Source organism: Ascaphus truei, chromosome 20 (assembly GCF_040206685.1).
Source record: "Ascaphus truei isolate aAscTru1 chromosome 20, aAscTru1.hap1, whole genome shotgun sequence".
In the NCBI taxonomy this organism is placed as follows: domain Eukaryota; kingdom Metazoa; phylum Chordata; class Amphibia; order Anura; family Ascaphidae; genus Ascaphus; species Ascaphus truei.
In genome coordinates this window covers 8456152-8525919 of record NC_134502.1, presented here as the reverse complement: position 1 = coordinate 8525919, position 69768 = coordinate 8456152, and the positions used below count along the sequence as shown (strand labels likewise).

At 49.8% G+C, this 69768-nt stretch overlaps 1 protein-coding gene across 1 annotated transcript; it reads left to right on the top strand.

The window, feature by feature from the left end:
- The first annotated feature begins 27038 nt into the window (after positions 1–27038).
- On the top strand, positions 27039–56018 carry LOC142471241 (E3 ubiquitin/ISG15 ligase TRIM25-like). The gene is made up of 2 exons (XM_075578045.1): positions 27039–27330; positions 53671–56018. The coding sequence occupies exon 2, from the start codon at positions 53671–53673 to the stop codon at positions 55249–55251; it is 1581 nt and encodes a 526-aa protein (XP_075434160.1). The 5' UTR covers positions 27039–27330; the 3' UTR covers positions 55252–56018.
- Positions 56019–69768: the final 13750 nt, after the last annotated feature.

The following is a 69768-nucleotide window of genomic DNA, read 5'->3' as shown; positions in this document are numbered from 1 at the left end:
GCAGTAAACTTCCCACATCTCCTCTGCCCTCAGTTGAGTTGTAAAGATACGCATGTGCAGGGTCGTCCCGCCCCCATGGCGTCAGCCAACCAGCGTCCAGCAAACGGAGTATCTGTATATCACTATTCAAAATTCAAAAAACTTTATTAACACTTAAGAAAACTTTAAAAAACACTGTAATTGTATACACCAGGCCTGCACAACACGCGGGTCTTGGGCCTGCATTCATTGTGCGGCCCGTCTGTACAAATTGTGCGGCCCGCGGCGGCTTTCCCCATCCTCCTCCCTCCCGAGGCCTCCTCTCCCGGTCGCCAGTCCCCCCCTCCTCTCCCGGTCGCCAGTCCCCCCCTCCTCTCCCGGTCGCCAGTCCCCCCCCTCCTCTCCCGGTCGCTAGTCCCCCCCCTCCTCTCCCGGTCGCTAGTCCCCCCCTCCTCTCCCGGTCGCCAGTCCCCCCCCTCCTCTCCCGGTCGCCAGTCCCCCCCTCCTCTCCCGGTCGCCAGTCCCCCCCTCCTCTCCCGGCTGTGAGTCCCCCCTCCTCTCCCGGCCGCGAGTCCCCCCCTCCTCTCCCGGCCGCGAGTCCCCCCCTCCTCTCCCGGCCGCGGGTCCCCCCCTCCTCTCCCGGCCACGGGTCCCCCCCTCCTCTCCCGGCCACGAGCCCCCCCCCTCCTCTCCCAGCCACGAGCCCCCCCCTCCTCTCCCAGCCACGAGCCCCCTCCTCCTCTCCCAGCCACGAGACCCCCACTCCTCTCCCACCCGGGAGCCACGATCCCCCTCTCCCGCCCGGGAGCCCCGAGCCCGCTCTCAGGACTGCACGAGTGTGCTAGTCCTGCCTGCTCCGTGAGGTGCTGGGGGGAGGTGAGGTACCGGGGGGGGGGGGAAGTGAGGTACCGGGGGGGGGAGGTGAGGTACCAGAGGGGGGGGGGGAGGTGAGGTACCAGAGGGGGGGGGGAGGTACCAGAGGGGGGGGGGAGGTGAGGTACCAGAGGGGGGGGGGGAGGTGAGGTACCAGGGGGGGGGGAGGTGAGGTACCAGAGGGGGGGGGGAGGTGAGGTACCAGAGGGGGGGGGGGAGGTGAGGTACCAGAGGGGGGGGGGGAGGTGAGGTACCAGAGGGGGGGGGGGGTGAGGTGCCAGGGGGGGGGAGGTGAGGTACCAGGGGGGGGGGAGGTGAGGTACCAGGGGGGGGGGAGGTGAGGTACCAGGGGGGGGGGAGGTGAGGTACCAGGGGGGGGAGGTGAGGTGCCAGGGGGGGAGGTGAGGTGCAAGGGGGGAGGTGAGGTGCAGGGGGGGAGGTGCAAGTGAGGGTGATTGGAGGTGCAAGTGAGGGTGATTGGAGGTGTATGGGGGTGATTGGAGGGGCAGGAGAGGGTGATTGGAGGTGCAGGGGGGGGTGATTGGAGGTGCAGGGGGGTGATTGGGGGTACAGGGGGTGATTTGCAGTGCTGGGGGGTTGATTTGAAGTGCTGGGGGGTCGATTGGGGGTGCAGGGGAGGGTAATTGGAGGTGCAGGGGTGGGTAATTGGAGGTGCAGGGAGGGTGATTGGAGGTGGAGGGGGGTGATTGGAGGTGGAGGGGGGGTGATTGGAGGTGCAGGGGAAGGTGATTGGTGGTGCAGGGGAGGGTGATTGGTGGTGCAGGGGAGGGTGATTGGAGGTGCAGGGGAGGGTGATTGTAGGTGCAGGGGAGGGTGATTGGAGGTGCGGGGAGGGTGATTGGAGGTGCAGGGAGGGTGATTGGAGGTGCGGGGGTGATTGGAGGTGCAGGGGCGTCGTTGGAGGTGTGGGGGGGGGGTTGTTGGAGGTGCAGGGGGGGAGAGTGATGTGAGGTGAGGGGGGGAGAAGGATGTGAGGTGCATTGGGGGAGAAGGATGTGAGGTGCGAGGGGGGGGGGGGTGTGGTTTGCAGGGGGTATTGTGTGTTTGATGTGGAGGGGGAGTATTGTGTGTTTGATGTGGAGGGGGAGTATTATGTGTGTGGGTGAGGGGGAGAGATGGGGTATGAGAGATAGATGGGGAGTATCGCAAAGGTTGATAGTGAGGGGTTCTGGGGGAGATATGAGGATGATGATGATGAGTGGTGCTGGGGGAGATATATGAGGATGATGATGATGAGAGGTGCTGGAGGAGAGATGATGATGATTTTACCCGTGCGGCCCCAAAATTTTTTTGCTTGGAGCAGTTCGACCCTTCTCGCTTTACGAGTTGTGCAAGCCTGGATACACCCAGACAGAGAGTCTATCCCCATATATCACCATTACAGTAGCATAAAAACAACGTAAATAATGGTTCATGCATCTAGAACAAACTACACTTCCTTAATCAGAGGATTTATTCACAAGTATCTTATCTGAAATTATTACTTTATTTCATATCCCTATATTCATGACCTTCATTCTGGACACCTAGCTAATAGTACAGATTTCCCAATTCATTTGTAATTATATATAAATTGATAAATTTAATCCAGCAGTATATATTCATTTTACAGATTTTAAGTGACACCTCCATTGTATTTCTGTTTTTGGCGGCCATGCGCATGACGCAGTAGGGACGGACCCACCACACTCAGGTACCCAATTAACTTATGGGGAGATAGGTTATTGGTTACTTTGATAGCATGACGTGTTGATTGGGGGCCGGCCTAGTGACGTCATTGCGTTTTTGGCACGAAACTGAACCTCGGGGTATATGCTTTAAAAGGGGAGGGGTTTTGTGTGTGTAGTATACTCCTGGATAAAGTGCACTACGCACGAAACATGTAGGAGGTTTTTTTACACTTCTGTATATGATGGACGAATAAAGAATATATTTTTACTAAACTTTTTTGACCCACTCTCTTTGGCGATGCGCTACAGTCTTTTGGATATTGCACCGGTTGGGAATCACTGTGCTGGAGGAACCAGAGGAACCGGGCACTGAGAGATAGGAAAGAGAGGTTTATATAGGGCAGGCTGAGAGACAGAGACTGATGAAGGGTATCAGGTTTTAGAGTGAGAGGAACCGCAGAACTGGATCTCAGCAAGGACAGGACTCAGCAGCTCTCCCGGTGGTTGTGCATGGGTACTGCAGAACAGGGTGATAGGAAGAACCTGACGACACCCATTTTCAAACGATTTATAAAAAAGGAATTTCCAATCACTAGTGCTTTTTAAAAAAATTTAATTACACACTTTTCTTACATTTTTCTAAATTTCATTTTAAAAAGCAAAATATTCCCCACGATTACAAGAAATGTATTATGTTTCCATAACAATACAAAGATGAATTAAGGCGTTAAGTGGTGCGTAAAATATGAATATATAATTATATAGTGATATATGTGATACAATAATGTAGCTGCCTACTGTAAGTGGAGAATCTCACAACTCCACATACAGCTCCACATACAGTACGTGACTAACAGAAAAAAAGACACTCGGGTGCGTATATGATGAAATGAAGTATAATGGTAAACCAAGTTATCTTCAGATTGAGCAGACAAAACAAGGTGTGAATAAAACAAAAAATATTTATTAAAATATACTAAAATAAGCACACAAACTTCCAAATAAGGAAGTAAACAAAATGTATAAACCTGAAACTTGTAAGAGCTTAAACCCGCATAAGTGTATACAGGCATACCCCGGTTTAAGTACACTCACTTTAAGTACACTCGCGAGTAAGTACATCTCGCTCAATAGGCAAACGGCAGCTTACTCATGCGCCAGTCAGCACGTCCTGAACAGCAATACCGGATCCCTACCTGTACCGAAGGTGTGCGCAAGCGGGAGACTATAGAGCCTGTTACAAATGCCTTATTTCCATCAGTTATGCACGTATATGACGTTTGCAGTACAGTACATGCATCGATAAGTGGGAAAAAGGTAGTGCTTCACTTTAAGTACATTTTCGCTTTACATACATGCTCCGGTCCCATTGCGTACGCTAATGTGGGGTATGCCTGTACATAATTACAACAAAATAATTTCTAAATTAGAACGGGGTCTCGTGTATTAGACCCCCACTAATGTTGCAACTAGTTGCCACTAATCATATGTCACGCCTGTATGCCCGCAGACCTGGCTAGACCCCAGTACTGAGGTGGGAACGGTATGATACCACACACCCACAGCAGTGGGAGCAAGCCCGGAATGTGGTATAGCGTTGCTGGGCCTGTTGAAAGAGTGTTAGTATATACTTGCAACGCTTGGGGATGTCCGTAAGAATAGTCGTGTCCGTGTGCCAATGTTCAGGAGTCCAGAGGGTAGAATATAAGCCAGGTCCTAGGAAGCCAGAGGTAAGCGAAGTAGTATGCGTAGCAGGGTTCAAAGGGATACCAGAGAGCAGAGTAGTCCATGACAAGCAGGGGTCAAAGCCAGGGAAATCCAAGATAACACAGGAGCAGGAAACAACAGGAACACAGAGGGAGCACAGCATAGGTCAGGTACACACAGGGAAACAGGAACTATGCAGAGCGGGGAAGAAGTGGACAGACAGGGGTTATAAAGGAGGGCATACCAATGGGAGAGAGGGGAGGAGTAGAGAGAGAAGTGGGAGATGACAGGGATAGGACAGGGAGAGAAGAGGAGGAGACAGAAGGGGCAGTCAGGGGAATGGCCTGTAGGGCTTGGGAGGCGGAGACATGGGGGACAGGAAAAGAGAAGCATGTGCACGCGCCCTCTGTAAACTGGGATGCGCGCGCACAGGCTGCAACACAGACGGCCTGCACGGACCGAGGGGAGGACACAGGAGGGGCACGGAGCCCAGAGGAGGGGAACGCACGTGCGCGACCTGAGACCGCGAGACGGCACGCAGAGGCAGAGAGGAAGGAGCAGAAGGGTCAGGGAGACCAACGGAGGAGCGTGTGCGCGCGCCCTCTGTGGGCTGAGGGAGCGCATGCACCGGACGCGTCGCCGAGCCGCGGGCACCACGCAGGGAGGAGGCAACGGGACGGACACCACAACTGGGGAAGGTAATGCGGGCATCGTGGGAGAGAGGGAGTGGGGAGGATCGTAGCAGGGACTCAGGGACCGCGTGGGTATGCGAGACCTGAGGGGGACGCGCTGTGGCAAAGGGAGAGAGGTAGAAGGCAATGGAGAGGAGTGGGAAGGAATAGAAGGGGCAACAGGAGATGGGAGAGAGGGACAAGGAGGGGAAGGAATCTCCTCAGTCGTCACAGTATCCCCCCCTTGAGGATCAATCTCCGAGAGATCCAACCATGGCTTGAGGGGGAATTTCTGATGAAACAGAGAAAGTAGCCTTGGGGCGTGGATGTGATGTGCAAGTACCCAGGAACGTTCCTCAGGCCCGTAGCCCTTCCAGTGTACCAAAAACTGAAGTCTATTTTTAGACAAACGAGAGTCGATGAGAGACTGTATTTTGTACTCCTGTTTGCCCAGGGTGGACACTGGATTTGGGTCTCCGAGAGGGGTCCGGGAAATGAGGACTGGGAATGAATTCTTTAAGGAGGGAAACATGGAACACGGACGGAACCTTCATTGTGGGAGGAAGATCGAGACGATAGGCTAGTGGATTAACCTTCTCTAAGATTTTGAATGGTCCCAAGAATCTAGGGGACAGTTTGGGTGAAGGAGTTTTGAGTTTTGAGCCTAATATTTTTGGAAGACAGCCACACCAGATCACCAGGTTTAAAGGAAGGACCCCTTTGACGGTGACGGTCTGTCTTGGTTTTTTGTTTGGCAACTGCAGACTGTAAGGACTTGAGGATTTTTTTCAAGGATTCTTGTAAGTTGGTGATATGAGAGTCGGCTGCAGGAACACCTGAAGGAGAAGGTGAGAGAGGGAGACTACTGGGATGAAAGCCAAAGTTGATAAAGAAGGGAGACTCCTGAGTAGACTCGTTCCTCAGAGAACTTATGGCGAATTTGGTAAAAGATCCACCCAGTTATCTTGTGAGTCTGAAATGAAGCATCTTAGATACTGTTCAAGAGTTTGGTTCATCCTTTCAGTTTGACCGTTGGTTTGTGGATGGTATCCAGAGGAAAACAAGAGAGAGATACCCAATCTTTGGGAGAAGGCCCGCCAGAATTTTGAGATGAACTAAGATCCACGGTCCGAGACAATAGAAATGGGGACGCCATGCAACCTGAAGATCTCTTTGGAGAAGACGTCCGCCAAGGTGGCAGAGTTGGGAAGACCTTTGAGGGGAATAAAGTGTGCCTGCTTAGAAAACCTGTCAACCACGACCAAAATAGTGTTCATCCCCTTGGAAATAGTGTAAGGAATCTGGTGTCTCAGCGCCGTCAGCGCGACCATTACTCACCTCCCGTCAGTACTCAGGCGTCCAAGCGTCTGTAGCGCAATTCCCCCATACCTCTGTTGTCTGCCACTGGCACTCTGGCTCCTCGCCATCACAGGATTGCACCAACCGAAGAGGTGCCTGTTGAACTGCAGCCTCTGCGTGTGTCTCCAGCTCCGTGCTCTTTGCGCACACGTGTGTCTGTCACTGACCCCATGCGCATACGCGCCAGTCACCGAATCCACACACGCACGCCAGCCCAAGACGTTATGCGCATGCATTCCCAGCTTACAGAGCACACGCCTAACAGAGCACTTTTAACCACTGCTCCTGCAGTGAGGTGTCGCCCCCAAGCATCACACAGTTCCATGCAAATGAATGCTGGGCTGGGCTGTAACACCTCCCTCCTATCAGGGAGGACTCCTTGCAGTCCTCCAGGCCTGCCTCCTTTTTCCATTGGCCTGTCCAGCTTTATTATGCCTGTGCTTCCCATCACTCGTCGCTCGACATAGTTCTGTATGGAAGCATTTGAATACTCTCTCAGTGACTCCTCAGGTATTGACGCGGATTGGACGACTACCCCCTCTGGCTCTCGACTTCGGCTCTACTTGGACTTCATGATTTCTGGCATCCCTGACACACGGCTTATACTTTCGACCTTCCGCAACTCTTCTATCCCTGACCTTGGCAACGGCAATAACTTCTCCTCCTCTACTACTGGTACCGGCAAGTATTGTCTTCCTTACTATACCTGGCCTGGCAACACTAACACTACACTCCGGACGCGCTCCCTTTGCTGCGGGTGCGTGTATCCCTACGTCCCACCTCAGCACAGGGGACGGGTCTGGTCTGTGGGCAGCACCGGCGTAACATTATGTCGAGCCCACAAAACGCAGACCAGACTGAATTAAGTATGATTTCCACGAATCTGCATCAGCAGAATCAAGTCATGGCTGATCAAATTGTGGCGCTTACACAACATCTAGCCGCACTGTCGGTTCAGGTACCCGACGCCTCTGCGCCCACAACCTCCACTCAGGATGCCGGTGTAGCTACCACATGCTCCTCTGATATGAGGATTCCTAACCCCAAACCTTACGCAGGTGAATCTCAAGATTTTCGGGGCTTCATTAACCAATGTGAGGTACAGTTTGAAATGGCCCCCCACCAGTTTTCTACTGGCCGAAAGAAGGTGGCCTACATTTATAATCTGTTGACGGGTAGCGCACTGGCTTGGGCCTCCCCCATCTGGGAACTGCGAGATGACCTTACCCAGAATTACTCAGCCTTCAAGACGGAATTCAGGCAGGTGTTTGATTCCCCCGCACGTCGGGAGGTGGCGTCTTCGTCTCTTTTACAGATTACTCAAGGGCGAAGACTGGTGATTGAATACACCATAGTTCCGGACCCTTGCAGCAGAGACCAACTGGGAACAGGAGGTCTACGTCTCCGTATTCTGGCAAGGACTGGCAGACATCATCAAGGATGTACTTGCTCTCCAACCCAGGCCAGGTCTTTTGGAGGATCTCATCACTCTGGCGATTAGAGTGGACCAACGTATTCAGGTACGCTGCACCGAGCGCCAGCGCACTCGCTCGGTAATCTCTTCGTCTCCCTCTCTCAGCACTACTACAGTCCCCAGGTCCACTACGCCGCCCCATCCTTCCTTGGAGTCGTCCGAACCGATGCAGTTGGGGGTTCAACGGGTTCGCACACCAATACGGCAATTCCGCCGCGCCGGGGAATTGTGCTATTATTGCGGATCTGCCAAAACATCTGACCCAGGAATGTCCTACGCCTCCGGGAGACGGGAACTCCCAGTGAGTATGAAGGGGCTCTCCCTGGGTGTTATGTCTCCTCGTCCCCTTCCCCAAAAAGGATTCCCTAAGAAACTCACTATACCCGTGTGTCTCTCAGGCAGTAGATTCCGCGTCTCCACTGTAGCTTTCATAGACTCCGGAGCCGGAGGCAATTTCGTGGACCAAGAGTTAGCCAAACACTACCAGATACCGCTTGTGGAGAAAAAAATCCCCATCGCCTTGGTCGGAATTGATGGGCACCCACTCACGCCGGCATTTATCTCATTAGAGACAGTTCCGGTTGTACTTTCCTCTGATAATCACAAGGAGACCCTGACCCTTGACGTAATCCAGGCTCCTGGAACACCCATAACCCTAGGATTGCCATGGTTGCAACTACACAACCCACGGAATCAATTGGGCATCCACCAAACCTATCACTTGGGAACCAAGATCTGGCGAACCACAGCGACTCCTAGCGAATACCACCCTGAGACGAAGCTCCCTACGGTTTACCACCAGTTTCTGGACGTATTCAATAAAGTACAATCAAACCTTCTACCTCCTCACAGGTCATATGACTGTCCTATTGACCTGATTCCTGGTTACACGTTACCTAAGTCCAAGACTTATCCTCTGTCTCCCCGAAACTAAGGCTATGAATGAGTACATCCAGGAGAACCTGAAGAAAGGTTTTATTCGCCCGTCTACTTCACCAGCTGGAGCAGGATTCTTCTTCGTAAAGAAGAAAGATGGAACTTTAAGACCTTGTATTGATTATAGAGGGCTTAACCGCATCACCGTAAAGAATCGATACCCACTCCCTCTTATCACTGAACTTTTTGATAGGTTGCAAGGTGCCAAAGTCTTCTCCAAGCTGGACCTCAGGGGAGCTTATAATCTCGTACGCATACGTCAAGGAGACAAATGGAAAACGGCCTTCAACATGCGTAGTGGCCACTACGAATACCTTGTGATGCCCTTCGGACTGTGTAATGCTCCGGCCGTTTTTCAAGATTTCATTAACGATGTCTTCCGCAAAGTACTCAACGACTTCGTCATAGTCTACACTGGCGACACACTTTATTCGAGCTCGGCTAGTCCCACGAATTCGGGTATACCCGGGTGTATTGAGGTTTGTGACTGTTTTCTGCCCGAGTACATTGAGGTATTTTCCAGGCAGGGATTGAAGCATTTTATTCCCGCTGGCTGCAATACTGCACAGTATATATATATATACTGCATTACAATTCATGAATTTATGCCATCTGGTAGACACGCGAAGCATTGCAGCCTATTAAATCCTAATCATTATCATTTAACAGATCAGCCGCCCGTCAGCCAGGCATGAACCCAGGCTGGGAAGGCAAACGCAACGGGGCTTGTTAGAGGTGAGGAGCGGCGCATTCCAGGTATCTGCCAGGTACATACTGGGTATTTGCTCGAATAAAGTGTGTCGGTGCAGTATCTGGATGATATCCTGATTTATTCGAAGAATTTACAGGACCACATCTTTCATACATCTTACATGCTCTCTCGCCTTCGTGAACATCGATTATATGCCAAGATGGAGAAATGTACCTTCCATCAGACTTCGACCCAGTTTCTAGGCTACATTATTTCCAGCGATGGTTTCATGATGGATCCAGACAAATTAAAAGCCGTTACTAACTGGCCTAGGCCCGACTCTCTTAAATCAGTCCAGTGCTTCCTGGGATTTGCGAACTACTACCGCAAGTTTATCCGTAATTTCTCCAGAATTGTTGCACCTATCACAGCCCTTACGAAGAAGGGGGCCGATCCGTCGATTTGGTCACCAGAGGCCATTACCGCCTTCAACACTCTTAAGGAGGCTTTTGTGTCCGCACCGGTTCTCCACCATTCCAACACTGATCTCCCTTTCGTGTTGGAGGTGGACGCCTCTGATTCTGGCGCCGGTGCCATTCTATCCCAGAGACCTTCACCCCAAGAAAAATTGCATCCCTGCGCATTCTTTTCAAAGAAATTTACCTCAGCGGAGAGGAACTACGACGTGGGGAACAGAGAGTTACTGGCCGTTAAAATGGCACTTCAAGAATGGAGGCATCTCCTGGAAGGGTCGAGGGAACCATTCACCATCCTTACCTACCATAAGAATTTATATATATATAGAGAACGCTCGCCGTCTGGGTCCACGGCAAGCCCGCTGGTCTTTGTTCTTGTCCAGATTTAATTTCCAACTGTCGTATATTCCTGGGACTAAAAATGTCAAAGCCGATGCTCTCTCAAGACAACATTCTTCCGAAGAGAGACCAGAAGATTCCATGGAGACCATTTTACCTCACGAGAAGATTTTCACTGCATCTTCCTTCAGAAGCTTTGACAAGATCGTCAAGTCACAAAGGTCCATTCCAAAGAACCTGAAGGTCCCCAGGGGCAAGCTCTTCGTGAGACCTAATTTAATACCCGAGGTTCTGGATTGGGGACATGCCTCGAGAGCAGCTGGTCATCCTGGCTACAAAAAGACTTTGGACCTTATACGTCGTAACTTTTGGTGGCCCAAGATGTCCAAAGACATTTTCGAATATACGCACGCTTGTCCGATCTGTGCGCAAAACAAGACAATTCATCAAAGGCCTCACGGTCTTCTTCTTCCTCTGCCCATCCCAGAACGTCCATGGTCACACATAACAATGGATTTTATTGTGGAGTTGCCAAGGTCCAAAGGGATGAATACGATTTTAGTGGTGGTGGATCGTTTTTCAAAGATGGCTCACTTTATCCCGCTCAAAGGACTTCCCACCTCACCCACCCTTGCTGATATCTTCACTGATCCCATCTTTCGCATTCATGGTATTCCTTCGTCCATCGTGTCTGACAGAGGGTCACAGTTCGTATCCAGATTTTGGAGAACTTTTACCAAAAGACTAGGGATCTCTTCTTCCTTTTCCTCAGCGTATCATCCTCAGTCCAACGGTCAAACAGAAAGGGTCAATCAGTCCCTGGAAAAATACCTGAGGTTTTTCATTTCCAATTCTCAGGATGATTGGGCACAATTTTTGCCAGGGGCTGAATATGCTTTTAACTCCGCTACCAACGAGTCCACCCGAGAGTCGCCATTTTTCATCAATTACGGTTTCATCCCCCATGTCTTCCCGTCTCCAACATTCCTTCTGGAGTTCCGGCCGTAGACGACCGCGTCTCATCTCTGCAATCAGCATGGTCCAAGATTCAGTCTGCTCTCCTTACCGCCTCTCAACGGGCCAAACATCAGGCGGATCGCCACCGCCGTCCGGCACCCAGGTACAAGCCAGGGGATATGGTATGGCTGTCCTCAAGAAACATCTATTTGAAGGTACCTTCCCCAAAACTGCACCGAGGTTCCTGGGCCCTTTTCCTATAATTGAACGGATTAATCCGGTAGCATTCCGGCTTCAACTTCCCGACAGCATGAAAATACCAAACGTGTTTCACACATCTCTACTCAAGCCATTCGTATCCAGTCATTTCTTCCCCAACCATAACCGTAGGCCTGATCCGGTAGGGAAGAATAGGGAAGAATATGAGGTCCAGTCCCTGCTGGATTCTCGCATATCCAGGGGTCAACTGCAGTTCCTCGTGCACTGGAAGATTTTCGGCCCAGAAGAAAGGTCTTGGGTTCCACTTCGTGATATCCACGCTCCGGTTCTTCTGAAGACTTTCAGGAAGAAGTTTCCGAATAAACCATTTAAGGACCGTCCTGAGGCCGTTGCTGAAGGGGGGGGGGTACTGTAAGGAATCTGGTGTCTCAGCGCCGTCAGCGCGACCAGTGCTCACCCCCCGTCGGTACTCAGGCGTCCAAGCGCCTGCAGCGCAATTCCCACATACCTCAGTTGTCTGCCACTGACACTCAGGCTCCTCGCCATCACAGGATTGCACCAACCGAAGAGGTGCCTGTTGAGCCGCAGCCTCTGCGTGTGTCTCTGGCTCTGTGCTCTATGCGCACACGTGTGTCTGTCACTGACCCCATGCGCATACGCGCGTCAGTCACCGAATCCACGCACACACGCACACCAGCCCCAGACGTTATGCGCATGCATTCCCAGCTTACAGAGCACACGCCTAACAGAGAACTTTTAACCACTGCTCCTGCAGTGAGGCGTCACCCCCAAGCTTCACACAGTTCCATGCAAATCAATAACTACACTCAGCTGGGCTGTAACACCTCCCTCCTATCAGGGAGGACTCCTTGCAGTCCTCCAGGCCTGCCCCCTCTTCCCATTGGCCTGCCCAGCCTTATTATGCCTGTGCTTGCCATCACTCGTCGCTCGACATAGTTCTGTATGGAAGCATTTGAATACTCTCTCAGTGACTCCTCAGGTATTGACGCGGATTGGACGACTACCCCCTCTGGCTCTCGACTTCGGCTCTACTTGGACTTCATGATTTCTGGCATCCCTGACACACGGCTTATACTTTCGACCTTCCGCAACTCTCCTATCCCTGACCTTGGCAACGGCAATAACTTCTCCTCCTCTACTACCGGTACCGGCAAGTATTGTCTTCCTTACTATACCTGGCCTGGCAACACTAACACCACACTCCGGACGCGCTCCCTTTGCTGCGGGTGCGTGTATCCCTACGTCCCACCTCAGCACAGGGGACGGGTCTGGTCTGCGGGCAGCACCGGCGTAACAAAGAGACGGTCCTGAGGAGGCGAGATGCCAGGAGGAATATGACTTTGTTGACGAACAATGGCCTTAAGAGCTCCAAATGAAGAGGCCGAGAGAATACATTTGGGAGAAAGAATAGGTTTCTGCTGATCTTCAGAATTATCGTCCATAGAGAACTGACGGGATAATGCGTCAGCTTTAATATTTTTTGATCCAGGAAGATAGGAAATTATGAAATTGAATCTAGAGAAGAATAGTGACCATCTGGCTTGACGAGCTCTGAGGTGACGTGCTCCTTCGATGTAAAGCAAGTTCTTATGATCCGTGAGGATTTTTATTGGGTTGTCGGTACCCGCCGGAGAATTTTTTTTCGAATGAAGGCACACGGGTGTAACATGGACAAATTATTCTTTCTTTGGGAGAGAACAGCACCTACCCCGACATCGGAAGCATCAACTTCGAGAGTAAACGGGAGCCTGGGATCAGGATGGATGAGAACCTGGGCGGATACAAAAGCTTTTTTGAGAGGAGCAAAAGATTGAAGAGCCACTGAATGCCAGGAGGCCGGGTCTGCTCCTTTCTTGGTTAGTTCGGTCAAAGGAACTACTAGAGAAGAACATTTTTGGATGAATCTACGATAATAATTCGAAAATCCAAGAAAGCGCTGGACAGCCTTAAGAGTGGTAGGTTGAGGCCAATCCAGGACTGCTCTGACCTTGGCGGGTTCCATGGTGAGACCGGTGTCAGATATGATGTATCCCAAAAAAATGGTTGATGTCTGATGGAAATTACATTTTTCAAGTTTGGCAAAAAGTTTATTTTCGCATAACCGGAGAAGTACCTGTTTTACGTGAGAGACATGTTCTTGAATGGATTTCGAAAAAATGAAGATGTCGTTGAGATAGATGATTACAAAGGAGTTGATAAGGTCTCTAAAAACTTCATTTACAAAGTCCTGAAACACGGCTGGGGAATTGCATAGACCAAAAGGCATGACCAAGTACTCATAATGTCCATCCCTGGTGTTGAAAGCAGTCTTCCATTCATCACCCTGGCGGATCCTGACAAGATTGTAGGCACCACGTAAATCTAATTTAGAGAAGATGTTAGCTCCTTGTAATCGATCGAATAATTCAGAAATGAGGGGTAGAGGATAACGATTTTTTACGGTTATTTTGTTAAGGGCTCGGTAGTCTATGCAGGGGCATAAGGCTCCCTCCTTTTTCTTCACAAAGAAAAATCCAGCACCTGCAGGAGAGGTAAAGTAGACATACGTATGAAACCCTTCTGTAGATTCTCTGCGATATATTCTTTCATTGCCTTGATCTCTGGCAAAGACAATGGATAAGAAGTCCCTCTGGGGGGAGAAGTACCAGGGAGCAAGTCGATAGGTCAGTCGAACGGGCGATGGGGAGGTAGGACCACGGATTTCACCTTATCAAAGATGTCCAGAAATTCTGCGTACTCCTCTGGCAATTACACCTTTTCCTTCTCCTCGGTCACGGTGGTTCCCCCGATACTACTTGCTTCTAGGATGCAGTTCTTGTTGCAGTAGGAACTCCATTGAATAGGTTCCTTACCAAGCCAATCCACCTGAGGATTATGGATCTGTAGCCAGGGTAAACCGTAGATCATGCCAATAGATGGGGTGTGAATAACATTGAATTGGATTTTTTCCAAATGTTTGTCCTCCACTCTGAGCTGAAGTACCTCGGTCTCCAAGGAGATAAAAGCCAGCTGAAGAGGTCTCCCATCTATGGCTTCGAGGGCAATGGGCTTCTTTCTACGCTTCATGGGCACCAGATGGCGTTCTGCGAATTTTTGATCTATAAAATTTCCTGCAGAACCAGAATCAAGAAAAGCGAGTGTAGCTACTTGGAAAGCCCCCCCAAAGATAGTGATAGGAAGTAGGATGCGAGAAGGATTATCAGTAGAAATGGGGGAAAGAGAAAGCGTTCTCAGTGAGACTCCCTTGGGTCTCACGGGAACCTTGCGTTTTCCCGAATTATGGGGACAAAAATAGGCAAAGTGTCCAGCAGTACCGCAGTACAAGCATAAGCCAGCATTCTTGCATCATAATTTTTCAGATTCGGAAAGACTAGTACCCCCCAACTGCATAGGTTCCGATGAATCCGGAAATGGGCTTTCAGTTTGGCTCACCTGACCTGGATTGATCTTGGAAGAAGTAACGCGATGATGAACCTTTTCAGATTTCCTTTCCTGGATGCGGTGATCCACCTTAATGCAGACGGCGATAAATTCCTCCAAATCTGAGGGACGGTCGTGGGTTGCCAGCTCGTCCTTCAAAGTTACAGATAATCCTTGCCAGAAAGCCGCAGACAGGGCTACATCATTCCAGTCAGTCTCAGCAGCTATAGTCCTAAACTCAAGTGCATATCTGGCCACAGGACGATTATGTTGAGGCACATGAAATAGCGCAGAAGCAGCAGATACCTTACGGCCGGGTGTATCAAACACCTTCCGGAACTCCTTGGTGAAGGCAGCAATATCCTGAGTAAGGTCGGGTCTTCGTTCCCAGATGGGAGAAGCCCAGGCAAGGGCATCATCTATAAGGAGAGACAAAATGTATGCCACCTTGGCACGAGGAGAAGTGAAGTGTGAAGGACTCATTTCAAATTGTATAAAGCATTGATTAAGAAATCCCCGGCACTGGTGATGGTCACCTCCATAACGATTGTGGGTGGGTAACCAGGGTTCTTGAGAAAAGTGAGGAGAGGACATGGTGGCAGACTCAGGAATTGCAGGAGCAAGAGGAGAGTGAAATTCCTGGAGACATTGAGTGAAAGCTCTAAAGTTCTCCTGCAGGGAGCGCATGTTTTGATCACTAGCCAGAATTTTTTCCTCAATACTGGATAGCTAGCTTGCGTGTGTGCACAGGACTCTTCCTACCTCAGCGGGGTCGAAGTTTGTGTGGCTGAGCATACTGTAACGCATAGCTCACCACAAACGAAGCGCGACCGTGGTGCTGAGGCAGGGAATTGAGTAACGCTGACCCACAGCCACGCGGGCACGCCTAGGATGTAGAGTAGTTATTCAAGCCAGGTCAGGATTACAGATAGTAGAATGGTTAAGGTACTTGCCAGGTTCAGGAGCGGAGAGTTACGGATCACCAGTGTGCGTAGCCAGGTTCAGGATTGGAGAGTATCGAATAGTCGGGGTACGTAGCCAGGTTCAGGATAGGAGATAGTCGGATCATTGGAGTACTTAGCCAAGGTCAGGACAGGAGCCAGGAGATTAGTCGTACAAGCCGGAGCAGGAGTAGAAAGAAGTGGAGTCCAAGGCACTAGCAGGATTCAGGCAAAAAGAGGTTAACGGGCAGGTACAGCAAGGCAAGGCAATGCAAGGTCTCAGGAACAAGGAAGTGGCAAGGCACAGCGTCACAATGACTATGCTCAGCAAAGACTGGTTGCAGACTGAGGGTATATATGCACACAGGTGTCAGACCCCTGAAGAAGTCCGGTTACCCGGATGAAACGCGTAGGGTTACCAGAATCTGCGCTGTGACTCGTTAGCAGTGTGGAGTCTTCGCCCTTCCTTGCTAATAGCTGCCTCCCCGCTGAAGGATTCTCGCGCTGACGCCGACGTTGACCACGGAGCCTGATCATTCCTCCCCTACCATTGGAGGATAGCTGGAAAAGATCCGTGACGTCAGACGCCGCCCGAGTGCGGATGTGAGAGACTCTATCCAGAAGAGTCAAGTAAAGCTGAGCAATGTCATGCTCATGCTCCTACACACAAGCTAAGGAAAAGGAAGGGACCCAATAGCGAGGTGGGGAATCTGCAGGAGAGACGAATGGGAGTGAGTTGCCGCTCAGCTGGGGATCTGCACACGTAGTCACGTGAACGCGCCGCGCACAGGAGAATGCGCGACGCATCCGGAGGTGCAGAGCCAAGCTCAGAGACACGACTAGCCCAGCTGCATGTGTGCGCATGCTCTGGCAGCAGAGCGGGAAAGCGCGCATTCTCAAGCACCAACGCTGGGAGTAACCAACGCTTCAGCACAGGAGTCTGGAACAGGCCTCTTCATGAAGAGTATCAGCAGACCTTAGGAACTCAGAAACGCAGGCCTTATCGTGGAAAGTAGCAGCACTGACCTCTGCGTGGAGAGTAGCAGCAGTTCTCAGGAAACATGGGAATACAGGAACTCAGGCCTCTGTGGGGAGAGTAACAGCAGGCCTCTGGGAACATTGGAAGACAGGCCTCTGCATAGAGAGTAACAGCAGGCCTCAGGATACTCAGGAACTAATAACGAGAACTAGAGAGGAGCAGGGGAGGGTAGAGTCCAGAGCACAAGGTCACAATAGAAATGCTTCTTGGAGGATGTCCAGCCTCCTTAAAGGCATAGTGCCAGTAACAGAAGAGTGCAGCAAATACTAAGTTCAAAGTAAGGGTTCTTTAGTTGAATGCTTTGGCCAAAGTATTGTAAGCCTGCTACCACGTCAAGGTAAACCCTAATCAGCAGGTCCTACATTACCCGCACAGTAACTAACCTCAGAAGTAGAATGAGTGACTGTCCCAGTCTTCCAGGAATCCAAAGGATGTAAGTAAAGGTCCCAAGGAGGTCCAGGCAGGAACAGCATGCGATGGTAGTACTTGCAGGAACCAGGGCAGGTAGCAAATTACTTGATAGCAATGTGAGTCAGAGTGAGGCTTACTTCCTGTCAGGAGGAATGGGGAAGGATTTGCCAGAAAGCAAGATGACGACGCTTGCTTCAGAATACTTAAAGACACAGAAGATCTTGACTCGCAGCTAGAGGGCGGTGATCAGAAATTAAACAGGTAAGAAAGGAACACTCCGCAGGGGGTGTGTTCCGTGCATCGTAACAAGCAAGTCGCATCGTTCCTCAACCCTGAGTGGTTACACTGCCATTTTTTTATCCTGGAACATGTGAATGGACTGGAGCTCACTGCTCTAGTTTAATTTGTTTATTAAACTGTGTTACACTATTAATTTTCTCTTTCTTTATACCATATGCTGCGCACCGTGACCTGATTCCTGTGAACTACATTTCTACCTTAAAGTACAAGCCTGGGCCCCTGAATATTGTTGCCGACGCACTGTACCGGCGACCCAGACTGAGTTCTACTCCTGATGATGGCGTTTGGGAAGAAATCCGTGGACCAGGGGTACGAGCGATGTGCTCCGCTGCTGCCGTGGCGCAAGACCGAGTTGCCTTCTCTGAATTGATGGTCATGGATTCATTAGGATGCCAGTCTAAAGCTATCCCGGGTGAGTACCGTCACCCCGAAGGGATGAACTTTACTCCTGACAAAATTATCGCATGGAAGGATCTGGTGCAATATCAAATTCACGATCCAGTGGCAGGAATAGTTCGTCAAGACCTCCAACAAAATAATCCGGAATTGCTTAAACGTGCTCCTAAAGACATGGCAGCTTTTCTAATGAGAGAAATGACAAGTTCGAACTTGACAACTGTCTACTGTATAGGGTAGTGCCGTACCACAACCACCCAGATAGACGACAGTTGTTTCTACCTAAGACTGTACAACCGATGGTCCTTCGAGCGTTCCATGATGATCACGGTCATCTTGGAATCGATAAAAACTTTGGGCTATGGGGGACTTCCGGTGATGTCACCCGGTATGGGCGGGTAGAAGAGGAGCTCCAGAGACCCGCGAGTTAATTTATGCAATAACCCGCACATCCCCCAAAATTACCGGCTAATATTGGCCTCCCCGGAAAGGTGAATCAAAGGGCAATGTCCAAGGCAAAAAAACCGGGCAATCAAGGTGTAACTAGGTACTTCTCACCACCTCAATGGGATAAAGAGAGCACAATGGATCCCCAAGATGGCGCCGCGCCTCATGGCGCCACGTTACAATCGGGTAAGAAAACCCAGCTGAAAGAGCGCCCTCCAGCAAGCCCTGAACACCCCATAACCCGGTCGTACCTAGAGGAACTGCTGGCAGCAATGTCAGCAACACTTCAATCCTCCTTCCAAACGGAACTCAGGACCGCAGTGAGTGTTAAAGCGTAGAAATAAAATCAATGAGTCAAGGGTTCAAAAGTAACAACATGAGTTTATCTGTACCAAGGCACCATTGAGAGAAAAGAATTCCAACAAGGAACTCAGGCCTCTGAAAACATTGCTTGGATCACATTTTTATACATTTCAAAATGAGTAATACACCCCTTAAGGGGGCTGGCTTAGAGATAAATGATGATATGATGACATGCAAAAATACATATTGGTTGATACATAAATATGCCGCATACGCTATATTCTTATCGATAATTTACCATAATGTGGGCCTCTTAACCTTGTGACATAAGGGAGTTACTCTGTCCAGCCCTGTATGCAATGTAGCTGTTAGATAAGAAATCCTACAGGTCAGCAGAAATATCTAATGCAGGAGAAATCGCTTACGAATGCTATTTCAAATCTTGCATGACTCGTAGGAATTACACAAGGGTTAGTTATATCTAGGAGCGATACTCTGCAGACTCAAACATTCATAGTTCATACACGAATAAACGGATTAGCATACATACAAACACTCAAAATGGTAGTTAGGCCAAAATGGAGGTGATGATAGCCACACACATTATCTCAATCTTCACATGAGCGACATAAGAAAAGAAATCTCAGGGCTTACCGAAAAAACAACCACCCTAGAGAACAAACTCACCGCATCTTTACAAAAACAGAGCGAAGCGGAGGAAGAGATTGGCCGCCTAGGAGAAGAGATTACCCTCCTTAAAGAAGGAATGGAGGAGCAAGAAAACCGTGACCGGCGCCAAAATATTCGCGTTCGGAACGTCCCTGAGTCAGTCACACAAGAACACCTCCGGCCCTATCTCCTGGAGCTCTTTACCTCAGTGTGCGGGGAGCTGGAGGAAAAGGAGGTTGAGCTAGACAGGGCTCATCGTGCCCTGGGACCTAAATCTGACGATCCAAAGCGAGAAGAGACATTATAATAAAAATGCATAATTACACAACGAAGGAAAAGATCATTACGGCCTGCCGAGACCTGGGCGAAATAAACTTTCAAAGTGAAACCCTTCAAGTTTATAATGATCTTTCAAAGGCAACAAGGGTTCACAGACGGGAGCTCAAACCACTAACTAGCCTGCTCCGTGAGAAGCGAATCCAATATCGATGGGGATTCCCTTTCAGACTCACGGTTAATAAAAACGGAAAGTTTTTATCCATGAGATACCCCGTGGACATGGCCCCCTTCGCACGAGCGCTGGGTCTAACTCCGCCACAAGCGTGGTCAGCGACCCACTCGACCGCCGAGGAAACCTCAGGAGACCCACCTCGAGCCTCCGAAAGGATTGCGGCCCTTCACCCCAGAGACAAGTGACGGCCGCCGCGGCATCCAGACAAGCCCCCCAAACGGACCTAGAGGAAGGAGAGCGCCTCCACTTACACTAAAGGACCCTTTACCGGGTCGAAGCCCCGCCGGAGAACGAGCCGCCGACCTTCCCGGGACGCTGACGCAGGACATCGCCCTCCGCGTGAAGTAACGCATCACCTGTTCCCGTGATGGCTTCAAAGAGGTCCCATCCACCGCCTGAAAGACCGAGCACCCACTCAGATCAGCGCCATCGGAGAAGCCGCCCCGTGCTGCAGGTCCGCTGACCTCCCCACTCCAGAACCGGAGGGGAGGCCTGACTCCGGCCTTGCGTCCCTCCGCCCCGGCGTTCTTCCGTTCTTCGGTCCCTCCACAGTTGTGGATTTTCGCCCCCTCCTTCCCCCGGTTGTCTCAGCTTCTTGAAGCGATCGCACGATCCACGGGAAAGGGGGGGGGGGCGGGGACTCCCGGTTTGTCACCAGTGCCCAGCTTGCTCGTTAATGGACCACCGGACCCCGAGTCACATGGAAATCGCCGACTCTTAAGGCCACAGATAACTGAAGCTTCGGTCGCTGAGCCGCTCGCTACCAGGGGTGGCCAGGCCGATCAGGTCGGACTAGGTGACTTAAGTTATAAGTTATAGTTGATGTTCCGGAGTGTGAAAGTAGAATGTTAAGCTGTTATATTTCAAATGCTGCCCCATTTCCCCCCCCCCCTACCAAGCCACGCACCCCCCACCCCCCCCCCCCCCCACACCACACCCCCCCCCCCCTTCCCTCACGCTCTCCCCCTACCATGCACTCCCCCCCCATAATCGGAGATCAGTGCGCAGAGGGACTGATAATGATGCGCTTACTGATTGCTAGAATGTTTAAAACCTATTAATATTGCAAGATTGCACATTGAATGTATACTAAAAGGTCGGAGTTGTGACTTTGGCCTAAACCCCCCCTCCCCCTCTCCTCCCTCCCCCTTTCCCTACCCCCCCCCTCCCCCTCCAACTTACCCCTTCCCCTCCACCCTTCCCTTTCCCCCCCACCCCTCCCTTCCCCCTTTCACACCCCTCCCTTCCCCCTTTCACACCCCTTTTAACAAGGCTGTCCATATTACCATCCATATGTCATATTAGCGGAAAAAGCACTAAGAAGAACTTATTATGCAAAGGAAGGTTGTCAACAGCGCAGAATTGCACACTGTATACATGACAAAAGACTTGAAATGTTCGAAATGTGACTTTGGCATACCCCCCCCCCCTTCTCCTCCCCCCACCTCTTCTCTCCCCCCCTCTCTCCTCTCCCCCCTTCCCTCCCTTCCCCAACCTACCCCTTCCCCCTCCACCCTCCCCCTTCCCTTCTCAAACACCTGTTAGCAAGCTTGCCTATAATTCCACCTATATGTTACACTAAAAGAAAAAGCACTCAGATGAAGCTAGTGCGCAAGGGAAGGCTGAAGATATTTTCCCTGGTTGCTAAACTGTTTAAAACACACCAACAGCGCAGAGCTGCATATTATATGTATGACAAAAGGTCTGAAATGTTTAAAATGTTGGAAATGTGACTGTGACCCCCCTACCCTCCCCCCCTCCTCTCTCCCTCCCCTCGTCCCCTCTCCCTCCTTCCCTCCCCTCTCTTCCCCTCCCCCCCATCCCTCCCCCCCTCCTCTCCGCTCCCCCCCCTCCTCTCCCCTCCCCCCCCTCCTCTCCCCTCCCCCCCTCATCTCCCCCCTCTCCTCTCCCCCCTCCCCTTCCTTCCCTCTCCCAGCCTACCCCTTCCCCCTCCACCCTTCACCCTCCACTTTCACACCCCTGTTAACAAACTGGTCTGTAATTCCACCTGCATGTTATATTAGCGGAAAAAGCACTCAGATGAAGCTAGTGCGCAAGGGAAGGCTGAAGATATTTTCCCTGGTTGTTAAACTGTTTAAAACACACCAACAGCGCAGAGCTGCATATTATATGTATAACAAAAGGTCTGAAATGTTTGAAATGTGACTGTGACCCCCCCTCCTCTCTCCCTCCCCCCCTTCCCCTCTCCCTCCTTCCCCTCTCTTCCCCTCCCCCCCCCCCATCCCTCCCCCCCTCCTCTCCCCTCCCCCCCCTCATCTCCCCCCCTCCTCTCCCCCCTCCCCTTCCTTCCCTCTCCCAGCCTACCCCTTCCCCCTCCACCCTTCCCCCTCCACTTCCACACCCCTGTTAACAAACTGGTCTGTAATTCCACCTGCATGTTATATTAGCGGAAAAAGCACTCAGATGAAGCTAGTGCGCAAGGGAAGGCTGAAGATATTTTCCCTGGTTGTTAAACTGTTTAAAACACACCAACAGCGCAGAGCTGCATATTATATATATGACAAAAGGTCTGAAATGTTTAAAATGTTGGAAATGTAACTCTCGAATAGACCACTTTTTGGCCACTAAAAATGTGTTGGAGGCAACTACCAGCTCTTACATAGGACCAATCACATGGTCCGATCACGCCCCGATCACCCTGTCCTTATCAACCCCCTTTGAAAAAACAACAAATTATTCATGGAGGTTAAATGACTCATTGCTCAACCATCCTGAGATAGAAAGGGAGATCAGATCCGCTATTCGAGACTACTTCTTTTTTAACTCAGGATCCGTTTCCTCCCCAGCAATCCTATGGGAAGTCCATAAGGCAACCATTAGAGGGAAATTCATTTCCATCGCGTCCCACAGGAAAAAAGCCCGCCAAAAGCTAATAAAGGAGCTTACAGATAACATCAAAACAATAGAGCAAACCCATAAAGCTAACCCCTCAAAAAGAATATACAAAACATTGATAACAGCCAGAACAAAACTTAGACAAATCCAGCTGGAGGATGTGGAAAAGGCCCTCAAATGGACCAACCAACAATACTATGACAAGGGTAACAAGGCAGATAGACTCTTGGCCAGCAAATTAAGAGGGGTACAAAAAAGATCCCAAATTATGGCGATCAAGAGCAGGTCTGGTGAGATACAACATAGTGACAGCAAAATAGCAGCTGAATTTACAAAATTCTATACTGAACTCTATAATCTAAGATCTAAAAATGGCCGTCCTGAACCGATAGCATCCGAACTAATAACGCAATATTTAGACAAATGTCAACTCCCCACATTAACGGAGGAGGAGAACACAGTCCTCAATGCTGAGATTTCAAAAGAGGAAGTGGAAGAGGCGGTCAAGTCACTAAAAATCACTAAGTCTCCTGGCCCGGACGGTTTTACCAATATCTATTACAAGAGATTCTTGCCCACACTATCCACGCATCTCTTAAAAACATTCAACCACTTTAAGGAAGGGAACCAAATCCCCCTATCAATGTCCCTGGCCAGCCTGGCCATTATACATAAGGAAGGCAGGGACCCGATGCAATGTGGAAGCTATCGCCCAATCTCCCTTCTCAACTGTGATCTTAAATTATATAGCAAAATACTTGCAAATAGATTAAACCCCATCTTACCGAGATTAATAAATATTGACCAAGTAGGATTTGTCGCGGGCAGAGAAGCCTCAGACAACACTCGGAAGATAATAGATATTATTGAGCATATCCACCTCACTGGGACCAAAGCATTACTGCTGAGTCTAGACGCAGAGAAGGCGTTCGATAGAATAGATTGGCTATTCCTGGACCGTGCTATGCGCAAATTTGGCTTTAAAGACGCATATCTAGAAGGGGTCCGTAGACTATACCAAAACCCGTCAGCAGCAGTAAAATTGCCAGGGGGCAGTAACCAGAGATTCGAGATCACGAATGGAACTCGGCAGGGATCACCTCTATCCCCTCTCCTCTTTGCACTAACCATAGAATCCCTGGCATCAGCAATAAGAGCCAATAGAGACATCAAAGGAATAGAAATTGGACACAGGCAGCACAAAATATCACTATTCGCAGATGATGTCATCCTAACCCTTACACAACCCCAAACCTCTCTACCCAACCTCCAAAAAGAACTACAGGACTTTGGAAGAATTTCGGGGTATAAAATTAACAATGACAAATCGGAAGCCCTGAATTTAAGCCTGCCAGAGCCAGAGGTGAAACTCCTCAAACTAAACTTTAATTATCGTTGGAGCTCCTCGAGTATCAAATATTTGGGAGTTAAGATAGCGAGGACCTACCAATCCCTGTATCAACAGAATTACCCGGCCCTGTTCCGGAAAATCAAACAGGACCTAGATAAATGGGGAGGATATCAGATATCATGGATCGGGAGGATGATCTCGGTTAAAATGAATATACTCCCTAGATTACTATATTACTTCCGGACTCTCCCGTCCACATCCCTGGCTCAGAATTAAAGAACATTCAAAGCTAATCTTCCACTTTATTTGGCAGGGTAAGAAACCCAGAGTTACCAGGACAGTTCTTTAGGCCTCAAGGGGGAGAGGAGGACTTGGCGTCCCAGACATCACAAGATACTATCAAGCCGCCCAATTGCAACAGGTAGTAGTCTGGAACGCTAACCCAAACCAATACTGCTGGCTAGACATAGAAATGTACTATGCCGGGACGCCTTCACTGCCGGCTTGCCTTTGGTCCCTGAGCAGGGAAGACATGCAGAATAGCAAATTCAAATTGGGCCCGATGAGACACACATGGGAGACATGGGCGAAATGCAAACTCAAATACAAGCTCACAGGATCTAATTCTCAACTCACACCAATCCATCAAAACCCAAAATTCCCACCTGGCTGTGAGCCCAGACAATTCGATCAATTTAAAACAAAAAACATCAGAGTGGTTGCTGCCTCCTGAGTCTTGGGCAGTTCCTGAGCTATCAAAATATACTGCACCGACACACTTTATTCGAGCAAATACCCGGTATGTACCTGGCAGATACCTGGAATGCGCCGCTCCTCACCTCTGACAAGCCCCGTTGCATTTGCCTTCCCAGCCTGGGTTCATGCCTGGCTGATGGGCGGCTGATCTGTTAAATGATAATGATTAGGATTTAATAGGCTGCAATGCTTCGCGTGTCTACCAGATGGCATAAATTCATGAATTGTAATGCAGTATATATATGTACTGTGCAGTATTGCAGCCAGCGGGAATAAAATGCTTCAATCCCTGCTGGAAAATAACTCAATGCACTCGGGCAGAAAACAGTCACAAACCTCAATACACCCGGGTATACCCGAATTCGTGGGACTAGCCGAGCTCGAATAAAGTGTGTCGCCAGTGTACAAACCAAATATGAAATAGTAGGGCTGAACGTGTTCAAATACCTACAAATTCGACACTTTGTTCAAACATTATCCCCAACGTTGGAATTTCCCCCTCTCACTGGTTTCGAGCGGCTTTGTAGAGAAACGGGCCACCAGAAAGGTCCCATAACACAAATTTGCGCAGAATTGGAGAGGGCCACAGAAGCCCCCACACACGACTATATGCTGCATTGGGCAGCAGAATTGAACATAGTTATAGACCGAGAGGATTGGGAAAGTATTTGGAAACAGCCTCAGGAACTTCCATATGTACCACAATCAAAGAAAATATATACAAAATACTGTTTCGCTGGTATCTTACCCCAGTTAGAATAAATCAAATCTACCCCCTGGCGTCCGATTTATGCTGGAGAGGCTGCGGTCAAAAGGGGGACATGGCCCATATTTGGTGGACATGTCCGGAAATTCAGAAATACTGGGAAACTATACAAAAATTAATTGAAGAGGTCACAGACCTCACAATCCCTATTGACCCGTTGACCTACCTGCTGGCCAAGCCCTTAGAAACTTTGGACCGACCAACAGGTAAATTAATCTCCTTCATTCTCACAGCGGCTAGATGTGTGGTGGCGGCTGCCTGGAAGAAGGTGTCTCCCCCTCTAAATAAACGGTAAAAAATAGGGTGCAAGAGGTGATGGATATGGAGGAATTGTCAGCGTTTCTGAAAAGATCCACTGTCTCCTTTAATAAGACATGGGACCCATGGCTGACCCAAATGGCACCCCAACGTTGTCATACTATATAAGATAAGAAAAGAAGAAAATTAGCCTAGAGGTCCCAGTGACAGAGACTGAGGAGAAGGGAAGCAACGGGCCCCCCCCCCCCCTCACCTCCCTCCTCCGCCCTCTTCCCCCTCTCCTTCCTTTTCTGTTTCAACACTCGCACTCCCTGGGTAGCCCCTGGAGGGCCAGGGGAACGTTGAGTCTTTCCCTTTCCTTCTGTTTTCTTTTTTCTCTCTTTCCCCTGATGATCACTGATAAAAAGGAGGAGAATCTGTATAAGGCCGCATTAATGTATGTGACTTGAACGCTGTGAAATGTTTAAATGCCTAATAAAAAACTTTGAAACAAAAAAAAACTTTGGGCTACTTCGCGATCGATTTTTCTGGCCAAAGATGAGGGAGTCAGTAGAACTACACTGTAGGCGGTGTACCCGTTGCATACAAAGAAAGACTCTACCCACCAGTAGACCCGTCTAGTCAGAGGGAAAGAGGGCTACATATGTATATGTAGATTGTGTGTTATTAATTCATTATATATTTTTAAAATAAAAAAAAACAAGTTAAGAATACATTTAATAACATTGTACACAGACACACACACACACACATTACAGCAGCACGAATACTTAGTTTTCTGAGTATTCCTCGCTATCGCCCGGCTCCGTGCTCACTTCCGTGCGCGTGCGCAGCCCTAGTATACAATGGCTGGCTAACCACAGCCAACTATAAGTGCCGCGCGCGTGCCCCCACTATATTACGGGCCTAACGGAGACCAGTAGAAGTGTAACACAGAAGTACGCTGGGAAAGAAATCCTATGTTTGGTGCACACTATATTAAAGTATATTTTTGACTAGAGAAAAATTAATGGTTCATAAATTTTTACTTTTATTGTATCGTAAAAATGTGTACCATAAATAAGTAGGTATTGACAATCAATACAGTAGGTTTTAACAACACTTCTACTGCATTTTATTTCATGTAGGAAACAAAAACATATACAGTACTGTACTGTAATGGGTTAACAGGAACTTCTAAGAGGAAAACAAGCCGCACCCTGCATTTCTTAATAAAAACACACTAAGTTTCGTTTCTCTCCATTTGTAGGACAGAGGAATGAGACTAGTTTTTCTGAAGGTGGGAGGGTCCTTCAAGGTTACTATAGCATGTTGCTAAAGCTACTATTCTCCTGCAAGATTAAGGCAGGGAAAGTGTATCCTCTGAGAGTCAGTCTCTGTGTTCCTGACAGCCTGCTAAGAAGCTCCTGAGACTGCTGCTGGTGAGAGGATCCTGCATGTCTACAGAGCCCCAGACATTATCAGAACTGAAGTACTACAGAGGGAAGGAGACTTTCAAGGTCACTGCTTGACTGTAAGTGAACCCTCTTTACTAAATAAGGTTATATATCATATACACTTATCCTATAAGGTAAGTGGGGCTTTCCTTTTTACCTTTGGAACTTCCTCAAACCCTGTAAATGCGAAGCACCTTCTCTCCCCACCATCATTAAGTCAAACCTAAAATAATGATCTTTTAAATGAAGCATTTCAGTAGCTTGGATTCATAGCTACTGTCCCACACCCATAGTCACTCCTATCATCCAGGGTGGCCAAGCACTGCCCTGTGCACAACCCTGAGGAAGGTCCCGCTTCGTTGATCAAAACGTTGGTTGCGGTGTCCTGTATTTTCAATACACATCTTTGGAGTACAATCAACTGTGTGCTGTCTCTCTGTCACAGACCTGCTTCTGGTAGCTGTATATGTATTTTATGCATATGGGACAAGCATCAGGATACATTGGGATCCGTGAGTGCTAACTGTTACATTATTGAATACACACACACACACACACACACACACACACACACACACACACACACACACACACACACACACACACACACACACACACACACACACACACACACACACACACACACACACACACACACACACACACACACACACACACACACACACACACACACTAGCTGAGAGACCCGGCGTTGCCCGTGAGTTACATTTCCCGCTAGGAAAAGGGGGGGGGGGGAGGGGGGAAGGGGGGGGGGGAGGAAAGGGGGTGCAGGGGGGTTAGGAAAGGGGGGAGAGGGGGGATAAGGGGTGGGTAAGGGGGGGAGGGGGGGAGGAAAGGGGGAGGATGGGGAGTGGACAGGAGGAGGGGAGGGGGGGGGCAGTGGACAGGAGGGGACGGGACAGTGGACAGGAGGGGACGGGGACAGTGGACAGGAGGGGACGGGGACAGTGGACAGGAGGGGACGTGGACAGTGGAAAGGAGGGGACAGTGGACAGTAGGGGGACGGACAGTGGACCGGAGGGGGACGGACAGTGGAGAGTGGACAGGAGGGGGACGGGACAGTGGACAGGAGGGGGATGGGACAGTGGACATGAAGGGGACGGGACAGTGGACAGGAAGGGGATGGGACAGTGGGCAGGAGGGGGACGGGACAGTGGACAGGAAGGGGACGGGACAGTGGACAGGAGGGGACGGGGACAGTGGACAGGAGGGGGACGGGGACAGTGGACAGGAGGGGGATGGGGACTGTGGACAGGAGGGTACGGGGACAGTGGACAGGAGGGGACGGGCACAGTGGACAGGAGGGGATGGGGACAGTGGACAGGAGGGGACGGGGACAGTGGACAGGAGGGGAAGGGGACAGTGGACAGGAGGGGACGGGGACAGTGGACAGGAGGGGACGGGACGACAGTGGACAGGATGGGACGGGACAACAGTGGACAGGAGGGGACGGGGACAGTGGACAAGAGGGGACGGGGACAGTGGACAGGAGGGGACAGTGGACAGGAGGGGATGGGGACAGTGGACAGGAGGGGACAGGGACAGTGGACAGGAGGGGGACGGGACAGTGGACAGGAGGGGGGGATGGGACAGTGGACAGGAGGGGGACGGACAGTGGACAGGTGGGGGACGGACAGTGGACAGGAGGGGGACGGACAGTGGACAGGAGGGGGACGGGACAGTGGACAGGAGGGGACGGACAGTGGACAGGAGGGGACGGGGCGACAGTGGACAGGAGGGGACGGGACGACAGTGGACAGGAGGGGACGGGACGACAGTGGACAAGAGGGGGCGGGACGACAGTGGACAGGAGATGACGGGACGACAGTGGACAAGAGGGGACGGGACAACAGTGGACAGGAGGGGACGGGACGACAGTAGACAGGAGGGGACGGGGACAGTGGACAGGAGGGGACGGGACGACAGTGGACAGGAGGGGACGGGGACAGTGGACAAGAGGGGATGGGGACAGTGAACAGGAGGGGACGTGGACAGTGAACAGGAGGGGACAGTGGACAGGAGGGGACGGGGACAGTGGACAGGAGGGGACGGGGACAGTGGACAGGAGGGGGACGGGACAGTGGACAGGAGGGGGGACGGGACAGTGGACAGGAGGGGGGGACGGGACAGTGGACAGGAGGGGGATGGACAGTGGACAGGAGGGGGATGGGACAGTGGACAGTAGGGGGACGGGACAGTGGACAGTAGGGGGATAGGACAGTGGACAGTAGGGGGATGGGACAGTGGACAGTAGGGGGACGGGACAGTGGACAGGAGGGGGACGGGACAGTGGACAGGAGGGGGACGGGACAGTGGACAGGAGGGGGACGGGACAGTGGACAGGAGGGGGCCGGGACAGTGGACAGGAGGGGGACGGGACAGTGGACAGGAGGGGGATGGGACAGTGGACAGGAGGGGGACGGGACAGTGGACAGGAGGGGGGGATGGGACAGTGGACAGGAGGGGGGGATGGGACAGTGGACAGGAGGGGGGGCAGTGGACAGGAGGGGGGGACAATGGACAGGAGAGGGGGACAGTGGACAGGAGGGGGGGACAGTGGACAGGAGGGGGGACAGTGGACAGGAGGGAGGGACAGTGGACAGGAGGGGGGACAGTGGACAGGAGGGGGGGGACAGTGGACAGGAGGGTGGACAGTGGCCAGGAGGGGGGGACAGTGGACAGGAGGGGGGGACAGTGGACAGGAAGGGGGACAGTGGACAGGAGGGGGGAGAGTGGACAGGAGGGTGGGGCAGTGGACAGGAGGATGGGGCAGTGGACAGGAGGGGGGGGCAGTGGACAGGAGGGGGGGACAGTGGACAGGAGGGGGGGTGACAGTGGACAGGAGGGGGGGACAGTGGACAGGAGGGGGGGGGCAGTGGACAGTAGGGGGATGGGACAGTGGACAGTAGGGGGACGGGACAGTGGACAGGAGGGGGGGTAGGTTGCTTAAAATTTCCAGGTCCCTCTCCGCTCCTGCCCCCCCCCCCCCCACATGCGTAGCTCCGGTCCCCACCCTACAGTGTCTGACACATACACAGTGACACACACACACAGTGTCCCACACACACACACACAGTGTCCCACACACACACAGTGTCCCACACACACACACACACACACACACACACACACACACACACACACACACACACACACACACACACACACACACACACACACACACACTGTCACACACACACAGTGTCACACACACACAGTGTCACACACACAAACACACACACACACACACACACACACACACACACACAGTGTCACACACACACACACACACACACACACAGTGTCACACACACACACACACACACACACACACACACACACACACACACACACACACACACACACACACACACACACACACACACACACACAGTGTCTCACACACACACACACACACACACACACACACACACACACAGTGTCACACACACACACACACACACACACACACACACACACACACACACACACACACACACACACACACACACACACACACACACACACACACACACACACACACACACACAGTGTCCCCTACACACACACACACACACACACACACACACACACACACACACACACACACACACACACACACACACACACACACTGTCACACACACATACACACACACACACACACACGTCACCTCTCCTTCCCGACGCCGCCATCTTAGTTACTCCGCGAGGGAGGAAGGGGGTCCTTCCAGGTGCCGCCATCTTAGGCACCGCGTGGCAGCTGCAGGCTGCCTGCCCACTGCCTGTCCCCCCGCCGGGGAGGCAGGTGAGTGGAGCGCTGGGGGGGGAGAGGGAGGTGAGTGGAGCACCGGGGGGGTGGGAGAGGGAGGTGAGTGGAGCACCGGGGGGGGTGGAGAGGGAGGTGAGTGGAGCGCCGGGGGGGGGGAGAGGGAGGTGAGTGGAGTACCGGGGAGGGGGGGAGGTGAGTGGAGCGCCGGGGAGAGAGGTGAGTGTGATGGGGGGGGGGGGGAGAGGACACAGAGAAAGGTGTGTGTGTGTGTGTGTGTGTGTGTGTGTGTGTGTGTGTGTGTGTGTGTGTGTGTGGCCGAGGGGGAAGTGAGTGGCAGTTGGGTGACGTCAGACCCACCAATCTGATTGGCCAGAGGCTGAGGACCAATCAGATTCACCGCAGCTAGTACCAACCATTCGATTTTATATATTAAGATATATACTAGCTGATATACCCTCCACTCCCCATCTCCATTCCCCCCCATTCTCAGCTCCATCCCCCCCATTAAGCTCCGTTCCCCCCCTTTCACAGCGCCACACATCACTCTCCCCCCTGCACCCCACATCACTCTCCCCCCTGCACCCCTCATCACTCTCCCCCCCTGCACCTCACAGCACTCTCCCCCCCTGCACCTCACAGCACTCTCCCCCCCTGCATCCCCCCTGTCCAAGGCACTCGCCCCCCCCCTCCCAGCGCTCCTCAGTGTGGCTGGGTGAAGTCAGGGGATGTGGTCCCCGGCGCTCCTCCCCCCCCATCCCCTGTGCACCTTTAAAGTCCAGTGATGGTGTAATACTGCTGGAAGTTAATGTTGTCACTTCTGGGAGATAGGGAGAGTCTGCAGATATGATCTTTAAGCCTTCACCCTGCGCGTATCATAAGACTTCATCAGGGGTATTAAATAATGTGTTGCATGCTGGTACATTTATAGGCTAAACCAACTTCTAATAGGTTAATTGGTGAGCCAATGTCTTCAGCAGGCAAACAAAATTATCTCTGAATGACAAATATATATACCAAACCCATATAATTATAAAATGCATATGCAAACAATTTTAATAACAAATAATCATAAAATAATTTACTCAAATTAATAATAAAAAACTTATTAATAAAAATAATAAAAATACGAGGATGAGGTTAATACATAACAATATTCGAACCGGAATTGCATATATAGATGGATTGCTTATGACGAAATGCATCTGATATTAGCAGATAAGAGAATCACTATATCATAATTTATGCAGTTTGTTAAATAGAGATCTCTAACATAGTAGTTTAGAACAGAGCAGAGAATAATAACAGCAGTTGATCACATGGCAACCATTTGTGCTTCCAACTAATCAGCATAAAGTTGTCAGTTATTATTTTTTATATGCAAAATTGCATTTACTGCAGAAAGGCACCAAGATCAATATCTGTATTGAGACCCAAGTGGAACCAATGTTTTCATAGTATGGATCCACTTGGTCTCAAGCTTGGAGATGGCGTTGACATTGTCGCCTCCTCTCCAATTTATGGTTAATTTATCAATGCCAATACATTGAATGCCCGCAGGGCTGCCATTGTGTTCTTCACAAAAGTGTCTAGATAATCTGTGTTGTAAAAATCCTTTCTGTATGTTAGTGATGTGTTCTGCAAAGCGTAGCTTCAGCTTTCTAGTGGTGCGCCCTATATATTGTTTCTTACAGGGGCACTGTATAAGATATACAATATTGGACGAATCACAGTTGATGAAATGCTTAATATTATATTTTATCCCTGTATGAGTTGAAGAAAAGCTTCTAGCTTGTTTAGCACCATGTTGATCCAGTTTACACATTTTACATTTTAGGCATTTAAAGAAGCCCTTAGACTCCAAAAACGTGCCCACAGTAGTGGTTTTATGAGAAGGTTTTAGACAGCTTGGTGCTAAATCTTTTTTGAAAGTGTCAGCTTTAGTAAATAGCACTTTGGGGATGAGTGGAAGATGTGACTGTAAAATTGGGTCTTTTAATACTAGGGGCCAATGTTTCTTAATTACTTTTTTGATTAGTGGGGCTAATGGGTTATATTCCGTAATAAATGGAACATCTATCTTGTTCTCCAAATTTTCAGCATGTTTGGTCTTTCTTGCATTATGTTTTAATAGATCTTTTCGGTCAATATTACTTATTTTAGAGTAAGCCTGATCTAGAACTATTTTCTTATAGTTCTTAGATTTAAATTTATCAAGCATAATTCCGGCTTGTTCCTCATAAATACTATTGTTTGTACAATTGCGTTTTATTCTACGCATTTCTCCCGAGGAATGTTATCAAGCCAGATATTTAAATGGTTCCTGACTGCCTCAATATAATTGAGGCAACTTACCGGTTTATGGTATGTTTTAGTGCAGATCTTGCCATTCTCTATATAAATAAGTAAGTCAAGAAACTAAATTTCACTATGCTAAATTTACAAGTGAAGTGAAGATTAAGGGGCCTATGCAGAGAGCAGCGAATTTTAAAATTGGCGAGTTTAATAAAAAGTAGCTTTTTTGGAGAGTTTTATTCTCCATATGCAGAAATGTGCGAATTCTGCTATGTTTAACATGAATGCGTGTGGCGAGTTTAAATTGGCGAGATGCGCGCTTCAGAAATGTGTAAAAAAAAAATCGCGCCTTTTTTTTACCTTTGCTATGGCCGCGAGCGGCAGCTTCTTGCCAACTTTTTCTGGTGAGGCAAAAAGGAGACAATCGCGCCATTTTATTGGCGCGAACAGCCGCTAGATGCCGTTCGCGCCTCTCTGCATTCGGATATTTTTAAAACTGGCGAGATGGAGGTTTTCGCCAGCCGCGAGGCGAGTTTTAGAAATAGAAAAAAAAAATTGGCGCGTTTTTCGTAACTCGCCATTTTCTGCTGTTTTCTGCGCGAATTTCTCCAAAAAAATGGCGAGTTTTGAAATAGCGCTGCTCTCTGCATAGGCCCCTTAATGTGTTCAAATTAATATATTCCAAAAATGAAGTTGGTTTAGCCTATAAATGTACCAGCATTCAACACAATTTTATACCCCTGATGAAGTCTTACTAACAAGACGATACGCGTAGGGTGGAAGCTTAAAGATCATATCTGCCGGTTCTCTCTATCTCCCAGAAGTGACAACATTAACTTCCAGCAGTATTACACCATCTCTGGACTTTAAAATCTACTTCTCCGTCAAACGGATCCTATTGTGGTGACGTCATACTCGCAATCTCGCGAGGTTGGAGGAGCAGCAAGAAGTTATCGGAAGGCAGCTGCAGTCTCAGCATGTGCAGTCTCGGCGTTCCACGTGGAGCCAGGGAAGACCCCCTTACAGACAAGCAGAGGAGAGGATTTATGTAGCCTAAATGCCCAAATTGTCTGCTACTTTGTAAGTAGCGTTCTACTTTTGCGCATTCACTGAATACAAACGTACTTCACCATATTTTGTCTCTTTTTCACAGTCTTCATCTACAGAAATGAGCAATTGTCTCCATTCTAATTCACTCAATCGACACCCTTTTTTATTGCATATCACTGTTTGCGCCTGTGTTTTTCTTCCTCTGTTTCATATATACTGTGTGCTCATTTGCATGTCATTTCCCAGAATCCCTTGCTGCAGTGGAAGTGCTGTGTGCTGGGTGATAATGGGGAAAGGCGGGGTTGCAGACCTGCCTAAGACATGCAGATGAGCATACAGTTGTATTTGCATATATATATATATATATATATATATATATATATATATATGAACAAAAAGAAGACAGAGAGCGAACGCCCCATAGTGTATTATTGTACATTTAATTAGAGGGGGGGTTGGAGGAGGGATTAAAAACACTCACAAAGTAGATGTGAATAACAAGCAAATTATGATAAAAAATCACCACCGAGGCAAGCACCATCCCGTGTCACGTCGGCAGTCCAACAGGAAATCTTCGAACGATTCACCCGGTAGCGTTCATCCTCTAAACAATCAATAAAAGTCCTCCACGCAATGTGGTATTAGAGTAGGGCCTCAATGAAACACCATACACGCTCTGGCCGTAAAGCGTGAATGTAACGTAATGTCGTAATGTACGTCCCTAAATATATACATATACATACATACACACACATGGCCATAGTTAGGATTAAAGACCCACTCTGGGACTAGACACTGCAACAGTGGGTGAATTAGTTGCCTGTTTGTAGCCAGCAAGAGGTTATATCTACAGCATTCAACACACACACACACACACGGTCTATCCTTCCATTGCATAAAAAAAAATACTATCTACTGTGTGGATTGCAATTATTATTCTGCCTCATTAGGAGTTGAATGTCAAAGCAAAACAAATAATCTGAATGCGGGCCCAGGACTTGAACAGGTTTATCATTTTGCACTAGATAAAGGGAATTACCCAATGTATAATCCTTTTGTGTTTACATATGTATGCGTGTGCATGTATGTTTAGCGGTGTGCCAACCTATGTACACAGAAATCTATGGTTGAAGAGTTGGTTTACTTGACCCTTGTACCCTTGATGCTTCCCCATTCCGATTGCTAATCCAACTACATAGACACTTCAGTTGGAATAGACTATTAATGGGTACAAATGGCCACAGGTTGTTATCTATCTATATATACTACACACAAGGGAAACTCCCGCACCGCCACTATATGAACCACTTTGAGGTGCTTACTAGGTAAGGGATTGGAGTATACAGAAGAAAAGGAACCTAATATACTAGCACTCAGTCAAACTAAATGTATAATGATATAGTTAAAATACTTTATTGGTAAACAATGAAAATAGAAAAATGGGCTTTAAAATAACAATATGTCAAACAGCACGTGACTGTGATCATTCGTAACTTAACAAGAGGTGGTTAAGTAGTGTATACATATGGAGATCCTTGATAGATATTCAGGATGCGATGCTATGTATATAGCCTCCTATGTATATGGAGATAAGTCCGTGATGTATCCACCACATAGATGATGTCAGTCCTGATGTATGTTCTCAGAGTGTGTGTTGATAAGCGCTCTGAATCAAGGTGACATATATATGATATGTAAGTATAGCATCTAAGTGAAGCAAGGCAGGAATCAATGTGTGACCATCTGTAAATGTGTGTCCGCTGAATAAATCCTAATCAAACACTAGAAGCTGCTTAATGTTGAGGAGGCACTCTATAAGTATAACCCATGGATCCTAATGGAACAAGTCTATAGGTAAGTACTCAATATAAGGATTAATGCAAACACCCTTGATAGTGTACCTAAGACAGCGTTATAGCCCTGGTAGTGTATACAAACAATGGTTTGGCTACGGGGCTAGTGAAGGGAATACTTGTGCATCCTTAGTGTAGTCATAGGCAGCTATCCGTGTATATCCTCTGCACAGGATATATATTGGCTGCAATGGTATAGAAAGCGTATATCATTAATCCATACAGACCCCCATGAAAAGGGAAATGTTTGTTGGTAAATGCATACACCCATATACTGCCAGACTATGTAGGAGGTATGAACAGGTAATGATATAGATCTTCAACATGAGGTAGATATAGTTGCAGTGGTAAGTGTATTGTATACCAATACCCATATACACCCAGCCAGTCAGGGAAGTGTTAAAGGGTAATCTGCAATAGAAACACTCCTGAATGACTGATCCGTGAGGTTATTCATGGACAGAGATCTTTAAGGGATATGGCCCCTTTAAATCCCGTCAGCCCAAATAGCACATAGAAATAATGTTTGTCCAGCAGGAGATCCTCAATAGGATAAGAGTTTCAAATGATATGGGCTAATTGTGCTAAGGGTCACTTGGAGGATCAGTTAGCTGGTGCTTCTAACAAACCAGCATGCAAACAGCTGATTGAGGCAGAGCCCCGTGGCAGGTAGCTATCACGTGGTGAGGTATTGTATAAACTGATAGCCCCCACGGACCCCCTAACCAGCAGGTAGGTGCTAGATCACACACTTAAAACAGATGGGACACATACATGGATATCTGGCAATGCATTGTCCCCTACATCAGCGCTGATCATTAGTATATCAGCGCTGATCATTAGTACATCAGCGCTGATCATTAGTATATCAGCGCTGATCATTAGTACATCAGCGCTGATCATTAGTATATCAGCGCTGATCATTAGTATATCAGCGCTGATCATTAGTACATCAGCGCTGATCATTAGTATATCAGCGCTGATGTGCTCGAGGACAAGCCTAACTGTGCGGTAGAACGAAGACGGCCCCTATAATACTGTAAGATCCTACAGTGTAATTCTCACACGTAGGAGCAAAGTTTCACACCACACGCGGGGCGCTGAGAGTACCGCAGCTTGGAACAGCGCCAACAATGCTGCATTCCAATGAAAAGGCTTCCCGCGTGTTAGAGGAGGTGAGTTGCCAAATATACTATATATATACTGTATGAAATGTTTGTGGTGTTTTCTGTGGTGTTGTGCGTTTTGTGATTGGTTGCCGCCCGCCCACAGCTTTCGCTCTCATTTGCCGCCGGGGTGGTGTGACGTCACGGGCAGGGCGTGAGCCTCACACCGCGTGCGCCGCCCCAGCAGTTTCCTGGCTCTCCCCCTTCCCCCGGCTCTCTCCGGCCCTCCCTTCCCAAGTGCTCCCCCCAGAGCCCACTCTGCCTTCCCCCGGCACTCTCCCTTCCCCGGCACTCACCCCCAGAGCCCGCTCTCACTTTCCCGGCGCTCTCCCTTTCCCGGCGCTATCCCTTCCCCGGCGCTCCCCCTTAGAGCCCCCCCCCCCCAGAGCCCGCTCTCCCTTCCCCGGCGCTTTCCTTCACCCGGCTATTTCCGGATCTCCCTTACCCGGCTCTCTCCGGCCCTCCCTTACCCAGCGCTCTCCCCCAGACCCCGCTCTCCCTTCCCCCGGCACTCTCCCTTCCCCGGCACTCACCCCCAGAGCCCGCTCTCACTTCCCCGGCGCTCTCACTTCCCGGCGCTCTCCCTTTCCCGGCGCTATCCCTTCCCCGGCACTCACCCCCAGAGCCCGCTCTCACTTCCCCGGCGCTCTCACTTCCCGGCGCTCTCCCTTTCCTGGCGCTATCCCTTCCCCGGCGCTCCCCCTTAGAGCCCGTCTCCCCCCAGAGCCCGCTCTCACTTCCCCGGCGCTCTCACTTCCCGGCGCTTTCCCTTCCCCGGCGCTCCCCCTTAGAGCCCGTCCCCCCCCCAGAGCCCGCTTTCCCTTCCCCCGGCTATTTCCGGATCTCCCTTACCCGGCGCTCTCCCCCAGACCCCGCTCTCCCTTCCCGGTGCTCTCCCTTCCCCAGCCCTTCCCCCAAAGCCCGCTCCCCTGGCTCTCCCTTCCCCCGATCTCCCCCAGATCTTGCTCACAGCCGCACTCTGTGATGCTTCCTGCCCTCCCGCTACCTGCATGGCTCTGCCGCCTGAGGTATGGGGGGGAGGGGGGAGATGCAGGGGGGAAACATGCGACATGCCACTCACAAACCCACCCACCCAGTCACTAACCCACCTACCCGGTCACTAACCCACCCACCCAGTCACCCAAACTGACACTAACCCACCCAGTCACCCACACAGTCACTAACCCACCCACCCACACAGTCACAAACCCACCCACCCAGTCACTAACCCACCCACCCAGTTACCCAAACTGTCACTAACCCACCCAGTCACCCACACAGTCACTAACCCACCCACCCAGTCACTAACTCACCCACCCAGTCACTAACCCACCTACCCACCCAGTCACTAACCCACCTACCCGGTCACTAACCCACCCACCCAGTCACCCAAACTGTCACTAACCCACCCAGTCACCCAAACTGTCACTAACCCACCCAGTCACCCAAACTGTCACTAACCCACCCAGTCACCCCACAGTCACTAACCCACACACCCAGTCACTAACCCACCCACTCAGTCACCCACCCACCCACCCACTCAGTCACCCACTCAGTCACCCACCCAGTCACTGGCACCCACCCACATAGTCACTGTCACCCACCCACATAGTCACTGTCAAGTCACTGTCACCCAGGCACGCAGTCACCTGTCTTTTGTTGAAAATATAAAAATAAACAGTTTGCATTGTAATGTTTTTTTCTGTATCATAAGAAAACACTTAAGTCAAAGTTGCGCGCAAACAAATTTTTTCGTGGTAGGTGCGCTATGGGTTCGGAGGGGGGGATGCCCTGTTCCTTTCATTTGTCCTGGGCCCCATGATTTCGGTTGGCGGCCCTGCTCCCACCCGCCACCGCAGCGGACAGCCCGCCCCACAGTAAGTCAGCTGCCATCACCCAACCCCGTCACACACCGCACACAAAGTCAGCCGCCGCAGAGATATCCACCCGCCCGCCCCCGCAGCGCGCCGCTGCCCCGTCACACACCGCAGCAAAAGTCAGCCGCCGCAGTGATAACCGTCAATAACCCCCCCCCCTCGCCGCCGGACAGCCCTGAAGGCGGGGGGAGGGGGGAATCACAACCCTCCCATCCCCCCACAGAGCCGCCCACGGCGAGCTCTGAATGGGGGGGGGGGGGGGAATCAGAACCAACCCGCCCCCCCCAGTGAGCCGCTGCTGCCGACCTGTGAAGGGGGGGGAATCCCAACCAAATGTGACCTGCCGCCGGTGAGCTTTGAAGGGGGGGGGGGGGAGAATTGGAGATGTGAAGGGGGGGGGGGAAATCGCACATGTGAACGCGGGGGGGAACACAACTGTGAAGGGGGGGACAGGAGCTGTGAAGGGGGGGAACTGAGCTGTGAACGGGGGTGGGGGAACACACCTGTCAGGGGGGGGGGGGGGGAATCACTGATGTGAAGGGGGGGGCAGAGCTGTGAAGGGGGGGAGGGAACTACTCCTATTTCTCACTGTCACGGGAGACCAGTACTTTTAACACCTTTAACTACCGGGATTAATTCACTAGGCAGAACAAGGTAGTGGAATAAAATGAGGTTTATTCTGGTGAGACCAGCAGACACAAATGATACACAAAATACAGTAAATACACCATTAACTGGAGCTCTGGGGGGGAGTCTCTAGGCTCACTAGGTGCTGGGTGTCTGCTTCAGAATGTTTACCTTGCCCACTCCATGTCCAGGAACTTTTCAGGAAAGGTAAACCTAGTGTAACAGTGTTTCCCCTACCCTCTGGGAGATTCCCCTGTTTCCAGGTGTATGGTGCTGGCTACCTGCTGGTTCATAGGATGCTGAGCTTTCCACTGTTATCATTGGGGAATACAGGACAGGCTTCTGGGTAGATTAATAATCTTTATCTCACATAGTACAGCACCTCCATCTGCTGCAGGCTCCAGGGATATGGAGACAATCCCTGCAGGAGAACTTACTTCCACTCCCCCCAGATAGATTGCACACCAGGCAGGCGTATAGTTAACTGGAACCCTTTATTGTCTCTCTGCATACACAGCAACACAACTTGTATCTGCTCCAACGCAGTCAAAGGATGGTCCCTGGACATCCACCCCAGGCTAAGGGCACCCGGGTCAGTCCTTGCTCTTCCCTGACTCCCTAATAGAGTCAGGGGTAAGGTATCACTCCTCACTCCTCCAAGGGGAGGGGACAGTATGTGCCAGGTCCCTGCAAACCTCTGCGTGACTTCAAGCCTCTCTCAGGGGGAGAGGCACTACTAAATTTAGGTGTGCAACCCCTTAAGTCCTGGAGGGGAAGGTCCAAGGTGTGAGCCCAGGATTGAGCAGAACACAGGCTTTAGCCCGCCTCCTCCTCTGTCACTCAAGGCAGCTGCTTACTGTGGGGAAAACCCAGGATTATTGGTCCTAACACTGCCTGTACTGTTACCAGGGTTTGCATGTCAGGGATGGTAGACTGGTAGCCAATCCAGATATGGCTACATTAGCTATACCCGCTAACCGCGAGCAAGGGAAAAGCTGGAACTTGGCCGCAATCTCAGAATTTATCCTCAGCTAAGCTAGGCTTCACCGGCAACTCTGTGCCGAGTGTTTTGCTATTCGGAGCAAAGCACTTTTAAAAAGTCCGTCAGCACTTCACCGGACCAAGCTCAAGATCGTATGGTTCTCTGATTGGCCAGTCCCCTTACATAGACCTCAGTGTTCTATGTTCAACATGGAGAAGGGGCTGGCGACCAATCAGAGAACGGATTGTAGCTGTACCAGCCAATCAGCCGATCGTAGCTGTATCGCCAGGCTGTACACAATAGAGGAGGGGGTGTGTTAGGATGCCGGCAAGGGAAAGTTTCCGGACCCGGTACTCCACCATTCCCCGCTCACCAAATGTTCTATCATCTCTCGACTTCACTTTTCCCCTTTGATCCCATTTCTCTATGCAGACATCCTGGCTACCTCCTCATACGCAAGCCTGCCATCTCTCTTCCTGGCTAATTCAATGTAACATGCTGGGCAGCTCTCCACCAGGTTCGGCAGAACAAGTTGCATCCCGGAGGACTGCCATTGATCTCCAGACCTGGTATTCCGCCTTTCCCCTGTGACCAAATGCTATTCCCACCTCTGGGCATCCTCTGGTTGCTTTGAAGTCTGATGTCAGTAGATTTACCGGCGCCTATGGGTTATCTCGGTCCGCCTGTTTGGACATCAGTTCCGAATGTAAAAAGCACATAACATTATATTAAAGTATATTTTAATACATTTCTGAGTCTCTGGGTACAGGGGACAGAAAAGGAAAAATATTTCAGTTTTATTTCCACCTGCCTTATTCCCCACACACTTTCCCTTGGACTCTGAGTCCCCCCTAACCATATATACGGTTGGGGCACCCACAAACTTTATTCTGGTTGTGGGTCCCCTTGGCACTAGCTGGGGTACCCCCCTTAACCTAGAGATTCCCTCAGCTACAGGAATACATGTTTTATCCCTGTGCCTCATTCTCCTTTCTGGGCTGTGCTGAAGCAGGGTACCCTAGTGGTGAGTGTCAGGCATCAGGGTACATTTATAGGGAAACCGACAACTACGGGCCCCAACCTCCTACTGTAGGCATATTCTGTCAACGGTTCCTCCGCAAAACCCCCCTTGAAACTCATACCCTAACAATCCCTGCATTACTGCACGCTCGGAAAGGGAAAAACACAACAAATACTTTTATTACACACAGTATATTGGAATGGTACATTGTTACTGGGCCCAAGAGCTGACTCTCTGGAACCCTTATACATGGATCAGGAGTAACCAAAACGGGCTTGACCTTTATTAGAGAGCCTGGTTACCCCCTCCCGTCACATCTTTCTAAGAACATTCTGGCATTAGCATTAGCAGCTCCCATTTTCCAAGAAATTACCTTAATTTGATTAAAGCTTCAACACCTCTTCCTTTACATGAACATAGAGAAATGTATGAAAAACCCCTTTCTGAGCATGACCCTCAATGTATGGGCAGAGGGATTGTAGTATAGAATGAGATCTGCTGCACTCCTCGCAGTAAACCATCTGAACTCGATCTTATACTGTATTATCTGTAACTCACAACAGAGTGCTCCTGAAAACATACCTAATGTTATAACTAATATAGCATTTGTATCTCTATCACCTCCAATAACAGTTATTATGCTGGCCCACAAGGTAAAGAAGCTACTCTTGATTTCTTCTCCTCGGTCAGTTTCAACACTGCCAACCAGCTCAGCGAGCTACACACTCCAACCTTTTGGGGAGGCTTTCAGAGGATGAGACTGGTACTGTGGTCACGTGGCAACAGCCCCTTAAATAACCTAGCCCTCCCTCCTCCCACCCATGGCATCAATGCAAGGCAGTCTGACCAAGGGTCAGGCTCCCTTCCCCTTATTTGGTCAGGGTTCCCTGTACTTAAGTGTCTTGCCACAATAAGCAATCCATTTTGCGGCGTATATCTGATTTTTCTGCATACTGAAAATACCTTTGTGTGGAAGGAATCTGCTACTTCTTTGTGGTGCAGTTTAATTCATATAGGAAGCTGAAACTTACAGGGTTAGCAGAAACTACTGAACAAAGTAGTGAATAAAATCATGCAGTAAATGTAATTTCTCCACACATAACCAGCTGCACCCAGCATGCTGAATTAAACAATCTGTCATTTCTCCTCCTTTATACCGATGGAGTACGATTCAGTTGAACCCTGCGTCACTTGGGAGTGAGTGGACCATGGCCCAAGTGCGGCTGTGATCGCAGCCAAGTGCAGCGCAGGGGGAATTTCCCATAGGGATTAACACAGCAGGGGTCCCTGATTCTGAATGGGACTCCCGCTGTATTAATCCTACCTGGCCACCGCAGCCTGTAAGAGCTGCGCCGAGAGATCAGAGACAAGCGATCCTTCTCTCTCTGGGGCCTATTCAGGCAGTTCTGATGAGGTGTATACATAACTTGACCGCCCACCTTGAGAAAGCGCTGGTCCCCTTACGGGCGAAACGTACGTCGGCATGACGTCATCGCGTTGACGTCGTGGAGGAGGCAGTAATCGGGTGAGATCAGTCCTTGTATTGGGGAGTTGCGGGCTATGTATTACACAGCTAATACATACTGATCTGGATCAGAAGTAACGTGTTGGTGCCCTGCTGTGTATTAGAACTGCGGGTTACCTAATAGTTACTATGCACGGATGTATCTAGATTAGAAACATGTGTAGATGCCCTGCTGTGTGAGTGATCAGGTCTGTGCAGCATATTTCTTTCTCTGACAGCTTGTGGAGTAGCATTGTGCGACAGGCTCTGTGGGAGTACCCAAACAGAGCTAAAGTGATAATTGAGTGTTTGGTTGCATCTGGAAGCCCACGTTTTGTTACTGTGGTATTAACCTTACACCATAGCCTGCACACATAAAGGTACCATGGAGAGTAGAGACTAACTCAGTATTATTAACCATTTGTGTGCTGAGTGAACCTACTCATGATTTAGATGGTAACTGCTCCTGATCGCTACACATGTGACTGTCACCCGTTACATTTTAATTGTTTTTAAAGTTGGTTTAGAGCATGCGCTTTATGTTGTGTGTCATTTTGTATATTAATAAATGATTTATTATTTTTGCCACATGGCTTTTAGTGGCAATTGTCCTCTCACAGTGTTGGGAGCGATTGCTTACCTGTACCGAATGGCTAACTGAACCACACTTATATATCTGGTATTTATACCTTGTAATTTACTCCTAGCCTAGTGTGCAGCCAGTGAGGATCTTTGAGGAGGATTCTGTGCCTCCTTTTGTATGTTTCTGTCTCTTCAGTTCTGATGAGATCACTGCCGTGTCGATCGCCGTGGCATGTTCCTACTTCACGGGCTGACATTTGTGTTATCACATTAAGGGAGTTATCGCAAGTCAGATGCCGTTTGGTAGAAAATTGCCATACAGATTGAGCTAGCAGTTTCTTTTTCAGAGTTCTGCCTGTGCGAGCTCCCTGCAGTATGTAAGAGCTGCTCCCTGCAGTGTGTAAGAGCTGCTCCCTGCAGTATGTAAGAGCTGCTCCCTGCAGTATGTAAGAGCTGCTCCCTGCAGTATGTAAGAGCTGCTCCCTGCAGTGTGTAAGAGCTGCTCCCTGCAGTATGTAACAGCTGCTCCCTGCAGTATGTAAGAGCTGCTCCCTGCAGTATGTAAGAGCTGCTCCCTGCAGTATGTAAGAGCTGCTCCCTGCAGTATGTAAGAGCTGCTCCCTGCAGTATGTAACAGCTGCTCCCTGCAGTATGTAACAGCTGCTCCCTGCAGTATGTAACAGCTGCTCCCTGCAGTATGTAACAGCTGCTCCCTGCAGTATGTAAGAGCTGCTCCCTGCAGTATGTAAGAGCTGCTCCCTGCAGTATGTAAGAGCTGCTCCCTGCAGTATGTAACAGCTGCTCCCTGCAGTATGTAAGAGCTGCTCCCTGCAGTATGTAAGAGCTGCTCCCTGCAGTATGTAAGAGCTGCTCCCTGCAGTATGTGCGAGCTGCTCCCTGCAGTATGTAAGAGCTGCTCCCTGCAGTATGTAACAGCTGCTCCCTGCAGTATGTAAGAGCTGCTGCCTGCAGTATGTAAGAGCTGCTCCCTGCAGTATGTAAGAGCTGCTCCCTGCAGTATGTGCGAGCTGCTCCCTGCAGTATGTGCGAGCTGCTCCCTGCAGTATGTGCGAGCTGCTCCCTGCAGTATGTGCGAGCTGCTCCCTGCAGTATGTGCGAGCTGCCTGCAGTATGTGCGAGCTGCTCCCTGCAGTATGTAACAGCTGCTCCCTGCAGTATGTAAGAGCTGCTCCCTGCAGTATGTAAGAGCTGCTCCCTGCAGTATGTAAGAGCTGCTCCCTGCAGTATGTAAGAGCTGCTCCCTGCAGTATGTAAGAGCTGCTCCCTGCAGTATGTAAGAGCTGCTCCCTGCAGTATGTAAGAGCTGCTCCCTGCAGTATGTAAGAGCTGCTCCCTGCAGTATGTAAGAGCTGCTCCCTGCAGTATGTAAGAGCTGCTCCCTGCAGTATGTAACAGCTGCTCCCTGCAGTATGTAACAGCTGCTCCCTGCAGTATGTAACAGCTGCTCCCTGCAGTATGTAACAGCTGCTCCCTGCAGTATGTAACAGCTGCTCCCTGCAGTATGTAAGAGCTGCTCCCTGCAGTATGTAAGAGCTGCTCCCTGCAGTATGTAAGAGCTGCTCCCTGCAGTATATAAGAGCTGCTCCCTGCAGTATGTAAGAGCTGCTCCCTGCAGTATGTAAGAGCTGCTCCCTGCAGTATGTGCGAGCTGCTCCCTGCAGTATGTGCGAGCTGCTCCCTGCAGTATGTAAGAGCTGCTCCCTGCAGTATGTAACAGCTGCTCCCTGCAGTATGTAAGAGCTGCTGCCTGCAGTATGTAAGAGCTGCTCCCTGCAGTATGTAAGAGCTGCTCCCTGCAGTATGTGCGAGCTGCTCCCTGCAGTATGTGCGAGCTGCTCCCTGCAGTATGTGCGAGCTGCTCCCTGCAGTATGTGCGAGCTGCTCCCTGCAGTATGTGCGAGCTGCCTGCAGTATGTGCGAGCTGCTCCCTGCAGTATGTAACAGCTGCTCCCTGCAGTATGTAAGAGCTGCTCCCTGCAGTATGTAAGAGCTGCTCCCTGCAGTATGTAAGAGCTGCTCCCTGCAGTATGTAAGAGCTGCTCCCTGCAGTATGTAAGAGCTGCTCCCTGCAGTATGTAAGAGCTGCTCCCTGCAGTATGTAAGAGCTGCTCCCTGCAGTATGTAAGAGCTGCTCCCTGCAGTATGTAAGAGCTGCTCCCTGCAGTATGTAAGAGCTGCTCCTTGCAGTATGTAAGAGCTGCTCCCTGCAGTATGTAAGAGCTGCTCCCTGCAGTATGTAAGAGCTGCTCCCTGCAGTATGTAAGAGCTGCCTGCAGTATGTAAGAGCTGCCTGCAGTATGTAAGAGCTGCTCCCTGCAGTACAGTATGTAAGAGCTGCTCCCTGCAGTATGGAAGAGCTGCCTGCAGTATGTAAGAGCTGCTTCCTGCAGTATGCGTGAGCTGCTCCCTGCAGTATGTAAGAGCTGCTCCCTGCAGTATGTAAGAGCTGCTCCCTGCAGTATGTAAGAGCTGCTCCCTGCAGTATGTAACAGCTGCTCCCTGCAGTATGTAACAGCTGCTCCCTGCAGTATGTAACAGCTGCTCCCTGCAGTATGTAACAGCTGCTCCCTGCAGTATGTAACAGCTGCTCCCTGCAGTATGTAAGAGCTGCTCCCTGCAGTATGTAAGAGCTGCTCCCTGCAGTATGTAAGAGCTGCTCCCTGCAGTATGTAAGAGCTGCTCCCTGCAGTATGTAAGAGCTGCTCCCTGCAGTATGTAAGAGCTGCTCCCTGCAGTATGTGCGAGCTGCTCCCTGCAGTATGTGCGAGCTGCTCCCTGCAGTATGTAAGAGCTGCTCCCTGCAGTATGTAACAGCTGCTCCCTGCAGTATGTAAGAGCTGCTGCCTGCAGTATGTAAGAGCTGCTCCCTGCAGTATGTGCGAGCTGCTCCCTGCAGTATGTGCGAGCTGCTCCCTGCAGTATGTGCGAGCTGCTCCCTGCAGTATGTGCGAGCTGCTCCCTGCAGTATGTGCGAGCTGCTCCCTGCAGTATGTGCGAGCTGCTCCCTGCAGTATGTAACAGCTGCTCCCTGCAGTATGTAAGAGCTGCTCCCTGCAGTATGTAAGAGCTGCTCCCTGCAGTATGTAAGAGCTGCTCCCTGCAGTATGTAAGAGCTGCTCCCTGCAGTATGTAAGAGCTGCTCCCTGCAGTATGTAAGAGCTGCTCCCTGCAGTATGTAAGAGCTGCTCCCTGCAGTATGTAAGAGCTGCTCCCTGCAGTATGTAAGAGCTGCTCCTTGCAGTATGTAAGAGCTGCTCCCTGCAGTATGTAAGAGCTGCTCCCTGCAGTATGTAAGAGCTGCTCCCTGCAGTATGTAAGAGCTGCCTGCAGTATGTAAGAGCTGCCTGCAGTATGTAAGAGCTGCTCCCTGCAGTACAGTATGTAAGAGCTGCTCCCTGCAGTATGGAAGAGCTGCCTGCAGTATGTAAGAGCTGCTTCCTGCAGTATGTAAGAGCTGCTCCCTGCAGTATGTAAGAGCTGCTCCCTGCAGTATGTAAGAGCTGCTCCCTGCAGTATGTAAGAGCTGCTCCCTGCAGTATGTAAGAGCTGCTCCCTGCAGTATGTTAGAGCTGCTCCCTGCAGTATGTAAGAGCTGCTCCCTGCACAGCTCTTACAGGCGATCGAAGTTATTAACATACTAGCTGATATACCCGGCGTTGCCCGGGATTTAATTTTCCCGCTCCCCCTCTGTCTCTGCTCCCCTACCCCGTTCACAGCTCCATTCCCCCCCTCATTCCCAGCTCCGTTCCACCCCCCTTCACAGCGCCATTCCCCCCCCTCATTCAGAGCTCTGTTCCCCCCCTTCACAGCGCCACACATCACTCTCCCTCCCCTGCACCTCAAATCACTGTCCCCCCTGCACCTTACATCACTGTCCCCCATGCACCTCACATGACCCTCCCCCCCCTGCACCTCACATCACTGTCCCCCCTACACCTTACATCACTGTCCCCCCTGCACCTGACAGCACTCTCCCCCCTGCACCCCACAGCACTGTCCCTCCTTCACCTCACAGCACTGTCCCCCCTGCATCCCACAGCACTCTCCCCCTCCTGCACCCCACAGCATTCTCCCCCCTGCACCCCATAGCACTCTCCCCCTCCTGCACCCCACAGCACTCTCTCCCCCTGCACCACATAGCACTCTCCCCCCCTGCACCTTACATCACTGTCCCCCCCTGCACCTCACATCACTGCCCCCCCTACACCTTACATCACTGTCCCCCCTGCACCTGACAGCACTATCCCCCCTGCACCCCACAGCACTGTCCCTCCTTCACCTCACAGCACTGTCCCCCCTGCATCCCACAGCACTCTCTCCCCCTACACCCCACAGCACTCTCCCCCCTGCACCCCACAGCACTCTCCCCCTCCTGCAACCCACAGCACTCTCCCTCTCCTGCACCCCACAGCACTTTCCCCCTCCTGCACCCCACAACATTCTCCCCCCTGCACCCCATAGCACTCTCCCCCTCCTGCACCCCACAGCACTCTCTCCCCCTGCACCCCACAGCACTCTCTGCCCCTGCACCTTACATCACTGTCCCCCCTGCACCTGGCAGCACTATCCCCCCTGCACCCCACAGCACTCTCCCCCCCTGCACCCCACAGCACTCTCCCCCCTGTACCCCACAGCACTTTCACCCTCCTGCACCCCACAGCACTTTCACCCTCCTGCACCCCACAGCACTCTCCCCCCTGCACCTCACAGCACTTCCCCCTGCACCCCATAGCACTCTCCCCCCCTGCACCCCACAGCACTCTCCCCCCCTGCACCCCACAGCACTCTCCCCCTGCACCCCACAGCACTCTCCCCCTGCACCCCACAGCATTCTCCTCCCCTGCACCCCACAGCACTCTCCCCCCCTGCACCCCACAGCACTATCCCTCCTCTGCACCCCACAGCACTGTCCCCCCTGCACCCACAGCACTCTGCACCCCACAGCACTCTCCCCCATGCACCCCACAGCACTTCCCCCCTGCACCCCACAGCACTCTCCCCCCCTGCACCCCACAGCACTCTCCCCCCTGCACCCCACAGCACTCTCCCTCCCTGCACCCCACAGCACTGCCCCTCCTGCACCCCACAGCACTCTCCCCCCTGCACCCACAGCACTCTCCCCCTTTCACCCCACAGCACTCTCCCCCCTTTCACCCCACAGCACTCTCGCCCCCTGCACCCCACAGCAGTCTCCCCCACTCAACCCCACAGCACTCTCCCCCCCTGCAGCCAACATCACTCTCCCCCCCTGCACCCCTCATCACTCTCCCCCCCTGCACCTCACATCACTCTCCCCTCCTGCACCTCACATCACTTCCCCCCTGCATCCCCCTTGTCCCAGGCGCTCGTTCACCCCCCCTGTCCCCAGCACTCCTTCCACCCCCCGTCCCCGGTGCTCCTTCCACCTCCCCCCGTCCTCGGCGCTTCTTCCACCGTTACCGGTGCTCCTCCCCCCCCCGTCCCCGGCACCCCCCGCTGAGGTTATAGAGTATGGGGCCCACGGGGTGAGAAGCGCCAGGGGGAGGCGACCTGTTGCTCCCCTGTCCCTGTGCTCGCAATGCCTCCCAGCTGTGTGACATCAGAGGTGGGGGCGCGCAGAACGGAGGTGGGAGAGCGCAAGGGAGGATGCGTATGCGGCGGTGTGTGGGGTGAGCGGGAGGACGGCGAGGGTGGAAGGGGAGAATGCAAGGGAAGATGCGTATGCGGTGGTGTGCGGGGTGAGTGAGAGAAAGACGCCGGTGAGCGGGAGGATGGCACGTTGGTAAGGGGGAGAGAGTGAGTTAGCGGGTGGAAGGGGGAGAGCGCGAGGGAGAATGCAGATGCGTGTGTGTTTGTTGTGGGGTGGTGGTGTGAGCGGGAGGATGGCGGTGCGGGGGGACTGTGGAGACAGTGAGGGAGGCTGCGGAGAGGAGTAGGAGTCACTGTGCAATCCTGCCAGTCACCAAATGGACAGTGAGGCCAAGAGGCGCACGCGGTGTGAGGGTGGTGTGACTGTCATGCCCTGCATAGGCGTGGCCGTGACGTCAGCCCAACCCGCAGGCCAATGAGTTGTGGCCATCCGCCGGCCAATCACAGGGGGCACAAACTGACTGACAAACATTTTTTCACTTTGATATATATACTAGCTGATATACCCGGCGTTGCCCGGGATTTAATGTTCTGGCTCCCCCTCTCTCTCTCCCTTCCACTGTCTCCCCCCTCTCTTTCTCCCCATTCACAGCAATACGCCCCACCCTTCACAGCACCGTTACCCCCCCATGTTTACAGCTCTGGTCCCCCCCCAGTTCACATCTCCGATTCCCCCCCCTATTCAACACTTTGTTTCCACCCCCCCATTCACAGCTCCGTTCCCCTCCCCCCCCCCCCCCCACTTGTTGCAAGCTGGGATTCCCCCTGTGTGTTTGGAAGCTGAGCTGACTGAGGGGGGAAGTGTGTCAGTCAGTGTGTATGTGTGTCAATCAGTGTGTGTGTGTCAGTCAGTCAGTCAGTGTGTGTGTCAGTCAGTCAGTGTGTGTTTCAGTCTGTATGTGTGTGCTTGTCCCCCCCCCCCCCTCTCCTGACTCCCTACCCCTCCCCTACCCCCGGACTGGCAGTGGTGCGCTAGTGTGTGAGGGGTCAGGTCCCGCTGGTGGGTGCACGGCGGCGGGGAGGTGAGTGCGTGTGCGCGCTACTGTGTGAGGTGGCATAGTAGTTCCCCCTCCCCCGTGCGTGGAGCTGTGTCGGCTGCGGGTGGGGAGGTGAGGCAGCTGACGGCGGTGGTGTAGTCCCCCCTCCCCCTACCAAGTGGAGCTGTGTCGGCGGCGGGTGGGGAGGCAGCTGTGGCGGTGGTGAAGGGGCGGGTCCCGCTGGTGGGTGCACGGCGGCAGGAGGTGAATGCGTGCATGTGCACTACTGTGTGAGGTGGCATAGTAGTTCACCCCCCCTCGCACGGAGCTGTGTCGGCTGCGGGTAGCGCAAGCCAGAAAAAAACAAAAACAGCAAAATATATGTCACACAATAGCCTACAGTAGATTGCTATAGATTAAATGGGTGGAGAGAGGGGTAGCAGGATGAATGGAAATATAACAAAATCACTCACACGGCCATGTGTGAGTGTAAACACATCACAATGATGATGACTTTAGCCTAAGGCTTGCTTCATGGATCACTGGTCCTGAAGGAGATCTCAGGAGAAAAGGAGGGGAGAACAGCAATGGGTGTATGTCACTATTAAGTGACAGTGTGGTGGAGGGATAAATATAATATATATAAAAACCACTCACATGGCCATATGTGAGTGTAGACACTCAGAGAAAATCCAAGCCTCATACAGTATGTAGAGCACAATCCTCCTTGGTTAGGTTGAGAACGTGACAAAGCTTACGAGCGAAACGCGTTGTTCTGAGGATGATTTCTGGACATCACAAGCCACCGTAGTCTTACCTGGATTCCCGTTCGCCACCAGACCTTCCGGACGTGGAAGTCAGGTTTTGTTTTTATACTTGGCTTACTTTACCTGTGATTAACCAAGGAGGATTGTGCTCTACATATGAGGCTTGGATTTTCTCTGAGTGTCTACACTCACATATGGCCATGTGAGTGGTTTTTATATATATTATATTTATCCCTCCACCACACTGTCACTTAATAGTGACATACACCCATTGCTGTTCTCCCCTCCTTTTCTCCTGAGATCTCCTTCAGGACCAGTGATCCATGAAGCAAGCCGTAGGCTAAAGTCATCATCATTGTGATGTGTTTACACTCACAAATGGCCGTGTGAGTGATTTTGTTATATTTCCCTTCATCCTGCTACCCCTCTCTCCACCCATTTAATCTATAGCAATCTAGGCAATCGTGTGACATATATTTTGCTGTTTTTGTTTTTTTTCTGGCTTGCGCTCGCCCTATTGTGTCTTCCTACTGTGTGAGGATCCTGGGAGATCCGTTGCCGGCTGAGCAGCAGCAAAGACCTGCGGCTAGTATTGCATGATTATTTCATTTATGTGCACCATTGCCGCCTACAGACGCCCACTCTAAATTCCCACAAGGTTTTGGGTACTATTGTTTCAAATTGTTAGGATCGCCCCAGTTTTCTTGTATATCGGCGGCGTGTAGGGAGGTGAGGCGGGTACGGCGGTGGTGTAGTCCTCCCTCCCCAACCCCCGCGTGGAGCTGCTTACAGTGGGTGGCGGGAAGGCGGCCATTTTTTCAGAGTAGCGTTGCCGCCAAGCGGGCTGGGGAGCGCAGATCGGGGCATTATTGCAGAGTAGCGGTGGCGGAAAATTTGATTGAGGAAGGGTGGTAAGTTAGGTGGGACAATGAATATTGTCTTTGGCGGGAAGGCGGCCATTTTTGCAGAGTAGCGGTGCCGCCAAGCGGACGTAGAGCGGGTGGGAAGGCAGAAATTTTCACAGGTGCATGGAAGGTGGACACTTAATATTGTATTGTGCGTGAAGGCTGGCATTTTGGGAGCGGGCGGGGTCTGGGATGACTGAAATGTTGATGCATGAAGTGTGGTAAGTAAGGTTGAGAATTAATGTTATTCTTGCGGGAAGGTGGGCATTTTGTTAGCGGGCAGGAAGGCGGAAATTTTGACCGTTGAGCAGCATTTTGATGTACTGTATGAAGTGTGTTTAATTAAGGGAGACAATTTATATTTAATCGTGCGGTAAGGCGGGCATTTTGGGTAATGTGCGACAGGGTGATGATCATATTGTATCGGGCGTGAAGCCACCCATTTTGGCAGAAGGTGTCACCGCGGTGCAGAGAGTAAGCGGCCTGCAGAGCGCGAAGCGGGAGGGAAGGCGGAGGGAGTGTGCGGGAAGGCGGAAATTTTTAGCGTGGAGCAGGCGACAGGGTGATGACACCAAAGGCGGTTTGTGTGATATGTGGGTTAAACTTACCAAGGTGGGTGTCTGACACACCAGGGGTGATCCCAGGTGTGTAGGGTGAGTCTGCAGGGAGAGAGTCTCCGAGGCTATTAGGCTTCAGAGTCTCTGGTGACAGTCTCAGGGGGTTTGGTGAGTCTGCAGGGGTGAGACTCTGTGGCAGTATGTGTGTGTGTCACAGTGGAGTAGGTGTGTCCGTGATGTCAGCGTACCTCTTGGCCAATAAGAGCCGTGGGGGAGGCGGGGCATGGGCGGACGGACCGACGGACCAATGAGAATCCCCACATCTACTAACAATCAAACAAATTTCATTTTTATAGATATAGATTACTGAAGCAGGTAGTCTCTGGACCTGACCCCTATAAATTTCATGTCTTGGGACCCGATGCTTCCCGAGTTACAGGCTTCCCATAGGGGATGCTCCTGTCTCGTGATGCGGAAGAATGAAACTCGCCAGAGATAGCAGCACCCCATAATGGGTTTGTACCTCAAGAAGCAGATGGTCCCCAGACCTGAAATTAATGTGATTCATGTCCAGCGGTTATAAAACCGCTATGGTAATTAAGGGGTCAACCTCCCACCTCCCTCGCTCTCACTACCCACCCAGGATTCCTAACCACTCTCCCGGGGCAAATGCCTCCTTATAACAAGCTGCCCCCAGCATGCTGAATACAAGCACATTGTAAGTTTCATTTCTCCCCACTTATATGTAGCAAGCTGCACACATCGTGCTGAATACAAACACCGGTTAAGTTTTGTTTCTCCCCATTTCTTTTATAGATGGCATCTGCTGCTTTGAGTGAGGAGTTAAGCTGTTCCATCTGCCTGAACATATACACAAATCCTGTAATGCTGACTTGTGGACATAACTTCTGCCAGGACTGCATTGCTAAGACATTTGACAGTCAGCGGAGATCAGGAGTATATTCTTGTCCAGATTGTAGAGCAGCGTTTCGGCAGCGTCCTTCACTGAAGAGAAACCTAAAGCTGTGTAACATAGTGGAACATTATTGTTGTTCTACTCAGCCAAAGCAAGAGGAGACTGGAATATTTTGTACTTACTGTGTTGACTCCCCTGTCCATGCTGTTAAAACATGTCTGCATTGTGAAGCCTCCTTGTGTGATATTCACTTGAAGACCCACAACAAGTCAGTAAACCACATATTAACTGAACCGACCGCTTCTCTGGAGGACAGAAAATGTTCTACTCACAATGAGCTGGTAAAGTATTTTTGCTGTAGTGATTCTACCTTTATCTGCAGGATCTGCAGCCAGCATAAGAAACACAAGGGACACCAGGTAGTGACGCTGCATGAAGCATTTGAGAAGAAGAAGGTTGAACTGTGTAAATCTCTAAAGAAACTGACTTTAAATAAGGGGGAGTCTGAGAAACAACTACAGCAGCTGCAAGGACGCAGGAAAGTAGTTCAAGGAAAGACAATGGGTATAAAAGACAGAGTCACTGCTCTGTTTGGGGACATCAGGGAGCAGCTGGCAATCATAGAAAATAAAGTACTAAATGATGTCACCAGGCAGGAGGAACAGGTTCTTCTCCCACTCTCGGATATAATCCAGAAACTGGAAATAGAAACACAAGATCAGCACAAGAAGATCCTTCAGATGGAGAAACTTTGTAACATCACAGATCCAATTACCTTTCTAAAGGAAAGTCTCATTGATACTAATCCTGGAAAAGTGAATTATAAGAAGTCAGATCCTGCTTGTGATGAACATCTGGATGAGGTTAGAATTGCAGTGACATTGCATAGAGCTCTATCCAAGTTGTCTGACATCCTTCCTAATCTAAGGGCAATCAGAGGTTTCCATGTGGGGGATGCATCAGATATGATACTGAATGTCAATACCGCAGATGTTAACATTGATTTATCACAAGACCTAAAAAAAGCCTCCTATTGTTTAATAGAGAAATCTCGGCCTCATCATCCGCTAAGGTTTACAACACAACAAGTTTTGAGCACCAGAAAATTCTCTTCAGGTCAACATTATTTGGAAGTGGAAACCAGCGATGTAGGGGAATGGTCTGTAGGGGTGACTTACAACAGCGTGAAAAGAAAAGGAAATTCATCTTATATAGGTAAAAATAGCAAATCTTGGTGCTTAACTTGGGCAAATGAAGATGAAGAGCTTACAGCCGACCATGACAACGAGGCAGAATATTTAGATTCATTTGAATCTGTACAGGACCTTGGAATATATCTGGACTATGAGGGTGGACTGTTGTCTTTTTATGAATTGTCAGAGCCAATCAGACACATTCATACCTTCACTGCCACCTTCACTGAACCTTTGTATGCTGCCTTCTATGTAGATGATGATGCCTGGATTAAAATCAGGAGTTAAGAATACTGATAACTGCAAAACAAATATAACAAGGATTATAGGCCAAAGCAGTCAAATTCCGGGCATTATTGAAATTCCTGCTCTCTGATTGGTTAAAATTCCGGGCAATATCCAATCGGTAATGCCCGGAATTTTAGCTGCTTGCAAAGTGTTGATTTCAATGTGATTATTTCGAGCCAATCAGCTTTCAGAAAAGCCGAGACAGGGCAGGGGATTGGTCTGAAAGTACTGAGCAGATTCCGTTTATTGGTGGGGTGGGGGAGAGAGAGAGTCTACAAAGCAAGTGAGTGTCTGTCTGCAGTTTGTTTCTGGCTGTAGTTTCTGTGTGTGTGTGTGTGTGTGTGTGTGTGTGTGTGTGTGTGTGTGTCAGCAGCAGCAGTGTTTATGAGTGTAGCAGCAGGTGTGTGTGTGTGTGTGTGTGTGTGTGCTGTGCTGTTGTGTTGTATGTGTGTCTAGCAGCAGTTTGTGTGTAGAAGTGCTGTGTTGTGTGTAGAGGTGTTTTGTGTGTGTGTGTGTGTGTGTGTGTGTGTGTGTGTGTGTGTGTGTGTGTGTGTGTGTGTGTGTGTGTAGAGTTGCTGTGTGTGTAGAGGTGCTGTGTTGTGTGTGTAGCAGCAGTTTGTTTGTGTGTAGATCTGCTGTGTTGTGTGTTGAGCTGCTGTGTTGTGTGTGTGTACACAGAGGGGGCGGCAATGTGTGGATAGAGATATCTGCAGTATAAGCGTATATAGAGGTGTATTCATGTATTTACCATTTTATTTTAATAAAAAAATCTATATAACTATTCAAAAGTGTCTATTATTTATGAAAAAAAGTCTACATTTAGCCTATAATAGTAATAATCCCCTCAGAACAGGGCATTATAGGCCAGTAATGCCCTGTTCTTCGGGGATTATTACTTAATTATAGGCTAAAGCTGGTAAATTCCATTATTGAAATCCCTCATAAACCGTGCTGTAACAGGACAACTGACAACGTGCCGTCCGCAGCTTGATATGGTAAGGGGTAATGATCCCTGGGTTGATCGCGCTCTCACTACTCTCAATACCAGAGATCCTCGCCTGACTTTGCGTAGCTCACTGACGTCCCTCCCCTTTCCTTGTTACCGGATGCTTTTGCAGCTTGGGGTAGTGAGCACTGAGATAGGCGTACTCTCTTTGTTCAATCTACCGAAGACTGCCGCCTGTCTCCGCGCACCTCAATGACGTCACGCGGTGGCGCCCCCTCCAATCTCCCTGCTGCCGGACACTTCAGTCACAACTCCTCCCTCTCCAAACGCGTTTCGTGACTCAAAGTGGTCACTTCATCAGTGGTGAGGGGGAGTTCCTAACTACTGGTGTATTTATAACCTAGAGCGCGATATACGCCCCCCCCCTGGGGATAATTTGCAATTAGTGCAATTATACTGAAGCCAGGGTCACGAATGGTGTATGAATGACTCCAGTTAGCTTAACTCATGTCTCACCTCTTCCAAAGCACAAACAAGTCCTTTTTTCTTTCTTGGTTTTATTGAGGGAAATCACAGGGAGATAGGTGCTTGCAGATGTAATATTGGTAGAGAGTACTTCTCTGTCTGATGTGCAGTGTATCAATGATGAGACAGTGTAAAACAAAAAGGCCTTGCTGGGGTAAATAGCAGGCAGTTACTCACTCAGAGTCCAGGGTGAAAAGGAAGTGAGAAGCAAGGGTCACACTAGATGGGAAGTGAGACTATACTAACTGTCAGCAAGGACAGGGGAGAACATGGGAAAGTCCATTAACTGGAGGACTGGAGATGTTGCCAGAGCAACCAGGGGTGTGACAGACTGGAAGGAAAAAGGCTACATAATGTATCCATTCCATCTGCACTGAGAGTGAACTGCAAGGAAGTGACATCCAAGCACAACTAGCAGGCAGAACTGCCAAGGGAAAGGGGGGCTGAAACAGAAAAGGCAGACAGGGGTATTTCTGTTCCATGACAGCAATTCATTGAAAACACGGATGAAAATAAAATGCACCCAATTTGAACAGCACGACAATAGCAATCTGCACCATCATTTCCCATGTCATTTCCTTTCTGGGAACCCACTGAGATCACTCTTGAGTGTTAAGGCTGTGAGTTAACAGAAGAGTGAGCTGACGTATGATTGACAGCACGGGGGATTCGTGAAGTCCAGGAAAAGAAGTTGGTTAAAGCACAGATTCTCTCAAATGAATATTGACACAATACTTTTGTAAGTTTATTACTTAAAAATCCTTTTTTGGAGCCGTCTGTTGATACTTGTGGCTGCGCAATGGTCTTTCTCCCTTTGTTTATTACACTACAGGAGGAGTTCTGAAGTAACAGCCAGAAATTTAATCATCACGTCGTTTTCAACTGGAACATTAAGAGAACTTTCCCTACCTAAATGGACTAATCATTGGACTGGGGTATTGTTGTCACTGTTAGCGCCGGGTCACTGCATTTTTGTAATATTGTCTGTAAACGAATTTGTGAGATATTTGTTAGGCAGGGACCCCATGGCAGCTTTGACTTAGTTATAAGTAGAATATTTTTACTTATTGTAAACACATAATTAATGGTCTTAGCGCTGAGCTTTAGGGTATAAAATCATTGTTCATTCATTGAAATCCCTGCTCTCTGATTGGATAATGCCTGGAATTTTAACCAATCAGTAATGGCCCGGAATTTTGGGCACTCTGCCAAGTTTTTCAGCCAATCAGTTATCAGTTTTCATTCACAAAGAGTGAAATTTGCACTTAGACAGGGGAGGTGATTGGACAGAAGGCACTGACTCCTCCCCCACCCTGTCTGCAGGGAGCTCCGCACAGGAGAGTGATGGGAAAGGTTTGTGTGCCTACTGAGTGTGTTTTGTGGGTGTAAAGGGGGCAGCAGAGTGTTTTTATTAGTGTGTGTGTGTGTGTGTGTTGAGGGCAGTGGATTTTCACAGTCGAGTGCAAATAGCCGCACGGCTAGCCCTTTGAGAAAGTTACCGGTCAGGTGACGAAACGCGTCAGGGTACTGAGAGCGCGATTACGTCATCACGACGCCGCCGCGCACGCGCAGAAGCCTACACCAAGCGCGGGAATACAATCGGCGGCCATTGGAAGTGAGAGCTGGAGTTTGGACTATACACAGACAGCGAACGGAGCCTTATACATCTGGTTCCTGGTGATCGTGTCTGGCAGCCCTGAGGGAGTCCACGGAGACGTGTTCCAGTATCCAGAACCGGATGGTGGTGATATATTCACAAACTGCCTTTTAACTATTTGCATCCTGTGAGTGCGATTCCTACCCCCCCCCACCCCCCACCCCCTTCCCCCTTTTAATAAATTTTATGCAATATTATGCTATGGGGCGTGCGCTCTCTCTCTTTTTCTGTCTGTAGATATCTGTGGAGGTGGTTTACCCCGTGTGAGAGCAGCCCAAAGACCCCTTTATCAACATCGGAAACCTCATCATTATGGACTAATTATTGAAGGACTGGTTGGATTTTTATTGATTTTTCTGTTTCTTTTTTTAGCACGTTTATGCACTGTTATGATCATTTTTATTGGTTGTGTTATAATAGAATTTAAAAAGGTCACACTAGTTTAAGAGATATACACAATTTTAAACATTACACACTTTACACAATTCTTTATTTATTAATTATAGTTCCATTAATTTATTCATATCACAGTATTATTTTTTGGCGCCACACTTTTTTGTTTTTATATATATATATATATATATATATATATATATATATATATATATATATATATATATATACATATATATATATATATACATATACATATATATATATATATATACATATACATATACAGTTAGGTCCGTAAATAATTGGACACTGACACAATTTTCATAATTTTGGCTCTGTACTCCCCCACAATGGATTTGAAATGAAACAACCGAGATGCAATAGAAGTGCAGACTTTCAGCTTTAATTCAAGGGGTTGAACAAAAATTTTGTATGAAACGTTTAGGAATTGCAACCATTTTCATACACAGTCCCCTTATTTCAGGGGCTCAAATGTAATTGGACAAATTAACACAATCATAAATAAAATGTTCATTTTTAATACTTTGTCGGGAATCCTTTGCAGGCAATGACTGATTAAAGTCTGGAACGCATGGACATCACCAAACGCTGGGTTTCCTCCTTTGTGATGCTTTGCCAGGCCTTTACTGCAGCTGTCTTCAGTTGTTGTTTGTTCGTGGGTCTTTCTGCCTTAAGTTTTGTCTTCAGCAAGTGAAATGCATGCTCGATCGGGTTGAGATCAGGTTATTTACTCGGGCATTGCAGAATATTCTGCTTCTTTGCGTTAAATAACTCCTGGGTTGCTTTCGCAGTATGTTTTGGGTCATTGTCCATCTGTAAAGTGAAGTGCCATCCAATCAACTTCGCTGAATTTGGCTGAATCTGAGCAGACAATATATCCCTATACACTTCAGAATTCATCCAGCTGCTTCTGTCTTCTGTCACAGCATCAATAAACACTAGTGATCCAGTGCCATTGTAAGCCATGCATGCCCATGCCATCACACTTCCTCCACCGTGTTTTACAGATGATGTGGTATGCTTCAGATCATGAGCTGTTCCAAGCCTTCTCCATACTTTTTTCTTCCCATCATTCTGGTACAGGTTGATCTTAGTTTCATCTGTCCAAAGAATGCTGTTCCATAACTGGGTTGGCTTTTTTAGATATTGTTTGGCAAAGTCTAATCTGGCCTTTCTATTCTTGAGGTTTATGAATGGTTTGCATCTTGTGGTGAACCCTCTGTATTTGCTCTCGTGAAGTCTTCTCTTTATGGTAGACTTGGATAATGATATGCCTACCTCCTGGAGAGTGTTCTTCACTTGGCTGGATGTTGTGAAGGGGTTTTTCTTTACCATGGAAAGGATCCTACGATTATTCACCACTGTTGTCTTCCGTGGACGTCCAGGCCTTTTTGTGTTGCAGAGCTCACCAGTGCGTTCTTTTTTTCTCAGAATGTACCAAACTGTTGCTTTGACCACTCCTTATGTTCCTGCTATCTCTCTGATGGATTTTCTTTTTTTTTGCAGCCTAAGGATGCCCTGTTTCACTTGCATTGAGAGCTCCTTTGACCGCATGTTGTGGGTTCACAGCAACAGCTTCCAAATGCGAATGCCACATCTGGAATCAACTCCAGACATTTTACCTGCTTAATTGATGATGAAATAACAAAGGAATAGCCCACACCTGTCCATGAAACAGCTTTTGAGTCAATTGTCCAATTACTTTTGGTCCCTTGAAAAAGAGGGGGCTACATATTAAAGAGATGTAATGCCTAAACCCTTCCTCCAATTTGGATGTGAATACCCTCAAATTAAAGCCGATAGACTGCACTTTAAGCCCATATTCATTATTTAACCTTACCTTGAATGTATTTTGGTACACAGCCGAAATAACAAAAATTGTATAAGTGTCCAATTATTTCCGGACCTAACTGTATACTAGCTGATATACCCGGCGTTGCCCGGGATGTAAATACGTAATAGGTAGTATTATTTATAAATCGTGGAACAATAGGTGACTATTTGTTGTAAAGGTTGGATAATAATGTTGAAAAGAAAGATGGAAGAAAACGTAATACGATGTTGTATAAAAATGGTTTATTGTAAACACACCACAGTACAATGTATATTTTGGTGATCTAAGTGATGTAAAAATGTGAGGCGTGTGTCCTGCTAGGGTGTGAGGCGGCGGGTGGGTGTTCAGTACGGGTGGCGCGTGGGTAGTGAGTGCTTGCTGTGGGTGGGGGTCCTGCTAGGGTGTGAGGCGGCTAGTGTGTGGCGAGTGCGGGCGACAGCTGGTCAGTGGTGTTGGTGCATAGGGGCGGTAGGCGGCAGGAGTGTGTGGGGTGGGTGAGAGGCGGCGGGTGTGTGTTGAGTGTGTGGGGCGGGTGAGAGGCGGCGGGTGTGTGTCGAGTGTGGCGGGTGTCTGTTGAGTGCGTACGGCGGCTGTGTGGCGCAGGGGTGTGAGCGGTGGGCGGGTGAAAGGCAGAAGGGCGGGCGAAAGGGAAGTCCTGTGCTGCAGGGAAGGCTCTGTACGGGACTACAAGCCAATAGGTAGTAATAGTTAGTAATAGGTAATAGGTAGTAATAGTAAAAGGTAGTAATAGTAATAGGTAGTAATAGTAGTAGGTAGTAATAGTAATAGTTAGTAATAGTAGTAATAGGTAGTAATAGTAAAAGGTAGTAATAGTAGTAATAGGTAGTAATAGTAATAGGTAGTAATAGTAATAGTTAGTAATAGTAGTAATAGGTAGTAATAGGTAGTAATAGTGATAGGTAGTAGTAGTAATAGGTAGTAATAGTAGTAATAATAGTATTAGGGCAGTTTTGAATAAGAGCAGTTAGTAATAGTTAGTAATAGTAGTAGGTAGTAATAGTAATAGTTAGTAATAGTAGTAATAGTAATAGGTAGTAATAGTAGTAGTAGTAATAGGTAGTAATAGTGATAGGTAGTAATAGTAATAGTAATAGTAGTAGTATTAGGGCAGTTTTGAATTAGAGCAGTTAGTAATAGTTAGTAATAGTAGTAGGTAGTAATAGTAATAGTTAGTAATAGTAGTAATAGTAATAGGTAGTAATAGTAGTAGTAGTAATAGGTAGTAATAGTGATAGGTAGTAATAGTAATAGTAATAGTAGTAGTATTAGGGCAGTTTTGAATTAGAGCAGTTAGTAATAGTTAGTAATAGTAGTAGGTAGTAATAGTAATAGTTAGTAATAGTAGTAATAGTAATAGGTAGTAATAGTAGTAGTAGTAATAGGTAGTAATAGTGATAGGTAGTTGTAGTAATAGTAGTAATAGTAATAGGTAGTAATAGTAGTAATTGTAGTATTAGGGCAGTTTCGAATAAGAGTAGTTAGCATCGCTCAGCTTCAGAGGCTGCAGTTATCATGTTGCTAGGCAACCAGTGAGGCTGTGAGATGTTAGTGGCAGGTGAGATATCTTTGAATAGACATTGAGAGGATTGGGGAGAAATGGACAAGTCAGGGAGGTGAGGATGAGGACAGGTCAGGGATGTGAGGATAGGGACAAGTCAGGGATGTGAAGATGAGGACAGGTCAGGGATGTGAGGATAGGGACAAGTCAGGGATGTGAGGATGAGGACAGGTCAGGGATGTGAAGATGAGGACAGGTCAGGGATGTGAGGATGAGGACAGGTCAGGGATGTGAGGATGAGGACAGGTCAGGGATGTGAAGATGAGGACAGGTCAGGGATGTGTAGATGAGGACAGGTCAGGGATGTGAGGATGAGGACAAGTCAGGGATGTGAAGATGAGGACAGGTCAGGGATGTGAAGATGAGGACAGGTCAGGGATGTGAAGATGAGGACAGGTCAGGGATGTGAGGATGAGGACAGGTCAGGGATGTGAGGATGAGGACAGGTCAGGGATGTGAGGATGAGGACAGGTCAGGGATGTGAGGATGAGGACAGGTCAGGGATGTGAAGATGAGGACAGGTCAGGGATGTGAGGATGAGGACAGGTCAGGGATGTGAGGATGAGGACAGGTCAGGGATGTGAAGATGAGGACAGGTCAGGGATGTGAAGATGAGGACAGGTCAGGGATGTGAAGATGAGGACAGGTCAGGGATGTGAGGATGAGGACAGGTCAGGGATGTGAGGATGAGGACAGGTCAGGGATGTGAAGATGAGGACAGGTCAGGGATGTGAAGATGAGGACAGGTCAGGGATGTGAGGATGAGGACAGGTCAGGGATGTGAAGATGAGGACAGGTCAGGGATGTGAGGATGAGGACAGGTCAGGGATGTGAAGATGAGGACAGGTCAGGGATGTGAGGATGAGGACAGGTCAGGGATGTGAAGATGAGGACAGGTCAGGGATGTGAGGATGAGGACAGGTCAGGGATGTGAAGATGAGGACAGGTCAGGGATGTGAGGATGAGGACAGGTCAGGGATGTGAGGATGAGGACAGGTCAGGGATGTGAAGATGAGGACAGGTCAGGGATGTGAGGATGAGGACAGGTCAGGGATGTGAGGATGAGGACAGGTCAGGGATGTGAAGATGAGGACAGGTCAGGGATGTGAGGATGAGGACAGGTCAGGGATGTGAGGATGAGGACAGGTCAGGGATGTGAAGATGAGGACAGGTCAGGGATGTGAAGATGAGGACAGGTCAGGGATGTGAGGATGAGGACAGGTCAGGGATGTGAAGATGAGGACAGGTCAGGGAGTTGGGATCAGGACACAGAGGGGAAGGTAGGGACCAGGGAGAGTGTGTCCCTTGGACTAGGCCAGAGAGTTTCCCCCTAGGTGCTAGATAGATCCCCTGAGCCACAGTAGGGCTGCTGAGAGGGGTACAGCAGGGAAGGCCTGGAGATAGGGACCTTTCCCCAGCAGTATACAGAAAGGGATATTAGCTGCAGGATGTTGCACCTGGTGTGTGTGTGTGACCTGAGGCCTGTGAAGTAATATGGCTCCTCACTACCAGAGATGCGTGTGAGACATGCTGCAGGACATCGCCTGGAGGGAAGTGCAGCCTGTCAATTAAGCACAATATCAGGCTCATTTAAAGGGGTATAATCCGACGGGGGAGGGGGCCCTCCAGAGGCATCGACCTGAGGAGTCATCCAGGAGAGGAGACGCAGGTTGGGACGTGGATCCCCGGCGCTGATCCAAGGAGTTCTAATACGTGTCCTGGTCCGGACTGAGACCAGGAAGGTATCGTTCATGTGCACCACCGGCCCCAACACCAGGGAAGCGTGCTATCCCCTCACACTCACTCTCTGAGTAAGGGACTTACTTGGGACATCACAGGGTTACGTGCTCAGACACTCACGTATTCTGTGGGGTCACCCTGGAGGTGTTATGGTTGGGATAGGCCTATCAGGCCCGTGTTAAGTAAAGGCTATAAGTTATGTGTTCAGTAACATGGTTATAATATAACTGAGCGTGATTCTTGTGTATATGAGTTCCGGCGACGGGCTCCTCCCACTACGCCGGGATCCCTGGTCGGTGGAGGCGCTGCACCGTGAAGATAAGTATATACCCAGGTTCCCAGCGGCGGAAGCTCAGCCCTCCTGGTTGCCAAACAGGTACAGAACCACACTGATAAGTAGTCAGATACACCTACCAACACACACACACACACACACACACACACACACACACACACACACACACACACACACACACACACACACACACACACACACACACACACACACACACACACACACACACACACACACACACACACACGACACAGCCTCACCTCTCTCTGCTCCATGCTTTTCCTCGGCTCTTTGGCCCCACCCCCAGGCTCCTGCCACCTCCTCCTGATTGGCTGCTGCTGTGTAATGCAGCCAATCAGTATGGAGGAAGCTGCCCGCCCCCTAGCAATAACCCTGCTCTCTCCCTTCCTGGGGGAAATCCCACTAAGGGCCTCATGCAGAGAGCAGCGCTGTAAATAATTGGCGAGGGAAATTAAATGTACCTAAAATGGCGAGTTTTTTTATCCATATGCAGAAAGGTGAGAATTCTGCAATTTATATCATGCATGCGTGTGGCGAGTGTAAAAGGGAGAGATGCGCGCTGCAAAAATGGTTTAGAAAAAAATCGCGGGTTTTTTTTTTTTCCCCTATGGCCGGCGAGCTCCAGTTTCTTGCCAACTTTAGTTGGCGGAGCTAATAGTCGAATTTCGCGCCATTTTATTGGCGCGAACAGCCACTAGATGGCGATCGCGCCTTTCTGAATAAGGGCCTTTTTAAAGCTGGCGAGATTTAGGTTCTCGCCAGCCGCGCGGCGAGATTTGTAAAGAAAAAAAAAATTGCGCTTTTTAATAAACTCGCCATTACCTGCCTTTTTAAAGCTATAGTTCGCCAAAAAATGCCGCTTTTCCTGTTAGCGCTGCTCTCTGCATGAGGCCCTAAGTGGGGAGAGGTAATACCGGCACATACATGTGTGTGTCCTCCCCTCCCCCCTGCACACATACATGTCTCCCCCCCCCCGCACACACACACACACACACACACACACATACATACATGTCCGTCCGTCCCCTCCCTCGCACACACATACATGTCCGGTATTAATCTCTCATTTGTTACCAGAAAGAGTAACCAAAAACTGGGCAGTCTGGTTCAATAATGGACACCTGGCAACCCTAAAAGTCAGTGAGGCCTGTGTATATGTGACCAACTGGTACAGTGAGGCCTGTGTATGTGTGACCAACTGGTACAGTGACGCTTGTGTATATGTGACCAACTGGTACAGTGAGGCCTGTGTATATGTGACCAACTTGTACAGTGAGGCCTGTGTATATGTGACCAACTGGTACAGTAAGGCCTGTGTATATGTGACCAACTGGTACAGTGAGGCCTGTGTATATGTGACCAACTGATACAGTGAGGCCTGTGTATATGTGACCAACTGGTACAGTGAGGCCTGTGTATATATGACCAACTTGTACTGTGAGGCCTGTGTATATGTGACCAACTCGTACTGTCAGGCCTGTGTATATGTGACCAACTTGTACTGTCAGGTCTGTGTATATGTGACCAACTTGTACAGTCAGGCCTGTGTACTGTATATGTGACCAACTTGTTCAGTGTGGCCTGTGTATATGTGACCAACTGGTACAGTGACGCCTGTGTATATGTGACCAACTCGTCCTGTGAGGCGACCAACTCGTACTGTGAGGCCTGTGTATATGTGACCAACTTGTACTGTCAGGCCTGTGTATATGTGACCAACTTGTACAGTGAGGCCTGTGTATGTGTGACCAACTGGTACATAGACGCCTGTGTTTAAGTGACCAACTCGTACTGTGAGGCGACTAACTCGTACTGTCAGGCCTGTGTATATGTGACCAACTTGTACAGTGAGGCCTGTGTATGTGTGACCAACTGGTACAGTGACGCTTGTGTATATATGACCAACTGGTACAGTGAGGCCTGTGTATATGTGACCAACTGGTCCAGTGAGGCCTGTGTATATGTGACCAACTGGTCCAGTGAGGCCTGTGTATATGTGACCAACTGGTACAGTGAGGCCTGTGTATATGTGACCAACTGGTACAGTGAGGCCTGTGTATATGTGACCAACTGGTACAGTGAGGCCTGTGTATATGTGACCAACTGGTACAGTGAGGCCTGTGTATATGTGACCAACTGGTACAGTGAGGCCTGTGTATATGTGACCAACTGGTACTGTCAGGCCTGTGTATATGTGACCAACTTGTACTGTCAGGCCTGTGTATATGTGACCAACTTATACAGTGTGGCCTGTGTATATGTGACCAACTGGTACAGTGAAGCCTGTGTATATGTGACCAACTCGTACTGTGAGGCGACCATCTCGTACTGTGAGGCCTGTGTATATGTGACCAACTTGTACTATCAGGCCTGTGTATATGTGACCAACTGGTACAGCGACGCCTGTGTATAAGTGACCAACTCGTACTGTGAGGCGACCAACTCGTACTGTCAGGCCTGTGTATATGTGACAAACTTGTACAGTGAGGCCTGTGTATGTGTGACCAACTGGTATGGTGAGGCCTGTGTATATGTGACCAACTCGTACTGTGAGGCCTGTGTATATGTGACCAACTCGTACTGTGAGGCCTGTGTATATGTGACCAACTCGTACAGTGAGGGCTGTGTATATGTGAACAACTTGTACTGTGAGCCCTGTGTATATGTGACCAACTCGTACAGTGAGCCCTGTGTATGTGTGACCAAGTGGTACAGTGAGGCCTGTGTATATGTGACCAACTCGTACAGTGAGGGCTGTGTATATGTGAACAACTTGTACTGTGAGCCCTGTGTATATGTGACCAACTCGTACAGTGAGCCCTGTGTATGTGTGACCAAGTGGTACAGTGAGGCCTGTGTATATGTGACCAACTGGTACAGTGAGGCCTGTGTATATGTGACCAACTGGTACAGTGATGCCTGTGTATAAGTGACCAACTCGTACTGTGAGGCGACCAACTCGTACTGTCAGGCCTGTGTATATGTGACCAACTTGTACAGTGAGGCCTGTGTATGTGTGACCAACTGGTACGGTGAGGCCTGTGTATATGTGACCAACTGGTACAGTGAGGCCTGTGTATATGTGACCAACTCGTACTGTCAGGCCTGTGTATATGTGACCAACTCGTACAGTGAGGGCTGTGTATATGTGAACAACTTGTACTGTGAGCCCTGTGTATGTGTGACCAACTCGTACAGTGAGCCCTGTGTATATGTGACCAACTCGTACAGTGAGCTCTGTGTATATGTGACCAACTGGTACAGTGAGGCATGTGTATATGTGACCAACTCGTACAATGAGGCCTGTGTATAGGGTTGCCAGGTGGCTTGTCCAAAAATACTGGACACAATGGTAAATGATGCGACCCCCCCCCAATACATATAAAACATACACCCACCCTCCCAGAATATAAAAATTTCCCCCACTACCCCCAATACATATAAAATATATCCCACCACCCATATATTGTACATATTAAATATACCCCCACAACCCATATACAGTACATACTAAATATATGCCTCCCAACCCCAATAAATATAAAATATACCCCTACCACCCCATCTTAAAGCTACCCTCACCACCCATAAACATATTGTGAGGACTCGGGAGTCTCGCGGCCCTCCGCGCGCTCCCGCAAGACGCCGACGCACGCGCAGTCTCTCACCCTCTGCTCCGGCACCCGTTGCCGTGTCCCTGGAATCCCGCGCACTCACGCGCGCCTCCTCACGCATGCGCAGGGCTTCCCCCGCTGGAGCGGCACCCTCTACCCGCACGGCGCGCATGCGCGGTGGGCCGGTCCCCGGTCGCGTCGTGCGTGACGCACGCGCAACGCTCCCAAGCGACATGTCAAGCAAAAATCAGTTTTTAAACAGCCTCACCTGCCATAACATCTCCTAGCCTATCGCTCCTCCTGCGGAGGCCGCACCTCCGCTCCAGCCCCCTGGGGGATTGGCTCCTTCTGCACATATATGCTCAGCTGTGCCACTGGCACTTTGGCTGAGCATAGTTCTTGTTCTTTGTGCTTACCTCTCCTGTCTGCTAGATTCCTGCCTTGCCTTGCCTTTTGATTTCCCGTGTACCGATCCGGCTTGCCTTTGGACTACCGCTTCTCTGGACTACTGATCTCGGCTTCCCTCGACCATCCGTCACTCTCCTACCCTGACCTTGGCTTACCTCCTTCTATGATCCGGACCTCTCCTGCACAGACCTCGGCAAGTATACGACAACTCTGATCTCTCCTATCCCGACCTGGCTGCCAAGACCACTCTGCATTCCGGACGCGACCCCTGTGTCTGTGGCTGGTGTTTACCCATTCCCATCTCAGTACCGGGTCTCGTCTAGTCTGTGGTGAGCACGGCCTAACACATATAAAATATATCCCTACCACCCATATACATATTAAATATACCCTTACCACCCATATACATATTAAATATACCCTTACCACCCATATACATATTAAATATACCCTTACAACCCATATACATATTAAATATACCCCCACCACCCATATACATATTAAATATACCCCCACCACCCATATACATATAATATACCTCCCCCCACATACATGGGCATCCGCAGAATTTTTTTAAGGGGGGGGGGGGCATAAATTTAACGCCAGTGCCCGGCGTAAAAGTGGTGGTGAGTGCACTGTGGCGAGCGAGCCCGACCAGCATAAGGAGGGTTCTCCCCCCGAGAAAATTTTGAAAAAAAGAGTGGGCAAATGGTGCATTTTCAAGCAAATTTGAGAAAGCTTGAAGGTTAATAAAGCAATTGTGAAAGTGTAGTAATGACATCAAAACAGAGCAGCTACTCAGGGTTGCAGGATCTGGTGGGTGCCTGGAGAACTTGCCATGTCACTCTGGCGCTTAAGTGCAGAAATTCCAGCCGTACTACTACTTTTTAAGGCTGCTTCTCTGCGCAGGATCCTCCGACATGATGTGTGCCAGGTGGGGCACAAGAAAAAGAAATGGGGATCATTAAATAGTCTGCTCATCACCGGGCTGGCGGTATTGAATAAACTGTGGGTTGTAGATGAGCTGCAGGGAGTTGAAAAATCCCCTTAAAGTTCTCCTGCCAGGAGATCCAAGCTTTCCTTGCATAATGCATAGTTATATTGGTAAGATGAGATTTGTGAACTTCAAATAACTCACCTACAATTAGGGTGACCAGGTGTCCTGGTTTAGCCGGGACAGTCCCGTTTTTTTAACCTCTGTCCCGGTTTTTTAGTCTCTGTCCCGGTTTTTTAGTCTCTGTCCCGGCTGCCCTACATCCTGTAAAATGTTCCGGTTTTTTGTGGCTGTTCCGCTTTTGACCATAGAGCAAGGGGGGCAGCAGAGAGCAGACAATGCAGGGAGGAGAGCAGGGGCCAGGTCTGAGCTGCAGAGCCCCAGCAGTGAGACCCTGAAGTGTCATTGAGAACTTCCGGTGTCTGCTGCCAGGGCTCAAGATGGCTTCCCCCACCCATGCAGGTATGGTCCAGAATGGGGGACACAG

Coding starts and splice junctions, on each gene's coding strand:
- LOC142471241 (XM_075578045.1), top strand. CDS start 53,671: ATGGCATCTGCTGCTTTGAGTGAGGAGTTAAGCTGTTCCATCTGCCTG.